The sequence below is a fragment of the Oncorhynchus kisutch genome, linkage group LG28 (assembly GCF_002021735.2).
Source record: "Oncorhynchus kisutch isolate 150728-3 linkage group LG28, Okis_V2, whole genome shotgun sequence".
Lineage (NCBI taxonomy): Eukaryota > Metazoa > Chordata > Actinopteri > Salmoniformes > Salmonidae > Oncorhynchus > Oncorhynchus kisutch.
The window spans coordinates 46,339,864-46,409,237 of record NC_034201.2 but is presented as its reverse complement, the minus strand read 5'-3'; the positions used below and the strand labels follow the sequence as shown (position 1 = coordinate 46,409,237).

Sequence of the window (69,374 nt, the reverse complement as noted above, 5' to 3'; positions counted from 1 at the left end):
AAGAGAGAGAGAGAGAGAGAGAGAGAGGAGAGAGAGAGAGAGAAAAGAGAGAGAGAGAGAGGACGAGAGAGAGGAGAGGGAGGGAGAAGGCAGAGAGAACGAGAGACAGAGAGCGAGAGAGCAAAAGTGAGAGAAAGAGAGGGAGATGGGAGTGGAGGGGTAAAGGCATAAGGTTAAGAGGTCACTGTTGGTGCCAGGGCCCAGGGTCTTTCAGTGCTCCTGTTGGTGCTACAAGATGCCCAAGCCTATCCAAGCCTATGAGGAAGCTGATTGCCTTTTTCATGTTAAAAAGTGTTGGTTACAGCGAGCTACAGAAAAATAAGACCAGTATTGTATTTCATATCTGCGTAGTGGACTCTTAATCAACAGTGTCAGGTTTTCTTTTCAAGAGGCTGTGTCCGCATTGGTTGTTTCATACTCATAGGAGAACTATACCATACAAACAGAGGGTATATTACATGGAATGATTGTAAGTCATTCATTCTTCTTGAGATATGCGGAGATTGAACCTTCCCACTGGGCACAGATATCAAATCAACTTCTATTCCACATTGGCTCAACATAATTTCATTGTAATGACTTGGAAACAACGTTGATTCAACCATTGTGTGCCTAGGAATTTAATGCCAGAAAGAAAATGGATATAAATGATAACCTTTTGCAAATCACATATTATTATTATTTTTTTTTAAACTAGGCAAGTCAGTTAAGAACAAATTCTTATTTACAATGACGGCCTAGTACAGCCAAACCCAGACGATGCTGGGCCAATTGTGCGCCGCCATATGGGACTCCCAAGCACAGGCCAGATGTGATGCAGCCTGGATTCGAACCAGGTACTATAGTGACGCCTCTAGCACTGAGTGCCTTAGAACGCTACACCACTCGGGAGCCCGACGGGTAGAACATGACATGGATTTAATTGTCTATACCATCAGAAATGATAAACAGTAGCCACGTAATAGAAATCAAAGAACATCAGGGAAAAAATACATATTTCCCCAAAAATATATTTCAGAAGCTAAAGAAAAGGCAGAGGCAACGATTTAAAATGCTGGAAAGATGCAACCCGTTGAATCTAGTATAGTCTAATATCAATAGAACAATGTAGACTACATCCAATAATATTTCAAATGTCAAGCACGACAATTCTGGTGCACTCGAAAACAAGTGTTGCCCCCCCCCCCCAAAAAAAAGAAAATGACACGGACATAATGATTATTGTTGCAATTTAACAACTGCACAACAGTTATTTGATATGATCCTACATCTTACTGACGCTGAAAAGGCAGCTAGCCGATCATGACTGCATGGCCATTCATAATGGACATATTGTTGTGATTGATTATTTCTCGTGACCGTCGGCATTAACATAGGTGACGTTAAAATATGTAACCAACTGCCCTAATATAAACAGTGGCCTTCCAAGGAGTGCTTTTATGGAATATGTGTGATAAACAGGAACGTGACACCTCTGATTTATTACTATATTTAGATAAGACATGAAGTAAATGGTTTCTAAATAGCGTCAAGGTCATACAATGTAATGGGATAATGTTTTAGGCTGATAGAGATTAGATGGTATGTTAGTATGGGGCTGCAGGCAGCAATGCGGAATTCTACTTGACTGAGCTATGGAGAATGAATATTCCTGAGCCAGAAGAGAGATAACCAGCGCGTTCCTTTCAGCCGCCTCCCTCTCGACTGGCTCTCATGTTATAGCATCATGGAAGAACGTGATGTTAAAGATCTGTTATTTAGGCCTGTGTATTTGTCCACACGTGTTACACAAAACATTAAAAAAAAAAAAATATTCACACACACACACACAGAGCCATCATTCATTTCAATCCCAAGACCATAAACATTAATTCAAATTGTGCGTCCATTGCGTTTGAATTGTAAACATTTAGCCAATGAGAAAATGAATACTTTTATTACATTTTTAAATATATATATTAACATGAATGTTTTTGTAGCATAACATACTTAGACTATATGCCGTTACTGCATATTCTTACTTGATATACATTTAATTACTTGAACAGTGAATTAAAAATCTAATATCAGAAGCCTCTACAATTAATGGAATATAGGCTAATAAATACTGTATATTTTCCTTGTTGATCACATTAACTGCATAGACATTTTAATAATAGCCTCTAATGAATGTATGTTATTGTGTAAACAAGTAGACTTATTTTGACGAAATTGGCAGCTTCGAAATGTTTACATTTTATGTGAGGTCGTGATTTAAACTGTTCTTTATAAATTCAGTTTATATGGTTTTTATTTGATTAGGCATTTATATAAAACTATAACAAAGGTTGATTCTACAGTTGTTGGTATGATTATTAACAGTAACAGTTGTTAAAAGCATGGACGATTTCAACGCAGGGGGTGAAATCAGAGAAAACAATAATTGACCACATTTTAAAGGTTCATTGATAAAACATTTGTTTCCACATGTTCTTATAGGGTTGCCACTGCTCAGTCACACATCTCACAAATGAGAAAACACAGTTTGCGCACTAACCGAGTAGACCATATTATATATTTAGCAAAAAAAAACAATGTTAAAATACACCTTTGCATTGTCTTTCTTCTTCTAGATGTAGGCGTATTACCTACGCGTTCATTTTTCATTCCTATCTCTAGCCTACGTTATATTTAATTAACAATTTCCCTTTCTCAAAGTATTTCACATCTCATTGTATTACACATATAGCCTATATTACACAGCCTATGTGCTCACAAAGAAATAAGCTACAACATGCATACAAGGAACCTATTTTCTTCTTCCACAAATGCATGCAATATAGTACCAATGGAATCTATGCTGAACTAAAACACAATATTTTACTAACTGAAGCAATATAGACCAATTATAAATTCGGAGTATGGGGGGAAAACCGTGCGTAAAGGCTGCAGAGAGCTCAGTATGGAATCCGCCGGAGCCTTTTCAACTATAACTAATCGAACTAAACATGAAAACTGTACTCTTCTTCGGGTTGAAAGGGGAACAGGCCGTGCAAATTATGTATTGGTTTGCATACGTTCTCATACCGGTTTTGGTTGTGGCACCATGGCGCATGTTATTGTAAACCTCGCTGACTGCTCTGCTCTCCCACACTCTCCACCCCAACCTGTGGCCATCTCACCTCATTGGCTGACTGCTCGTTCTGTTGTTTTCGAAACCATATAAACCTGAGGCCCCGCGCCTTCAGCAGGGTCAAATTTCTTGCGCAAATGAGAGCAATCCCACGAAAAAGAAGTGCTCTCCAGATTGTCAAAACCTGTCTGGATTATACTACTTCACTTTACACGTAATTGTTCTACCCTATCAGAATGACAACGACGGGTTTTCAACAAAATTGACATTTTTTTTTTTTTGAAGAAACGTTTATAAACGTTTGTTGCTTGTCTTATGTGTTTGTATTTGTTATAGTGAAGGTCTTCCTATGTCGATTTGGAGCATCATTCGCTAATGTCACTTTCCCCTGATCACTATAGCATTGGTCAGTGACGAGTGTTACCAACCTCAAGACTCCAAAAGACCTGCTGGGACCTGAGGAGATTTTGTTTTTGATCTATTTTCCAAAATGAACCTTATTGGGAGCTACCAGCATCATCATCTGATGCACGAGACCTTTCCATTCGTCCAGAGGTGTCATCAAGATAACCCGTACTTCCAAAGCTGGGTGGTGAACCACGGCGAAGTCCCTCCTGATTTCCAGATCCAGTCTCCGTACTCCACGGAGTTTGGGGCTCAGGGTCCGGCTCACGACAGCCAGCTGGACGCTCCCTCAGCGCGCACTGGGAAGAGGAGAGCCTCGGGGCCGAAGAAGGAGCGGAGGAGGACGGAGAGCATCAACACTGCGTTCGCCGAACTGAGAGAATGTATACCAAACGTACCGGCAGACACGAAACTGTCCAAAATTAAAACATTACGACTAGCAACAAGTTATATTGCCTACCTAATGGACGTGCTGGCTAAAGACACTGGAGAGACCGAGGGATTCAATGCAGAAATCAAGAAATATGATAACAGAGATTTGAAACGGAAACGGGAAACGGTAGGCTATGTGTTATAAATTGTATATTATTCTAACTTTGTAGGCCTAAAAAGTATTTGTTGGAATTTACATTCTGCCATCAACCTAAATTATTTTCAGCGTTATTGAGTGTATTTAATGCGTAAGTAGGGAATATGCGCCGTCGTGATTGTGGTTTTAACTGTTGAAACAAAGTTGAGGCCATAATATTGTAATTCATGTATAGGTCTATTCAATTAATGTTAAAATCATTTGCTTAACCACATTTGTTGACAATTTAAAGCGAAAATATTTCACAGTTTAGAACAATTAAACTTATTTTAGAATCGCATATCAGAGTTACATTTCTTTTCTTCTCAATTGAACAAGCCTGAGAAGGCCTTTAAAGATTCACAGTAGAGCATTGAGATCCTGCTAGCATGGTTGTTACATGGTACATGTAGGCTAATAGGTGTTTATTTCATTCAGACCATGTCCATATACGTTTAGTTAAAAGTCAGTCAGCAATACAACTGCATAATGCTATGCTATATCAATATTCTGATCCCCTTTGTATTTTCTTTCACAGAACGAGGACCTGCAAGAGTCATTAGGAAACGAGAAAAAGTTCAAAGGGCGGACAGGTTGGCCTCAGCAAGTCTGGGCTTTGGAATTGAACCAGTGACTGTTCTGACGTCACTGAGCAGAGCAAGCAGCAGAAACCCACGCAGACTCCGTATTCAAGCACATCGCTGCCAGGAATACAACCACTTATATACACATCTATAGGCCTTCTACGTGCAATGTTCAAATTCAAACACGGTAGACTTGGTGAAATTCAAATTCAATGCAAATGTTCAAAAAACTGCCTGGACACCTTTTCTTTGTCATTTGTATTCTTTGATAGAATATAAATGAAAGTTAGGCAATATAGCTTAGAATAAATATGTTTGGTTGTGGATAGGCCACAATACTGAACGGAGAGACTGACACGGTGGTATATGTGTGTTGTTTCTTTATTCTTTAACGCGGCAATCAATGTTCAGCACTGTGTTTTTTATGCTATGCATTGTCTTGTTATAATAGTGTCGACTTGTCGTGTTGTCTTGTTAATATTTTTTGGGAATCTACCTCAAATTAATGTAACTGTCCCTTTGAAATAGAAAACAATTACGTTGCAGGACAAATATCTGTTAAAAAAAAACGGAACGTAATTCCAAAGGACACAGGTGGTTAATTATTAGACTGTATATTTGAATCTGACGAAATTGTTGTCTTTGTGTGAATTGGATGTAAAATTATATTAATAGATTACTTAATAAATGAATTACATAATTAATCACAAAATCGTTGTAAAACGGCAATGAAATCATTCAGTGCTTGAAAAATAACGATTAGGTATAGGTCTTGATATGCATATCCCTAGGCTACTATTTATTAATACATTTATTACTACATTTTTTAATGTATTTATATCAATCACGAGACACATCCGGGGTAATGGTACAGTTTGGTAAAACATTTTAGGTTACAAATGGAACAATTTAATCACAGCATGTGTGAAAAAAATAAAATAAAATAAAAGGTTGTGGAAGACCATAAGAAGCACATTCCCTCTCTCCCACTATCCCAGGTCCCCATACAGCTGGGTCCTCGAGGATACATTTTCTTATTTTGTTTCTTCAATCTTTTGTTTTGTTTTGTGGTAATGTGCTAGATAACATAAGGGTTTGAGGTGCAGTGGTTAATATGAAAACACATGCTTCAGGATGCTGGGTCCGAGGTACAATAAATAATCAGTGGCATATATCTCTAGTCATAATTGATATAGGCGAGGGAAGTCATATGCCAGTCGTGATGGCAGTTATAGGCAATTTTCTTGGGTATGAGCTTAAACATTTGATTGGCTCTATACGATATTTACCATATTCAGAAATTCATTATAGATCAATATAGGTCTATAGTAATTCAGTTAAAAATGCAGACGAAAAACGAATATTTGGTTACGTTCAATTTACGGTGATTACGTTCCATTTTGTCATGGGACAGACGCACGCTGTTTCGCCCGGAACCAATAAAACCGTCTTTCGATTGACTTATCAGCCCACAAGATAAACTCGTCCCATCAATCAATCAATTTCAAAGCATAGCCTATACCAGGGTTTCCCTAAATTAGATCCCGGGGCCACGTTTTGGTTGTTGCCCTAGCAGCTGATTCGAGCATGACCGAGTTTGTGAAACCCTGGCCTATTTTAGTATAGAATAATCAAATGAAGAGATAAGATTAGGCTATTATTTCAATGATGCAAAAAAACATATATGATTGAACAAAGATTTGCTTATAGATCCATCAGCAACTAGTGCTTAATATTAGGTCAGCATAATATTGGTTTGGACGTCTGTTTTCAGAAAGTATTCATACGTCTCGACTTATTCCACATGTTGTTGTGTTACAGCCTGAATTCAACATTGAAATAAAACATTCTCATCCATCTACAATATCCCATCATGGTAAAGTGAAAGTAGTAGCACCTTGGGCAGCGATTACAGCGGAGTCTTACTGAGTAAATATCTAAGATCTTTTCACACCTGGATTGTACAACATTTGCCCATTATTCTTTCCTAAATTCTTCAAACTCTGTCTGTCAAATTGGTTGTTGATCATTGCTAGACAACCATTTTCAAGTCTTGTCATAGATTTAACTCGGCCACAATGTCTCCTTGGTAAGCAAACGCCAGTGTAGATTTGGCCTTGTGTTTTAGGTTATTGTCCTGCTGAAAGGTGAATTAATCTCCCAGTGTCTGTTAGACAGCAGACTGAACCAGGTTTCCCTTTATTTATTTATTTTTATTTAACCTTTATTTAACTAGGCAAATCAGTTAAGAAGAAATTCTTATTTTCAATGACGGCCTAGGAACAGTGGGTTAACTGCCTGTTCAGGACGACAGATTTGTACCTTGTCAGCTCGGGGATTTGAACTTGCAGCCTTTCGGTTACTAGTCCAACACTCTAACCACTAGGCTACCCTGCCGGATTTTGCCTGTACTTAGCTCCATTAGGTTAATATTTTGTATCCTGAAAAACTCCCCAGTCATTAACGATTACAAGTATACACATAACATGATGCAGCCACCACTGCTGCAGCCACCAAACTATGCTTGAAAATATGAGGAATGGTACTCAGTAATGTGTTGTATTGGATTTGCCCCAAACATAACACTTTGTATTCAGGACAAAAACGTAATTCCTTTGCCACATTTTTTGCAGTATTACTTTAGTGCCTTGTTCCAAACAGGATGAACCTTTTGGAATATTTTTTATTCTGTATTCTCTATCAAATAGGTTAATATTGTAGAGTTACTACAATGTTGTTGATCCATCCTCAGGGATATTCAGTGTCTGATTTATTTGTATTTTTACCAATCTACCAATAGGTGCCCGTCTTTGCGAGGCATTGGAAATCCATGCTGGTCTTTGTGGTTGGAATTCACTGCTCGACTGAGAGGTCTTACAGAAAATTGTATGTGTGGGGTACAGAGATGAGGTAGTCATTGACAAATCATATTGAATACTGCTATTGCGCACAGAGTGAGCGCATGCAACTTATATGTCTTGTTAAGCTTAAGCAAATCTTTACTCCTGGGCTTATATAGACTTGACATAGCAAAGGGGTTGAATACTTATTGACTCAAGACAATTCAGCTTTTCATTTATGGGATATTGTGTAGGCAAGCGACAAAAAAAATCAATTTAGATAGTTCGAATATGGTTCATTGCTCTCAAGTTGAGACTTTCTACAGTGTGCCTGTGTTAGTACAGCAACTACGTTTACTTTTGAAATAATATATATATATATATATAGTAACAATTATGCATTTTCCACCCTAATGAATACAACTTCAATTAATTGCTTAAAATGAGTCTTAAAAGCTGAAAACATGAAAATTACCAAACATCTAAACTGTTGAAATATTTAGTTCCCACCAGACACAACTTTACATAAAAATCTTACAATCAAGGATGAATTAAAACTACTGTTCTCACTTTTTTTTGTGAAGAAAAAAAACCAAGACAAAATAGCTATACGGGATCCTTGGGACGTTCCTACGGTTATAGGTTCTGGCACGTAAAGCTTAAACCCAAGCCATAACCTTTTTATGGCTATGGGGTTAAGGTTTACGGTAGGGACGTCCCAGGGAACCCCGGATAGCACTAGCCATAGGTTATACAGGCTATAAATGTCCCGTCTAACCTATAGGTCTACAGGCAAGAAACTGATTCCTCCAGCAAATAGTTGCATCTGTACACATGGATGGTCTCAACCGGCAAAGTTCATTGCTCATCAACGAATCATGTACAGGACATTTTTATTGGGGGGGGGGGTGTCACACGTGTCATTCTCTTATTGCATAGCCTACGAAATGTCACATGTAGGAAACACGTCAGGTTTCAGCCCTGCTACCTTCATGTAGGAGTAGGTCTAGCGTTGTTTCTGCCGTTCAACCACTGGAGCCCAACAGAATGCTGCTGACACCTACCGGTAGATCGAGTAACTACAGAGAGAAGGTGGAGGAAAATGCATGCGGTAGAGGCTAATGCATGCGATAGAGGCATGCGGTAGAGGCTAATGCATGCAATAGAGGCATGTGGTCGAGGCTAATGCATGCGATAGAGGCATGCGGTAGAGGCTAATGCATGCGGTAGAGGTGCACTGTAAATCTGCAACACTAGTGATTGGGCTGCATGACAACTCCCTGTCTGTGGTTGAAAAATAATGGAAGGAGAGCAGTTTGTCCCTTACTAATTCTATCCAGCTACTATAAAATCACAAAAAGAGAGAGTGACTACCCCACAGCGAATTTAAAAAAAGACAAGCCATTATCTATGTACAATACGTTTATTAAAAGCAATACGCAGCCATATTTAAATACACGTATTATCTATTACAACAGTTAGGTTAACGCAGCACAGCCATTACAGTATTAACGCAGCACAGCCAATATGTTCAAGAGGCGAAATCTATATGGCGCTAACAAGGCTACAAGCGACAAAAAAAGCCATCGATACTTCAGCAATGACACACCAGACATGCCTAACTGATGGTGTAACATGGAACGCAGCAGACATGACTTATTTCTTGGGACTTATAAATAAGGACAGGGAAAATTGGAAACAAATCAATACTAAAAAGACATACCATCATCTGTGGAGAGACCACTGACTCAAACAAACCAGTGAACATACAGTGGTGTTGAAGTGAAGAAACTCATTAATTAGCGACACAGAGGAAGCAAAAAAACCAACAAAACAAACTCCCATCTTCTTCTAGTGACTATAGTTGGTACTGTGATCCACTAGACAACACATTATTTCAACACTGTGCCAGGAAAGGAAATGGACTTGACAAGTCCAGGGTGACATGATTCCTCTGAAATACATTCCAATAGAATAGAACTAACATATTGTAAACAGTAGAGCAAAAGTACAGACAGTGCTCATTGTGCACTGTGAAAGCAATTTAGGTGGTTCAAACACAGTTCACTGCTCTCCAAAGTTGAGACGTTCTATATTGTGCCGGTGTTAGTAGAGCAACAACGTTTGCTTTGGAAATAATATATTGTGGTGATAAGGCATTCCCCACTCTAATGAACACAGCTTCAATTAAATTGCTTAAAATTAGTCTCAAATGCTGAAAGCATGAATACATGACAAAAATATAAAACAACTGTTGAAATAGTGACTCCCACCAGAAACACAACTTCACATAGAAATCTTCCAATCAAGGATGAACTTAAAGTACTGTTCTTATATTTATCACAAAAAAGGTGGTGGGTAAAGAAAAACAAACAAAAATGTAAAAAAATTAAATAAAAAATATTTGAAAATAACTTGTTTTTAACTGAAACACCAGTTCAGTCTGTGTGTGTTTCAGTGTAGAAGATAGAGGAGAGGGAAAAGTCTGAGTGAGAGAAACAAAAAAAATTGAAAAGGGTCTGCCAAAATGCTACATCAATTCAACTTCCTCAGTCTTCACATGCATGTCACACCACCGGATAACAGAATGAGTACTAGCTGGACAACAGGAAAATGTTCAACGCTTATTAAAACCTTTTTAAATGATCTTTTCATTCACAAAATGCACCCTGTCCAGTTTATTGATATCTTAAGTTTGCACACTCTGGTTTGGCACAAACAATTTTTCTTCTTCAAAAGTTGTTAACAGTCAACGCAAAAACAAAACACCCCCCCAAAACAAACATCTTTAAGGCAGTTATCATACATTGCATTCTACCTTTTTGCTGATTTCTTCATAATCTGTGCATTTTGTACATATCAGCATATTCACATTACAGCATTACATTACCCTGCGGAGTCTCAACAACTGTCTTAAGATCAGTTTTGGCTGCCTGTCGGAAAAAACACCTTGTTATCAAACACACGTGTCCATGTCCAAGTCTTGGTATGGGAAGTTAAATCGGTGGCCTTTACTCCAGCTGTTTGCTACCGTCCGACTTCTGGTCCAGTCGGCTTTTGGTGCTCGTCACCATATAAATAAAATAGGTCAGAGTCTCCTTCTCGTTCACCGGGATATTCCGGAAGTGACGACTGACAGTCTGAAAACAAACAACATTGGAGGACAAAATCATTTAGTTGTCACAGAAAGGAGAAGAACGTTCTAGATTTAAAAATAACTAAAGTTATCACAGAGAACAACGTTCTAGATTTAAAAATAACTAAAGTTATCACAGAGGAGAACAACGTTCTAGATTTAAAAACCACTAAGTTATCAGAGGAGAACAACGTTCTAGATTTAAAAATAACTAAAGTTATCACAGAGGAGAACAACGTTCTAGATTTAAAAACCACTAAGTTATCAGAGGAGAACAACGTTCTAGATTTAAAAATAACTAAAGTTATCACAGAGGAGAACAACGTTCTAGATTTAAAAATCACTAAGTTATCACAGAGGAGAACAACGTTCTAGATTTAAAAATCACTAAAGTTATCACAGAGGAGAACAACATTCTAGATTTAAAAATAACTAAAGTTATCACAGAGGAGAACAACGCTCTAGATTTAAAAACCACTAAAGTTATCACAGAGGAGAACAACGCTCTAGATTTAAAAACCACTAAAGTTATCACAGAGGAGAAAAAGGTTCTATATTTCAAAGAGTCCATCAGAGAGAAAGAGGAGGTCAGTGTAATAATCCCTCTATTGATTGAGCATCCAGTTGATTTCTGCCCACTTCAATAAAAATAAAATAAAAAAATCTGGCAAAGATTAGTGGTATTGATTATAGAATGATATATTTAAAAGCAGGAGGCAAGACCAACAGAGACGAAGTGAGATCACCAGTCTGGTTAACCACAAAGTGACAAAAACATTGAGTCCCCCCCCCCATACTGTCAAGGATTAGAACCCCTTGTATAAAGAGATGTGTTTCTAGGAGACATTCAATCCCCTTCTAAACCCAAAACACAGAGATCATTTTGAAATTAAAATAACAAGCGCGAGGGGAAATAAACATCCTCTGTGTAGTTTCACCCAGCTCCATTCAGGCTGACAGTTCCACTCAATGTGGGCGGCACATGGAGAGCTGTAATTGGTTGGACCTGTTGGCGTCCACTTTATTAATGATGTGACAGGCTCATTAATGGAGGTCTGGGCCTCTCTACAGCCTGGGGAAACATTCAACTTACAGGGCAGTTTCATTTATTTCAGCCAGCTCCCGCAACGACCCCCCCCTCCCCCTGCATCACCGGGTCAGGCTGGAAACATCATAGAGGATTATTTGTAAGGACAGGAGTCGTGCCAGCTGCAAGATTACATGTCGATTTCACAAATTCTCCTAACAATCCGTCTATGTCCAATTAGTGTGTAATTGGTCTCCCACACCACATACATCATGGTAAATAATAACCATATTTATATTATGGGCCACGGGTTCCATTGGATGGGCTGGGCACACCTACTGAGGGTGAGGGTACCCCTTTACAGGAAAATCACTAAGAATAATTATCCTAGTGAAACCCCAAGACAGAAGTTAGCCCTAACAGAGTTAAGTCCTTCCGAGACAGCTTACTGAGTTCTTTGGCTATGGATATATATATTACAGAGCTGCATTGTTGTACGCAAAAAAATGAACGCAAATGTTGAAATCTGTGACGTAACATTTTTAAAGTCCATCTACTGTCATTGTGGCAATAAACATTGCACTGTAATGTTCTATGGATATATTAAGCAGTCCAAGCCCAAATTAGGTTGGAATAAGCTTTATTTGGACATGGAATGGGAGTGACACGAGTAGTTTCAACACCCGTGGGTTTAACTGGCGCTGATCCAATTAGGTGTTCCATTCTACCAGCCAGCAACTCTTTGGCCAGCACGGAGCAGCTGTTAAACTGAACTGGTTTGGCAAGTTGCAGTTTGTTTTAGCCTGCTGGGAGACTTGGTAGGTAGTAGTCCAGTATTACAAAGTACATCTAGAATGCAATATAAGAATAAACCATATTGGACAATACATGAATACATTCATCAAAGTTATAATTATTATTTTTTTCAATTAAAAAATGTCTGATGTTTGTCTTTAGCTGGAAAATGTTGTTAAGATACCCCACTGGTGGGTACACTGTTACCCGTCTATAACATCTTACATACACAGTACTGCTGTAGGCTTACTAGTTGACCATGATGTAACACAGGCACTTGTATTTCTTACTAAGCACTAATTTCTCTAACAGTCGTTTAATTTGAGAACAGTTTTATTTGACTGCGATACGTGGTTGTCTTTAGCTACCTACCTTACTTGAATGCACTGACTAAGTCTTTCTGAATCAGAGAGTGAACTTAACTCCATTTTAAATGTAGGCCTACCTCAGCCAGTTGGGCCTTGTTTAAGCCAGGTCTGGTCTGCAGCTTGTAGTGTCTCTTGTAGCGTCTCAGCGTGTTCACCTGAAGCTGGAACAGATCCACCTAACATCACAGAAACAGGCCGTGAGGAAAGACTGGTGTTTTATCCATCAAGGATTTAATATCTTTAAGCACCTTTTTACTGTTCTCTATCAATTACATTTCACGCATAAAACGCTTAAGAGATTTCACGCAGTTAGGACTTTTTCATCAATAGCCATCTTATGTTGTCTTTCATATCTATTCAACTTGCTGGTATTTTTCTTCAACAAGGATGTTTCCTATTGAGAAGCAATGTTGTGTTTTTAGAGTAAGACGATTAAAGGGAAGACAATGGGTCTGTGTTACCTCTGGAACTTCCACGTCATGGTCCGGAGACTCCCCTCCGTCGTCGCTCGTCTTCCTCTTCCTCTTGTTACGGACACTCTGGATAAAGTTTTTGTGGAAGTCGCATATGTAGAGATGTCGAACCTAAAATAAAAACAGATATAGAGTACCAGTCAAAAGTTTGGACACACATTCCAGGGTATTTCTTTATATATATTTTATTACTATTTTCCACATTGTAGAATAATAGTGAAGACATCACAACTATGAAATAACACATATGGAATCATGTAGTAACCAAAATATGGAGTCATGTAGTAACCAACAAAGTGTATTAAACAAATCAAAATATACTTGATATTTGAGATTCTTCAAAGTAGCCACCCTTTGCCTTGATGACAGCTTTGCACACTCTTGGCATTCTCTCAACCAGCTTCATGAGCTAGTCACCTGGAATGCATTTCAATTAACAGGTGAGCCTTTTTAAAAGTTAATTTGTGGAATTTCTTTCCTTCTTAATGGGTTTGAGCCAATCAGTTGTGTTGTGATTAGGTAGGGGTGGTATACAGGAGATAGCCCTATTTGGTAAAAGACCAAGTCCATATTATGGCAAGAGCAGCTCAAATAATCAAAGAGAAACGACAGTCCACACTTAACCAGCATGGCTAACACAGCATTATGCAGCGATACGCCATCCCATCTAGTTTGCGCTTAGAAAGACTATCATTTGTTTTTCAACAGGACACTGACTCAAAACACACCTCCAGGCTGTGTAAGGGCTATTTGACCAAGAAGCAGAGAGATGGAGCGCTGCATCAGACGACCTGGCCTCCACAATCACCCGACCTCAACCCAATTGAGATGGTTTGGGATGAGTTGGACAGCAGAGTGAAGAAAAAGCAGCCAACACAAGTGCTCAGCATATGTGGGAACTCCTTCAAGACTGTAGGAAAAGCATTCCAAGTGACAACCTCATGAAGCTGGTTGAGAGAAGGCAAAGCTGTCATCAAGGCAAAGGGTGGCTACTTAGAAGAATCTAAAATATATATATATATTTTTTGTTTAACACTTTTTTGGTCACTACATGATTCCATATGTGTTATTTCACAGTTTTGATGTAGAAAATAGTAAAAAGAAAGAAAAACCCTTGAATGAGTCTGTGTTCAAACTTCGACTGGTTCTGTATAATTATGATGATGCACAAGTGGAAAAACAATCAAAATTCCACCAGATAATTCTCCTTTTGGGTGTGACAGAGGTGACACTATTTCAATTTATTTATTTAATCTTTAATTTAACTAGGCTGTTGTAGGCAGTTAAGAACACATTCTTATTTACAATGACGGCCTACCGGGGAACAGTGGGTTAACTGCGTTGTTCAGGGGCTGAAGGACAGATTCAGCTTCAGGGATCTGTTCTAGCCCAAAGCTCTAACCACTAGGCTACCTGCCATCCCTACACTCTAACCACTAGGCTACCAACCGCCCCTATACTCTAACCACTAGGCTACCTACCGCCCCGACACTCTAACCACTAGACTACCTGCCCCCCCTACGCTCTAACCACTAGACTACCTACCGCCCCTACACTCTAACCACTAGGCTACCTGCCGCCTCAATGTGCTATTCAACTAGGCCAGTTTAACTCCTCATAACGTAGGTTTCCACATCATTTTGTATTTAGCTCGTGTTCTTGACAAAAGATAATTTGGGAAAGCAAGGGGAATAATGATTTATATTTGAGTTAGTCTAACCAAGTGTGGTAGCTCTGGTAATATTGTGTTGGGAGAGCCACAGGAAGAGGAAGCCAAAATTCTGGCCTTATGTAGCCTAGTGGTTAGAGTGTCGGGGCGGTAGGTAGTCTAGTGGTTAGAGCGTAGGGGGGGGGCAGGTAGCCTAGTGGTTAGAGTGTCGGGGCGGTAGGTAGCCTAGTGGTTAGAGTGTAGGGGGCAGGTAGACTAGTGGTTAGTGTAGGGGCGGTAGGTAGCCTAGTGGTTAGAGTGTTAGGCCAGTAACAGAAAGGTTGCTAGATCAAATCCCCAAGCTGACAAGGTAAAAATCTATTGCTCTGCCCCTGAACAAGGCCGTCATTGTAAATAACAAATTGTTCATAACTGACTTGCCTAGTTAAATAAAAAATAAATGAACAGGTTTTCCTATACTCAACCATTGTGCATAAAATAATCTAAGAGAAATGGCCATGGATCACCACTTGGGGACCTTTCATCTTATATTTTTAGTTAGGGAGCAAGAATCCACACCCCCGACCAGAACACAGCAACTGTGTAGGTTTCCACATAGCAAAGCCGCAATTTTAAATTTCAAGTTCAATTGGGGCGGTGGTTGCGAAACGCCTTATAGCATTGAGTGCTGAAAGACAAGAGTTCGATCCGCCTGTGGCGGATACATTGTATACATTTCACAGCTGGATTTTACAGACAACTATACACTAGGGAGTTTATTTTCTTCTCCTTCTTCATCACACTTGCTTGTAGCCAAATATAACTGCCTCGTAACTTTTGTGTCCCCCCCAGGACAACCTATAGCTTCCTTAGTAACAGCCATTTTAGGGAGTGGAGGCGTGGAAAAGACTGTCTACGCAGGGTGAAACTGCCAGCCACGGCTCGGATTGGAGGTGGGGGGAGAAACCCTTTCTTGTTTGCTGTCCCACTGGCTGCTACTCCAAATGAAACCATAAGCAGTCAGAGAGAAGTCCACCATTTTCCGTGATACATAATTATGGCGCAGAACAAACCTTATAATAAAAGAGTGAGGTTGAATTTGACAAGCTTGCTCGATTAGCAAGTGCTTGGTTTGCTTAGCCAGTTGGTAGAAGGGGACGACCTACATAGTCTCAAATGGTTGAGACAACTAACGTTTAGTTAGCAATAAAACACTTACGCTTTTGTCGATGTCCAGTTTTAGTTTTTTCTGCGATATGCTTTTTTGGATCCGTTTGCTGAAGGAGGCGTTTCCAGCTGATCGTCCGCAGCGCTCACCGTCCTCAATCAAACAACAAGTCTGACCGTAAAACGGCGGCGCTGGGGGGCCGTCGTGGCTGTCTTCTTCAGTGCTGAACCCGTTCATGATTGTTGGGTTTGGGGATGTTTTTTTGTTGTAAAAAACCCACTGAGAACGTTATTTTCTCCTCCCAAAATGTCACCCCCCCCCTTTTTTTTTATACAGACAAGCGTAAACTAGAAAGCGGTTTTTCTCAAATTGAACAAAATGCGGAAAAACAATTAAAATGACACTTTAAACGAGATTCCTGATCAAACTAGAAACTGTATATAGATTAAAATAATAATAATAATCCATACCACAATACAGGCTAGAATGTCAAGACAGGACCACAAGGTGGCTTGCTATCAAAGCTAGCTGTGCTAGCGAACAAATTCCTGAGCCGACAAAAACGGTGATGTCGATTTTGTACAACGTGCAACCTTTACTTTTCGGTCATTCGTACATGCGGCTCCAACCGGTTAACACATATCAAACTAAATCGGAACACAAAAGTCGTTTTTAACTGATTAAACAACTTTGAAGTAATCACATATTTCAGACTTCACCTTAATAATAGTCGCGGTATTCTTTCAGAAGAGCCTTGTACAATGAACATGCCTTGTTCCTGCAGCGGAAGTTCTTCCTGGATCACTATTGGTTATTTTCTAATAGAGGCGGAATTAACATGTTTAGATTGCTCTTCGGTTGGTTAAAAAACAACGTCAATCATTCAGATGTTACTTCCTGGATCAGGACGCGTATTTGTTTAGTATGAAAAGACGAGTCTGACACCTCCACTGTGTTCATGAGTAATCTTCATATTGAAAAACAGACATACGGGATTTTAGTGTGCACCTACTGATAAATCATGTACTCTGCTAGTCTGATAACACTGTTGACGCAAGTCTCCTTTCGAATATGATTTCATAACGCATTCGTTTGGACATTTCCAACGCAGAAGTCATTTTGTTACATCTGATGACTGGAAAATAAAAAAAATTACTTGGCTCAGCCAGTCCTGGTCCCCCAAAATAATCTTACGGCATTAGAACCACTGGTTCCTATGATTCTAACGATGCTTTTAGCTTTGGGATTCTTTCGGGAAGCGGGCCCGGGATAGTTCCTTATTTATAAATTATACTAGCTTCTAAAATGTATAAAAATAGATTCATAAGACAAAATGGGTAAAAAAAATAAAAAAAAGGTGACGAACACTCAAATCCAATAGTGCTGCAAATAAAATGGTTTGAGATCACAAATATGGCTGGAACAAGGCGAAAGATGCATTCAATGCTTAAACATTGTGAATCTTTAAAGGAGACAAACGTCAACCTCACTATTTAATGGTCAGCTCCCAATCTGTGAGGGTAAACTCGTCATATCACGCCATCTCCTGGTGTGTATGAACATAGCACGAGCTGGTTGCCATGTCAGAAGAAAAAAAGTTACGGCACAAACAACTTTCTAATGCATATTAATAAATATTCTTTATTTTGTCAATTTTACACATTGCACCCTTAACATCACATCCAACCCCTGTTATAAATGGATGTTTTACTGTAAAATCTATTCAGATTATATAATTTCTGTACACATTTATTGGTACAACTTTTCCCACTAAAATGAAGCATCACAGAGGAAGAGACGAGAAAAAAAAAATGGAAAATGCAAAAACAAAAAAATAAGACTACTAACATCTAATCCCTAATGTCACAGCTTGCAAGCTTAATTATCAGATCCACTGTGCTCTAAACCAACAGCCCTACAAAATGAGACCAGAAAAGAAACAGGGTTTGGTCAGGGTGGGACATACGACAACAAGGACGGTGTGACAAGATGAACAGGTAAGAGGTGACAGAAGATGGAACAAAGGTGGGAAAATAGGAACCACATGTACTTCAACCAAAGAGGGGGTGGGGGGGGGGGGAGCTCATTGAACAAGACACTAAAATGTACTACTGAATTCTTTCTCCTTTAAAAGGTGGTGTGAGCAGAGGGGTGGTAATCACCATGTGTGTTGTCCCAGCAACAAGATATCATGACAGTAGAGTAGTGCAACAGGAGCTAATTCATTAATTGACGCTGGTGGTGGCAGCAGCAAACCAATCTGCACCTCCGTGGCAGTACTTGGTGAATTTATCTTTCAGGCGCTGTCGGTACTGGTCACGGTTGTTGTAGAAGGACTTGTTGTTGTCCACAAACGACTGGATCTCATCCTGCGTGAGGCAGTTCTCTTCATCGGAAGTCACTTCAGAATCATCCTGTTTTTAGTACAAAAAAAAAAAACACACAAAAAAGCACTGATCAAACGGACCTTTCAAAACTCAAACATTGAATAAACACTTCACATCCTACCAACTCACACGGAACTCAAAACTAGTACAAAATAATGATGTCAACACTGAAGTGACCATCCCAACTTTTTGAAAAAAATAAATAAATAAATTCACTGACCAGCAGTTCCATGAGACTCTTGGCACTGGTACCCTCCAGATAATGGCTGATGTTCTTCCGATGTTCTGCACGTGGTAACTGCGGTGGGATACTAGAAAAGATGTCGAGGCACAACTGGGCACACGTCTCTTTGGTTCTGCACACGGGTGACGTTGCAGCGGTGTTTTGCCCTTTCCTGTTCTCTTCCATAACACAAACCTCTGCATTTGGACCCTGGTTGAGAAAGACAAAAGTTTATTTTTAATAGTTTTACCTGAGAAGAAATGAATGACCAGATCACATCTCTGACTGGGCTAACATATCCATCAGGAAAATCTGGCTAGGGGAAAGGTCAATTTCAATTATAAGCTAGATGAATGGGAAAACACTAAAACAATGTTTTTTTTTATTTTTTTAAGCAGGAATTCCTGCTAAATCCCATCCCCTAATGACATTCTCATCTAACCTGATGGTAAGATAACAAGCCATTGTTCTTTCTTCTCTTATTCTTCTTCTTGCCCTTGGTGTTCTCTTCAGAGCTGGCCCAGCACTCCACACAGCTGTCCATACAGTCCTCCTCCTTGTCTTCAGCACATTGATGACCACACAAGTAGTCTCCTTCAGATGACAAGACGACAAGGATATGACAAGCATTCGATGCACGTATGCCACATTCTGAGCATTCCACACAATGACAAACAGCAACACTACTAGGGATGGAACGAATGGGGGGGGGGGTCATAAGGTATACAGGATGTTTTTTGGGGGGGGGGGGGGGGGGGGGGGTCATAAGGTATACAGGATGTTTGTTTTTTTGGGGGGGGGGGTCATAAGGTATACAGGATGTTTTTTGGGGGGTCATAAGGTATACTACACTTTGAGATATCAGCTGATGTACGAAGGGCTATATAAATACATTTGATTTGATTTGATTTGCTAGGCGACCTAAACTGGAACATGCTTAACACCCCAGCCATCCTACAATCTAAACTTGATGCCCTCAATCTCACACAAATAATCAATGAACCTACCAGGTACCTCCCCAAAACCTTAAACACGGGCACCCTCATAGATATCATCCTAACCAACTTCCCCTCTAAATACACCTCTGCTGTCTTCAACCAAGATCTCAGCGATCACTGCCTCATTGCCTGCATCCGTAATGGGTCAGCGGTCAAACGACCTCCACTCATCACTGTAAAACGCTCCCTGAAACACTTCTGCGAGCAGGCCTTTCTAATCGACCTGGCCGGGGTATCCTGGAAGGATATTGATCTCATCCCGTCAGTAGAGGATGCCTGGATATTTTTTTTAAATGCCTTCCTAACCATCTTAAATAAACATGCCCCATTTAAGAAATTTAGAACCAGGAACAGATATAGCCCTTGGTTCTCCCCAGACCTGACTGCCCTTAACCAACACAAAAACATCCTATGGCGTTCTGCATTAGCATCGAACAGCCCCCGTGATATGCAGCTGTTCAGGGAAGCTAGAAATCATTATACACAGGCAGTTAGAAAAGCCAAGGCTAGCTTTTTCAAGCAGAAATTTGCTTCCTGCAACACTAACTCAAAAAAGTTCTGGGACACTGTAAAGTCCATGGAGAATAAGAACACCTCCTCCCAGCTGCCCACTGCACTGAAGATAGGAAACACTGTCACCACTGATAAATCCACCATAATTGAGAATTTCAATAAGCATTTTTCTACGGCTGGCCATGCTTTCCACCTGGCTACTCCTACCCCGGACAACAGCACTGCACCCCCAACAGCAACTCGCCCAAGCCTTCCCCATTTCTCCTTCTCCCAAATCCATTCAGCTGATGTTCTGAAAGAGCTGCAAAATCTGGACCCCTACAAATCAGCCGGGCTAGACAATCTGGACCCTTTCTTTCTAAAATTATCTGCCGAAATTGTTGCCACCCCTATTACTAGCCTGTTCAACCTCTCTTTCGTGTCGTCTGAGATTCCCAAAGATTGGAAAGCAGCTGCGGTCATCCCCCTCTTCAAAGGGGGGGACACTCTTGACCCAAACTGCTACAGACCCATATCTATCCTACCGTGCCTTTCTAAGGTCTTCGAAAGCCAAGTCAACAAACAGATTACCGACCATTTCGAATCTCACCATACCTTCTCTGCTATGCAATCCGGTTTCAGAGCTGGTCATGGGTGCACCTCAGCCACGCTCAAGGTCCTAAACGATATCTTAACCGCCATCGATAAGAAACATTACTGTGCAGCCGTATTCATTGATCTGGCCAAGGCTTTCGACTCTGTCAATCACCATATCCTCATCGGCAGACTCGACAGCCTTGGTTTCTCAAATGATTGCCTCGCCTGGTTCACCAACTACTTCTCTGATAGAGTTCAGTGTGTCAAATCGGAGGGTCTGCTGTCCGGACCTCTGGCAGTCTCTATGGGGGTGCCACAGGGTTCAATTCTTGGACCGACTCTCTTCTCTGTATACATCAATGAGGTCGCTCTTGCTGCTGGTGAGTCCCTGATCCACCTCTACGCAGACGACACCATTCTGTATACTTCCGGCCCTTCTTTGGACACTGTGTTAACAACCCTCCAGGCAAGCTTCAATGCCATACAACTCTCCTTCCGTGGCCTCCAATTGCTCTTAAATACAAGTAAAACTAAATGCATGCTCTTCAACCGATCGCTACCTGCACCTACCCGCCTGTCCAACATCACTACTCTGGACGGCTCTGACTTAGAATACGTGGACAACTACAAATACTTAGGTGTCTGGTTAGACTGTAAACTCTCCTTCCAGACCCATATCAAACATCTCCAATCCAAAGTTAAATCTAGAATTGGCTTCCTATTTCGCAACAAAGCATCCTTCACTCATGCTGCCAAACATACCCTTGTAAAACTGACCATCCTACCAATCCTCGACTTTGGCGATGTCATGTACAAAATAGCCTCCAATACCCTACTCAACCAATTGGATGCAGTCTATCACAGTGCAATCCGTTTTATCACCAAAGCCCCATATACTACCCACCATTGCGACCTGTACGCTCTCGTTGGCTGGCCCTCGCTTCATACTCGTCGCCAAACCCACTGGCTCCATGTCATCTACAAGACCCTGCTAGGTAAAGTCCCCCCTTATCTCAGCTCGCTGGTCACCATAGCATCTCCCACCTGTAGCACACGCTCCAGCAGGTATATCTCTCTAGTCACCCCCAAAACCAATTCTTTCTTTGGCCGCCTCTCCTTCCAGTTCTCTGCTGCCAATGACTGGAACGAACTACAAAAATCTCTGAAACTGGAAACACTTCTCCCTCACTAGCTTTAAGCACCAACTGACAGAGCAGCTCACAGATTACTGCACCTGTACATAGCCCACCTATAATTTAGCCCAAACAACTACCTCTTTCCCAACTGTATTTAATTTTAATTTATTTTGCTCCTTTGCACCCCATTATTTTTTTATTTCTACTTTGCACATTCTTCCATTGCAAAACTACCATTCCAGTATTTTACTTGCTATATTGTATTTACTTTGCCATCATGGCCTTTTTTGCCTTTACCTCCCTTCTCACCTCATTTGCTCACATTGTATATAGACTTGTTTATACTGCATTATTGACTGTATGTTTGTTTTTACTCCATGTGTAACTCTGTCGTTTTCTCTGTCGAACTGCTTTGCTTTATCTTGGCCAGGTCGCAATTGTAAATGAGAACTTGTTCTCAACTTGCCTACCTGGTTAAATAAAGGTAAAATAAATAAATAAATAAAAAAAATCTACAGGCAACAGACCGAAGACTGAACACAGACACGCATCATTAGCAAAGAGAAAGAGCAGGTGGAGCCAGCGCATACGACTTCGTAATCCGTGTCTCGTCTTACAGGCCTCGCAAATTCACAAAAGTAGCTTCAAGTTCACCTCTTACTCGGGGTTCCCCAGGCCTTAACAGCCTATCGTCTAGTTAGGCCATAACACGGAAAAGGTTTTGTAGTAACTGCACTGTGATTAAAACTTGTGTGGGAAAAAAAATATATATATAGTTCTTTCCCCCTTAATGTTTCAAATCCCCATTTTGTTCTAGCTTTGACACAACTAGCCACTATACGGACCATGAACTGAAGATGGACCAACCTGCTTCGTGGTGGTTGCAGATACCCTCAGCGCAGGCGACGTCACATCCTTCCTGTGAGCCAGGCTCGCTGCCTTCCATGCTAGACGAGTAACCACAGTCACTCCCATTACTGTGAGGCGATAGACCTAAAGAAATGACCAAACAATTAAATATATATACACTCAATGAGGCTGGTCTAGCAGGTAATGCCCCCCTACATATATACAAAAGTATGCAGACACCCCTTCAGTGGATTCAGCCATCTCAGCCACACCCGTTGCCGACAGGTGTATAAAATCAAGCACACAGCTATGCAATCTCCATAGACAAACATTTGTCAGAATGGCCTGTACTGAAGAGCTCAGTGACTTTCAACATGGCACCGTCATAGGATGTCACCTTTCCAACATGTCGGTTCGTCAAATTTCTGCCCGGCTAGAGCTGCCTCAACTGTAAGTGCTGTTATTATGAAGTGGTAACGTCTAGGAGCAACAACGGCTCAGCCGCGAAGTGTTAGGCCATACAATCCTCACAGAATGGGACGCCGAGCACTGAAGAGCTTAAAATGGTCTGTCCTTGGTGGCAAAACACTCACTACAGAGTCCCAAACTGCCTCTGGAAGCAGAGGCAGCTGCACCATCTGGCAGTCCATCGGACGAATCTCGGTTTGGCGGATGCCAGTAGAACATGTCCGAATGCATTAGTGGCAACTGTAAAGTTTGGCGGAGGAGGAATAATGTCTTGGGCTGTTTTTCCATGGTTCGGGCTAGGCCCCTTTAGTTCCAGTGAAGGGAAATCTTAACGCTACAGCATACAAAGACGATTCTGTGCTTCCGACTTTGTGGAAACAATGTGTGTTATGGCTCATGACAATGCACCTGTGCACAAAGCGAGGTCAAAACAGAAATGGTTTGTTGAGATCAGTGTTGAATAAATTGACTGGCCTTCAGAGCCCTGACCTCAAACCCATCGAACACCTTTTGGGATGAATTGGAACACCGACTGCGAGTCAAGCCTAATCTACCAACATCAGAGCCCGATTTCACTAATGCTCATGGCTACATGAAAGCAGGTCCCTCCAGCAATGTTCCAACATCTAGTGGAAAGCCTTCCCAGAAGAGTGGAGGCTGTTATAGCAGCAAAGGGGGACCAACTCCATATTAATGCCCATGATTTTGGAATGAGATGTTCAACCAGCAGGTGTCCACATACTTTTGTTCATGGTGTGCGCACACACACACACACAGGTTAGGCAATGTCTGGAATGACGCATCATCCTGTCCAGATATAGTTGCACTCGTAGGTGTCAAATGGCAGGAAAAACACAATATAAACTACACATTGGTTAAAACAGAAGTGTGATTTGGTGCATAATGTCATTCTAATAAAGATACAGGAACAGCAGCAAAAACCTGAAAAAAAGTCCCTTGCAGAATAAGCAAAACGATCGGACAGATGACAAACCCTGTCAACATTTACAAGTCCATCCATCCATCCTGCTGAATTCACTACTCTGGGGCAGAAAAGGTCAACATTCTGGTGTTCCCTGACAGACATGGTAAATCAACTACCCCTAAAAATGGTTCCTCATTGCACGTAAAAAAAAAATATTCTGTCAAACCTTAAGACTTATAATAGGGGCGGCAGGGTAGCCTAGTGGTTAGAGCGTTGGACTAGTAACCGGAAGGTTGTGAGTTCAATCCCCCGAGCTGACAAGGTACAAATCTGTCGTTCTGCCCCTGAACAGGCAGTTAACCCACTGTTCCTAGGCCGTCATTGAAAATAAGAATTTGTTCTTAACGGACTTGCCTGGTTAAATAAAGGTTAAATTATACAAATAAAAAATAGCATTTTGTGTTGTTGTTAGAGGCTACTTATTTTGTTGAGGCTACTTTATTGTATAACTTGTATGCCTATATTTAGGATGTGTACAGTTCAATATGCAAAATGCACATATAATATGCTTAGGCTATTTGTTTTTAGCCAATGTTCATAAATTGTTTATTAAAATCGGGTCATAAATCATGTTATAAATAATCATTTGTTTTATCTGATTGTATGTTTTGGATTTGCAGTTCGATAGGCAAAATAGGCCTATTTGCCTTATGGGTGAGCGGTTTGCTGATGTCAATGTTGTGAACAGAGTGTCCCATGGTGGTGGTGGTGGAGTTATGGTATGGGCAGGCATAAGCTACGGACAACGAACACAATTACATTTATCTATGGCAATTTGAATGCACAGAGATACCGTGACGAGATCCGAGGCCCATTGTCGTGTCATTCATCCGCCGCCATCACCTCAGGTTTCAGCGTGATCTTTGTTGTTTTTGTTTAAGATATCTGTGATGAACATCTGTATTCCCAGTCATGTGACATCCATAAAATAGGAACTGATGAATTTATTTCAATTGACTGATTTCCTTATATGAAACCAATATATATATATAATATATAATATATATATTATATATATATATATAATATATATATTATATATATATTATATATATTATATATATATTTATATATATATATATATATATATAAAAAAAATATATATATATTATATATATTTTATATATTATATATATATATATATATATATAAATATATATATATATATATATATATATGAAATGATTGCATTTATATATTTTTGTTCAGTGTAAATGCACAATGTATAAGCTACTCAATATAAAAGTTGTTAGTAAGATAATTCATTTATTTTTTGTTCCCGCTCATTGGAGTGCAGCTATAGGAACGTATATGCCCTACTGTTCATTGTGCAATTCAAGCACATTAATAAACACTTTGTAAATAACACAAATAATTAATTTATAACTAATGTTTAGCCTACTGAACCTTTTATTGACAGTAGCCTACATGTAGGTCTATAGCCGATTATGGTCTGTTTTGGTTTGCCAGGAGTGATTTTAGTGAAATAAGGCAGTAACGTTCCAGGTTTGCTTCAACTTCCTATTCCATTAGTCACGTGCAATTGTTTGTTCTCTCTCTCATTGTTACTATGTTTTTATATAATGCTAAAAATCGCCAAACAACTTAAAGATTACTCCATTAAGCCTATAGTCCTTCAAATGGTTGATCGTGAAAGACTAGGCTATTTTTTTAAATAGCTTACAAATTGTGCATTTACACTGAAATAAAATATATTTTTTTTAAACCACAACAATGTCAATGATTTGATGTTAAAACGATAAGCCAGACAGAGTGTTGACAATATACACCAGTCAGTCAGTGTAGGTACACATCCCAAGCCCACTGCTACTCTGCCTCCTGTCTGAATAAAGGGAAAATCATGAAATATATACACTGAACCACAGAGTTCAGCCTGTCGATTCATCAACGGGGACTGAAGATGACAATTAGCTGTCTAGCTATGATTTAAATACATCACATTTGCTCTTGAGATTCACATTTCAAATTGTAAAATGGTCCCTTAACTCAAATAAACACATTTCAGTAAGGATGGCTGTCATTGGTAAGATTGATCTTACCCAGGGTCAGGTGTCTGGTCTTGAGTGATGGTTGGATGGTGGTGACAGCATTACCTTTCTTGACTTTAGGAGAGCCCAGGATGGGCACGGTGCTGTCTGGGCAGCTGCAGGAAGTAGTGCTCTCGTTGCTGGTGACGACCACCTCCACACAGCTGACATGCTCCTCCTCCTCCTCTCGGCTTCCACAGGCCTTGCAGCCACCGTTCTCCACAGACTCTAATGAACCCTGCATGGGGGGGGGGGGGGGGGGGGGGGGATAACAGAGAATGACAGGACACTATCAGAGTAACATCCCTAAATGGCCAGACCATAGAAAAGGGAGAACAGTATTATGGGGCAGTGAGAGTTAAGGAATTTAAAAAACACCAAACATTTGATAACTATATTTGCCATTTAAACCATTTAAAACCTACTGACGGCATTTGGAAAGTCTGAAATGTGACGAAGCACAATGTGTGAACAACAACAAGGTCACAAACAGAATGAATTATTAAGCCGTACAATGACATGGTTAGCCTGGATTAGAGGTCGACCTCTAACCTGGATGAGGTTAACCAGATAATGTGGAACACGCAGTTTCCTATAACAGACTCACTGGTATTTCCCCTGTTGTCATGCTGCCTCAGTGCTCGTGTGTGTGTGTGTGTGTGTGGAAAACGAAGCGTTACCTCAGCCAGGTTCTTGCCCTCAGCCTCCTGCTCAGACATATCGAAGCCACACTTGTTTTTGCGTCTGTTCTTCTTCTTCTTCTGTCTCTTCTTCTCCTGCTTCAGCTCTTTGGCCCTCTCCTCCTCCGACAGCTCCTCACACAGCTGCTCCAGACGACTGATGCCCTGCACCTTCTCCACCGCCGTCTGAGGGGAAAACGGGTCGTTATTATAAAGAGAGGTGTCCTGGCTAAATAAAAAAATATATATATAAAATATAAATGTATGTCAAATGAGTCAATACATACACTGACATGCCACAACACTGTAAACATAGACGTGTGTCGGATGGGAAAAGCACTCGCCATACATCACTTCCATCAACAAAACATGTCTTTGTCACATAAGCTTGTTATTGGTAGCCTAATGCTGGCAGGCATCGTGCAAACACAAACCTCAAAGCTTTTGCGTAAAGCGTCGATGCCGAGGCAGAAGAGCATCTGCCAGGTCTGCTCCTCTGCCCTCAGTTTCTGCCAGATTCTGTGTAGTCGCTCGTACAGGTGGATGCCCAGGCAGGTGAGCACCTCTTCTTGTGCAATGTCAATGGTCTTGGCGTGTCGTTCTCTGCGTCTATAAACGAGAGAGAAGGGCAGGAGTCGTGTTAGAATTTGCATGTTAATTCTAGAATGACATTCTAGAATGTCATATAATTCTAGAACATTTAACTAGCAAACAAAAATAGGTAGTGAAGAACTACAAGTAAGTACATCAGAAGGTCACCAGGAGAGTGATTCATACTTCACTACTATAGTGCTGGTCAAATATACTGGCACTTTCCTTATTTTACAAGAAATTGAGAAATTAACATGACAAAAAAAAAGTGTGCGCTCCACACCATGTTATTGGATTTTCAACATTGCAGAAGCAATTTTATTTGTGTAAACTTTATTTTCTAAATACACAATTGTAAACTTAAGATTTCGCATGGACAAAATTGGCACCCTTGAAATTATTCTAAAATTCACATAACCTTGGTTTCCCACCAGAGACAAGTTACCATAAAATTCACTTGTTGCAGAGAAAAGGCTGTGCGTGATGACATAGTGCACATAAAATTCCATCTCATCTCATTTTCTACTCTAGTTATGGTTGTCCCAAAAACTGTTGAGTTATATAGCGATTGTGCCCACTCTGGTCAACAGCTGGCAGATACATTGTGGGTATAGTCTACACGATGAGACGATCATGGACAAAAGAGTATTTGTTATTTGGAAAGGAACATCAAGTCCATCACCGTGCACATTCACCACCCTGTGAAGTTCATAACTTATTTTATCTGTAGCCTAATAAACTGCATGCCCCCCCCCCCCCCCCCCCCAAGTCGTAATGGTTGGACCACACAACATATCGCGTGACCCCCAAATTAACTTCAATATGGTTATATAAATAAATAAAAAAGTGTTCCCACAGCCATTTCTCACAAATGTTAGAGACAAAAAGATCCCACCTTGTCTAGAGTATTTAGTTTGGTGAACATTTGGAAAGTTAACCGACAAATTTGCCCTTCCGGCCTGTCGTGACATTTCTTTTATCCAACGTACTTCCATAAAAATAGGATTGGATCGAAACCTGCTTAGTGTATTGAAACGCTGCAAAAAAAAACAAAACACAACTACTTTTAGAACTACCAAGGGACTTGTGACTTGAGGCAGAGTAGCCTAGTGGTTACAGTGTTGGACTAGTAACCGGAAGGTTGCAAGTTCCAACCCCTGAGCTGACAAGGTACAAATCTGTCGTTCTGCCCCTGAACAGGCAGTTTAACCCACTGTTCCTAGGCCGTCATTGAGAATAAGAATTTGTTCTTAACTGACTTGCCTAGTTAAATAAAGGTAAAATAAAAAATAAATAAATAAAAGGATTCAGACTTGGACACTAGGGACTAGACCTTGAGGTTACGTGACTGGACTACATCACTGTCTGGGAGACAGCCTTTGGCCAAGACAACTGCAGACAAACACTCCTTGTAGCCATGAGTTTGCAGTACCTTCTCTACTGGAAGTTTTGCCCATTTTTTTTCCAGGAACAAACTCCTCTACTTCTTCAATGTTTAAAGGGGATGCCCTCCACCAACTTCTGTTCTCTGCACTCGCTGGATTTGAATGTGATTCAGATCTGGACAGTCTAGCAACTCTTCTTTGAACCATTCCTGGGTGCTTTTTTGATGTGTGTTTGGGGCCTTCAATGGAGACCCAGTTTTTGGGACACTGTTAAACATTGGACTCCAAAACCCCTGATAGTCTGCTGATGTCATGCGCAATATTGCAGTTAGCCATGACAGCCTTTATAATAGAACGCCCGTTACCATGACAGCCTTTATAATAGAACGCCTGTTACCATGACAGCGTTTACAAACACCTAAATATTGCACTTGGGATTCTTTTATATGTATATATATATTTTAAAAGTAGAACAAGAATGAAACAGACATTCTATTTTTGCTCTATTATAGTGGCCACTATAGTAGACATCGATCAAGTGCACAAGTCTACATGTGTGCAAAAATAACATTCACGGAGTAAAATTGTTTGTTTAAAAAAAGAAAAACACAAAACAATATTTTCTGAGCTACACTGCACATTATACACCTTCTGCCTGGGGACATCCTGTTCTACAATGTGCCAGCAGAGCATGATACCCTTTGTAGGCAATAATTGATCTCTTTCAGGCAGAGAGTACACCTGGCATACCCCTTTTTATCCACTGTATTGAAGTAGTGAGAAATAGGGAAAGAGTGTGTTGTTCCATTCACCTCTATAGTGGCTTCCAGCTTAAACCAGGACCCAGCTCCACCTGATCCCTGAATCCACTTGTTTAACAAGCAACGCCTCATTTTCACCTAATTCTGTCATTGTGAAAATTAACCACATACTGTTGAGGGAAACCACTAGTTAACAGCTAGTGGTTCGTTCGTTAGCTAGTTCGTTAGCTAGTCAACTAATAGCACACAGTTTGCCAGGGTCCAGTAAGCAACTAACGTGTTACAAATTTGAGGAACTGCCAGAATTTTCCCCCATTTTGTGGCCAAAGTCAAATACTTTGTGGCACACATAAGTGTCAAATACTTTCGATATAACAAACTTCACGTCAGGATATGCAACCGAGATGAATCCTTAATGTATGTGTTAGCTAGCTAACGGCAAGATGCCTTTCCAGAGAGCTAGCTGATGTTGTAACTAGTAAATTGGTTGTCTCTTCTTTCTTCAGTCGAGGTGCTGCGCTGCATTCTGTTGTTATGTGAACGATTGGCTGAGCCTTGGATACAGCAGCCAGTAGTGATCCAAACGCGCATCACTCATCCGCTTACAGCCAGTAGTGATCCAAACGCGCATCACTCATCCGCTTACAGCCAGTAGTGATCCAAACGCGCATCACTCATCCGCTTACAGCCAGTAGTGATCCAAACGCGCATCACTCATCCGCTTACAGCCAGTAGTGATCCAAACGCGCATCACTCATCCGCTTACAGCCAGTAGTGATCCAAACGTTTCTCATCGGATCTACACGAACCGCATTGGTCACCTATTTTGGATTCAAAACGTCGAATTTTGCCGAAAAGGTGACTAGTTTCTCCATGCCTGTGGAGTGGCTGAATCCCACTCCACCTACGGCAAGTGTAAACCTACGGCAAGTGTTGACCTACGGCAAGTGTTGACCTACGGCAAGTGTTGACCTACGGCAAGTGTTGACCTACGGCAAGTGTTGACCTACGGCAAGTGTTGACCTACGGCAAGTGTTGACCTACGGCAAGTGTTGACCTACGGCAAGTGTTGACCTACGGCAAGTGTTGACCTACGGCAAGTGTTGACCTACGGCAAGTGTTGACAAAAGCAGTTGGTGGAGAGCACCCCTCAAACACTACACAGCCTCTAACTGCTCTATTTCCTCAATCAACTACCAGTTGTGGGGCCAATCATTAGGTCCAGGATTTCTATATATATTTTTTAATATGTGGGAGACCAAAAGTTCTTTCTTTCAATATCAACAAATTTTTAGAAGACATAAGGAATTATTTAAGTTTAAAAGATGACCATTTATTTGTCCAGTACTGAAGGTTACTACGTGTGTATAGAACAAAGGAAAAAGCAGCAGTCTACTTACTCGTAACCTCCGGAGAACTCCGGCTCAGCCCGGCCCAGTAGATGTGCCATAAAGTCAGTCTCACAGCAGACGTGGACGTGGTGCTCTTGGGGACAGCAGCGGAGTCCCTCGTACAAAGCAGCGCAGTAGCCCTTCTCTTTAGTGCAGTCTAGCTCCCCTATAAGGATGTTGTATGCTCTCAGTACCTTGTTCTTGCAGTCAGTACAGAACCTGAAAGGAAGACAAAATTAAAACACTAGTACAATTTCCTAAACAGTCTAATGCGAAAATAAAGCCCATTGGATGTAAACATGGCCTATATTACTTAACCATTACCGTGACTTACCTGTGCTTGCGCAAGTATGTTTCCAGGGTCTCCAGGAGGCAGGTGCTGTCGATCAGGACGACTTCGTCCCTGCACTCCTGAGACATGAGCTCCCACACATCCATCCAGCTTCCCCTGTCAGCAGCAAATCCCCATCGTTAACATCATGCACGACTCATCAATCAGCGTATTATTTCAATAAATTAACCTATCAAGTCAGCTTCACAATAGAGGTGACGAAAAAGGACAAGCGTGCCAACTTAACGCCAGCGAGTATTCACTGGATAAATCCGGATTAAAATGCTCTTTAACTCAGAAGTATTTTACTTTCAAAAACGTAGAGCTTCACAGATGTACATGTGCACAACATGATCCAGACAATGAAGTAAACTACTTCAGACTGGCGCCAACTAACTAGCATCCAGAAATGCTACGAAGAAATGCTCTGAATGAACTGTGTTTGCTTTGCTGCCTACCTGCTGGGGGCCTGAAGTGGTCCAGAGTGAAAAACGACGCTACATCTGTTGTCTGTCTTGGCTTCTCCATCTTTGTCTTTCTCTAAACCTAGCCTTTTGTCTACGCTCCCTTCTCCTCTAAAGAATCAAAGATTTTCTCAAAGACACTACAATATTGCACATCACAAATTACTTCCTGCCGTTTCAAAAGCCTAGTTTGGCCCTGGTATGACAAATGTGGACATTCAGCCTTCATTTAATGTACAAGGTCTGAGAGAACAGGCTTTTACAACTAGTTTTTTCAAAAATGGAATCATACATGACATCAAGTTCAATACAAGCAGTTTAATAGATGATAAAAAGCAGTGGTAAATGTGACTCACCCCAAAGGCTTTGGTTTGTGTGTTTCTAAGGAGTGCAACTGGCAGCGTTTATTCTTTTTGCTTTTTGGAATGGCATTGATCATGTCATTTAACTTTGACCTAAACACACACACACACAAAAAAAAAAACATTCTCCTGTTTAGCACATTACTTATACTAATAGTTAACCATAAATACATAGTGGATTGTTTCAGTACCTACATATGCTAAACAAAAAACCTTCCACACACACAAATACACACACACACAAATACACACACACACAAATACACACACACACACACACACACCCGATTCTCACAGGGACGCAAGAAATACTATTTAATATTTCTGCTGTCAAATCGAGGGCACAGTTTAGAAAGATTGTTTCTTAGGTAAATTGGCCAATAAAGTACAGATAAAAGATAGGCCACAACAAGAGTTCGTTCTTGTGATCAATAAAAGGTAGGCTTCAAGTGAAGCAGTCTGACAGGCCAAGTAAGTATGAAGGTTACAGAAGTATTAGTCTTGTGACACGTGTCTCACTCACCCGTGGATGTAAAAGAGGGTGTAGAGCGTCTTTGCGTCAGCCATGCAAGTCTTGGTGACAGACAGCACGCCGGTGGGCTTCACAGTGAGGGGTTCCAGTGCCGGGTTCCCGGACTCCACCAGCTGGGAAAAGAGGCGCTCCACGCTCCGCCTGCAGCCCACACACGGCACCAGCTGGGAGAGGGCGCTGAACACCTCCCTGGAAGTTACCATCATGGCGATGTTCAGGTCCTGCTGCTTCAGCATGCTGTGATGCTGAGGGGGGGGCAGAAGAAGGCAGGCACACCACTTGACTTAGTACCGTGTGTAATAGTTAAGTGTTGAAGAAATAAAAAGGCATAATCCTTGAGCAAACTATGACCAACAGTCTTATGGGTAAATATTACCCAGACATGTTTGAAAGGTACACACAAATCTTCTGTCACGGCACTCACCTCGACAAACTGCTTCATCTGAGAGCTGTTGATTTGGTGAGTGTCAAGGTTCATGACACTGTCAGTAAACTCCATCACCATCTGTAATTTAAATATAGGGGCATATATTGATAGTGAAAGTGTCATTAGCACAAGTATCCCACAACGCGACTGGTACACAGGCTAAGTGGAGGAAGTAAAACTATCCACTAAATGAATGCTATTTCAACATTAACCTGTCCATACAGTTCCTGCATAGCCAACATATATACATGTCCAGGCTCAGTAGCCAATACTGCTCAAAGGATAACCATTTAGGTTAGCCACCCACCCAGCTAACAAGCTACCTAGCAACCGCATACTATTAACAGTTTTACCGGTTAGCTGGTCAGTTAGGCTGGCCCAACAGCTCAGAAAACATATTTCTAAAATACATTGCGTAAACGTAACATCAGGGAATCCTTGTAAATTCGTGACAGAGCGAGATAGCTATTTTGACATAAAACGAGCTAACAAACATTGCTGACTGGAAAGCCGGTTGGAGAATCGGGCTAGCTAAATTAGCTTGCTAACGCTAGCTTGTTGGAGAGGCCTAGTTACAGGTAGTCACATCTCGCTCAACAACTCAACGTTAATAAAGCATTTTGACCTGAGTTTTCTGGTCGACATAGCTAGCTTCTTTCAGAAGAGTATCTGATTGCAAAGCCTTACAAAGAAAAAACTAACTACAGCAACTTGTACGAGACGGTAAAAATAAATAAATAGGTTTACCGTGAGAGTGTCATCGATGTATAAGGGAATCTGTCTTGCGAGGAAAGGGAAGTCCTCTTCCCCGTCCCTACAAACCGCAACGAGGCGCGCCATGTCTTCCAGCTCCTGTCGTGGTGGGTAAGCAGCCTGTTCACAGACGGAGGAGCAAATACAACAGTCGCAGTTTCACCAATAGCTTGGGCTTAACGTTTTTACACCGCGGGTCATTTCAATTTCTATGCCGTGTCATGGCGTAAAACCACCCCCACAATTAAAAATATATAAAATTGGAAGGTGACATTGCAATGTATCGTTAACTAGTTAATTAACGTTAGTCAAATGTCATGACAATATGGAAACGGTAACAATTTTCCTGAGCTATTCTTCAAACGCATAACGTGGTTGACAAATTGTACCTATTCTCTGGTATATTTATCATGGCTAACTGGCTAGTGAAGTGGATGCTAATAAATGTTAACATTTGGGATTAACAGTAGTAAAATTTACTCGCTATAGTTTTAAAAGAACTTCAATTGGTTTGAAACTGAGGCGCAATATTTTAAGAAAATACAAAAACAAAAAACTCCAGTCATCATGTGTTAGATTAGGCTTTGTGTATATTTACTAGTAACTAGTTGTGGTTAACATTAAGTTAGTTACGTTCAGGGTCTGAGGAAATTCTAATATAATCAAAACGCCACAGACAGCTGGTTAACTCTCGCCTCAGACAGGGTAAAGGACTTAATAACAGATCTTGTCCATGTTTCCATGTAATGACAATTTTTGTAAAACACAAGCAACACATCGTACATTACTTACCCGCTTTTAAAAGTTGCCTTTTTATACAAAAAAAATAAATAAAACAAGTGCGACAGAGGTGTATGTGCCGGCGGCAGAATATTCATGTAACCTTCGCCCTCAAGACGTACGAACAAAAAATAACTTCCGGCCAGGGTCTGTGCAATCCGAGATTATTGGGACGTCCCTAACCTTTAACCTCGTGATTTTGGAGGTATGGCAACGAGAGACCAAAGATTTGTATAACTAAACCTAGATAAGACCACAGCCCGTCGTTTTAAATGAAAACAAAGAGTCATAGTGGGCAGAACAAGCTAGGAAATGGGCAAAGCCAATCACGATTTTAGCGAGATCCTATTGGTGCGTTCTATTAATAATTTGCATATTTATGTTAGGCAACGCCCACTCTGTGAAGTGCGCGTGTGCAAAAACTCAATTCGCCTTTGCACTCCTTCTAAACAACTGCATTTTTTTATACTTTGGCAAAGGGTAAAGTCAAAAAAAAATTGTCCACTCTGTTCGTACCATATTATAGTTTTAGGAACAGAGAACTGTATTGAGATCAAAGGTTTCATCGATGAGAAAATTAGCAGAATATCGGCCAAAATCCATCTCGTTCCATCTTCTCCCACTGCCGTCCACTGAGCTTCCTCTCACTACCATATTTGGTAGTGAGTGGAAACGCCAAGCGGATGCTTCATATTTATACATCTGGTGAAATATCTGTCTCATTGTTATATGTGTGGCAGACTTCTCTTCAAATCAAATCAAATTTTATTGGTCACATACACATGGTTAGCAGATGTTAATGCGAGTGTTGCGAAATGCTTACCACAACCCTAACCTTTAACCCTAGCGTTTCCCAAACTCGGTGCACGTTTTGGTTTTTAGCTACACAGCTGATTCACATTATCAAAGCTTGATGATTAGTTGAAATAGCTGTGTAGTTCTAGGGCAAAAACCAAAACTTGAACCCCATTTGAGTCCCGAGTTTGGGAAATCCTGCCGTAAACCATTTGAAATGTCGACTTCAATGGGTGTTATGGCCGTCCCAAGGATTCTTAATAGCACTAACCCTACTGGAAGTTATTTTTCAAAATCGAACGCTAGGGGTCGACAAAGAGGGGAAATGTTATTTCTGGTGGACCTAAACAGTAAAGATGAAATTCTGTTTTTTTCCCTCCTGGCTGGCTCTATGATATATTGGATCAAAGTGACATTAAATGTGAATTATAAACGAAACATTTCAAAGTAGTTTATTATCAAGAGATCATATTTGTACAACATATTTGCATAATATTTACAATGGCAACTTTTGGGAGGGAGGAAGGAAGGAAGGAAGGGAGGGAGGGAGGGAGGAAGGAAGGAAGGGAGGGAGGAAGGGAGGGAGGGAGGAAGGAAGGAAGGAAGGGAGGGAGGGAGGAAGGGAGGAAGGGTTAGTTCAAAACTCTGACACAGTTGTCATGTCAATACATCCGTCAGTGCTGCTGTAAACCACATAGCAACAGACATGCCAAACGGGAGAAGCATAAAACAAATTGACATCAGTAGCTAGGTTTTCATCCAAATGGCGACCGATTTTCATGCTAATATTCTAAAACCTGCATAAAAAACAATATGTGCATTTCCCCACCAGAGATGTATTTTCCATCAAATGTACTTGGCTGTGCGTGATGACGTGGTGCACATCAAAATGACTTTTGTTCAATTCCCACGTACCAAATAAAAAAATACAAGCGAAATGAGTTTCCATCACATTTTCAACTCCACTGAAGGTTTTGTCGCAAAACATTTTGCGTTATATTAGGGATTGTGCCCTCTGGTCTTGGCATGTGCGCTCCAGCCAACAGCTGGCAGATACAATGTGGGTATAGTCTACACGATGGGATTAAACAAAATAGTATTTGTTAAACAGCAGCCAAGCATCGATCATCATGTCACCAGAATAAGACCCTCGATATTTATTGGAAAGGAACATCAAGTCCATCACCGTGCATATTCACCACCCTGTGAGGTTCATCATCATTTATTTCATCTGTAGCCGATTAAACTGCACGGTTCCAAGGGGTCATAGTGGGCGTACCACACAACATATCGCTTTCTGTGTTAGAAACACGAATACTTAAATACATTTGGTGAATCTGACACATTTATTATTTGTTTGAACAACAAATGAAGTATATCTGTAATAACAATTTAAAGTAAAAATAATCTGTTTCCATTAGGTGTAGCTACAATCCAAAATTGAACGAAGTACATCTAAAAACGTATTTTGTGCATAAAACTCATCACCGTGCACTTTCACCACCCCGTGAAGTTCATCATCATTTATTTCATCTGTAGCCTAATAAACTGCACGGTTCCATGGGGTCATAGTGGGCGTACTACACAACATATCATCGAGTGACTCCAAGTTAACTTTGATATTTTTCCACAAATTCCAACACCATTTCTCACATAATTAATTTTACAGACACAAAAAAGATCCCAGCATGTCGAACGAACAAATTCTGTCGGCATTTACAAAGATTGTCCTGAAACTACCAGTTTTCATCACAGCTGTCAGGATTTTCTTTTAAAACGGGATGAAAACGTGGTTAGTGATGTTTTGAGTTGTTTTGTGTTTCACCAAAATTACCTTGAGATGATTTTACTGCAACACTGTGTCCACGTTGCATGATGATGTAGGTGTTTCAACGAGCTGTCTGTCAAGGGAAACTCATGAATATAAGATCCCTGCCCACTCAGCCTGTATTTTCTAACTTCCTGGTAGTTAGCCATGAGAGAACATTTTTTATTAAATTATGGGTGATATTTTAGGTACTCAAAAGGCTATTTTACATGGGAATCAGAATGACTGTTCGGGACCTTTAACACCAACTATAATATGGAAAACAATGTAACAAAACACTACAGTGTATTGGAATAAGTCTTTGACTTAATTAAAATAAGAAGAACAGGCAGGTATTGTAAAGAGAATGGCACTGTGCTTACCAGAATTTTACTGTGATTTTCATGAGATGTAAAATATATATTGCAAAACTATTTATGAACATGTATGACAGCAAAACACACACAGAAATGTAATCACTACTATTGAATGTATCTACTAGCACATTTGTGATTCCAGTCAGTAAATTGGCAAGCATGAAAAACAACAACTGATTACGCTTGACAGCTTGAATGAGACAAAGTCCCTCAACTTTCTTCTCCATTTTCTCCTCAGATACAGAGGCTTCCTTTCTACAAGGATACCAGGAAGACGACACCATTACGCAACCCGATACCGTTTTCATAAAAAACAAAATAACATCAGCAGTTGCTAAACAGGACAAGAAAAACATGGACTGGGCAATGGTCCAGAGGCAGAACGGTAGATTGGCCATCCTGCGAGACACTGGCTCAACAGAGGCCTGACACAGGATCAAGCCAGTATACAACACAGCACTTCCCAATAAGAGATTCCAAATCACTCTGATCCACTCTTTGACCTGTGTCCTTGGTCGCATTACATACAGTCCAATCTGGACCCCTGCCATATAGATGGCTATGTAGCCCACAACAGATGAAACCCCCTCCATGTTGGCTTGCAGAAAGCCTCCCGTCCTGTCATTGTTGTGGATGATGGAATACTTCAGTCCAGACATCTCCAGGGTCACTTGGTAAAGTCCTCCAATCAGAAGGGCCAGGAGCCATGACCCGTTGACAGGGAACAGAGCCAATAGCACAGAGGCCGCCACTCGGACTATGGCTAGGGTGAAGAAGAAATTCCAGTGCACGCCGTACTCAGACACGTGCTCGTGGTAACCAGACATTTTCACACTCACCAGCCTGGCCAAGCCTAGAATGACCAGGGGCCAGACAGACACGAGCTGTTTAACCACTTGGCTTAACTTGGATCCTGAGACTTCCTTCCTCCGTGCCTCTGGGCAGACCAGGGCGTTGGCGAGGACATAGGCTCCAACACCAAAGTCCATAACCCCTGTTCCATAGGTTTCCGTTTTTGCATAGCGTCTTGGGAACACGCTGAAGTCGACAGCTAAAATGCTAATGGCCGTTTTCACATTGACCAGGACTCGAAAGATCGTCACAAAGGGCACTTGGTCGCACTGAACATGGCTCTGGAAGAAGCTCTTGGCAGCAGTGTCCTTAGAAGTTGCGCTGTGCCTGGTTGGCCTTTTGGTACGGTAGATATAGCACAGCACAGTCCCAGACACGACAGTCAGGCCCAGGATGACTAGGTGAAGGATGTCACTCAGAACGGTACATGATAAGACCAGGGGCAGTATGATCATGGAGAAGTCCAGGACGAGGTGGGCGATCCAGGGGAGGGGGAGCGCCCCCCTACCCAGATGGTATAGAATCAGAAACAGTCCTCTGCTGATCAGGCACAGTGGGGCCAGAAAGGAGCCCAGGGCAACTTCCCCAAGGCTGGTCCCATTCAGATTGCTGACGAACGCCTCCTTCAATTCCTTCTGACTTGACATTTCCTACAAAGGAGGAAAAGAGAATCATCATTCCAACACCTCAAAGTATTGGACAGTAGCCATCAGGATATAAGGACATTCCAACCATTACCCTAACCCCCTACCATTACCCTAACCCCCTACCATTACCCTAACCCCCTACCATTACCCTAACCCCCTACCATTACCCTAACCCCTACCATTACCCTAACCCCCTGCCATTACCCTAACCCCTGCCATTACCCTAACCCCCTTCCATTACCCTAACCCCTTCCATTACCCTAACCCCCTACCATTACCCTAACCCCTGCCATTACCCTAACCCCTACCATTACCCTAAACCCTGCCATTACCCTAACCCCTACCATTACCCTAACCTCCCACCATTACCCTAACCCCTACCATTACCCTAACCCCTGCCATTACCCTAAATAAAATGTGTTTATTTAATTTTATTTAATTTCTTTCAATTATCTAAAACGCAGATTTTTTTTCATATTCTATTATCTTGTTGCTTAGAGCATATTTTACATCATCCAAGAGGTGTGTTGTGCCCGCCTCGGTTGAGACACCTGCTCTTGAATACAGGGTGAGAATACCCTTTTCAAAATGGTACCACATCAGAGAACGTTGACATGAATATCTGTTGTTTTAAATTAAACTCTCTCCTCCATAGGAAACAATAGAAATAGAAATAATAGAATAGACATGTCCATTTGACGGTGGGTGGACCGGCGATCATCTTTGTGGTAGTATTTAGAAGTAAAATTGTCAATTCAATAAAAAATATCAACGCCAAGAGTGTGCAAAGCTGTCATCAAGGCGAAGGGTGGCTACTCAGAAGAATCACAAATTTAAAATATATTTGGATTTGTTTAACACATTTTTGGTTACTACATGATTCCATGTGTTATTTCATAGTTTTGATTGCCTCACTATTGTTAAAAAAAAAATACCCTAGAATGAGTAGGTGTGTCCAAACTTTTGACTGACATATGACATATGATATTTAATCTGGCCTCATCTGGAGGCGAAATAAACGCACACCTGTTTAGGCGAGGTGCTGGCTAGCGGAGTAGAACACCTGTTTAGGAGAGGTGCTGGCTAGCGGAGTAGAACACCTGTTTAGGCGAGGTGCTGGCTAGCGGAGTAGAACACCTGTTTAGGCGAGGTGCTGGCTAGCGGAGTAGAACACCTGTTTAGGAGAGGTGCTGGCTAGCGGAGTAGAACACCTGTTTAGGAGAGGTGCTGGCTAGCGGAGGAGAACACCTGTTTAGGCGAGGTGCTGGCTAGCGGAGTAGAACGCCTGTTTAGGAGAGGTGCTGGCTAGCGGAGTAGAACGCCTGTTTAGGAGAGGTGCTGGCTAGCGGAGTAGAACGCCTGTTTAGGAGAGGTGCTGGCTAGCGGAGTAGAACGCCTGTTTAGGCGAGGTGCTGGCTAGCGGAGTAGAACGCCTGTTTAGGCGAGGTGCTGGCTAGCGGAGTAGAACACCTGTTTAGGAGAGGTGCTGCCTAGCGGAGTAGAACACCTGTTTAGGAGAGGTGCTGCCTAGCGGAGTAGAACACCTGTTTAGGAGAGGTGCTGGCTAGCAGAGTAGAACACTTGAAAAAGAAACTGAGAGCCGCACACTCTAGGAGCTCAGATGCAATAATTGAATAACCTAATAACCAACGTTTTGACAGACAGTCTTCATCTTTTAATGACAAACACTGCTGGGTCACTAGTTTAAATAGCGTCAACTGACACACAGGTGTCTGTAATCATGGCCGGCTGTGGCTTGATATCATTGGTTAATTTACAGATATAGATAGAACATGTAAAAAACATTCATGGATAACATATGATCATAGATGCAATGTGGCTACATAAGCCGACCAACGTTTACAATGAATAGCAAAATCACAACAATCACAAGAATGGCTTCAGATCAAAGTCTACTTTGAGACCGAAGGGAGCAAAGGGTCTTTAAGTTAAAGATCCAGGCAGCCTCTCCTTTTAATAATACATTTATCCTGTACGAGCTTTTGTGCCGAATACTTTACGTTGTTACAGGTGTCAAGCTCATGGGCAGGTGGTGGTAGCAGGGTGTGAGAAGTGTGCAGGTCAACTATACTGCAGGGATGGAATGGAAGTCGTAGAAAACAGAGGTTGTGGTGGCAGCTGCAGAGAGGTATTTGGGTGTGCGAGACTTGACATCAGAGTTACAGGGTGTGTTAAGTGGTGGTGTCCCGGGAGCCTACTCAGGATCCAGTTGAGACTGTTGCATGAGGAGATAGCTAAGCAGTATATATATATATATATAAATATACTCAGATGCAATAATTGAATAACCTAATAACCAACGTTTTGACAGACAGTCTTCATCTTTTAATGACAAACACTGCTGGGTCACTAGTTTAAATAGCGTCAACTGACACACAGGTGTCTGTAATCATGGCCGGCTGTGGCTTGATATCATTGGTCTCCTCGCCTTTATATAAAGTATATATAAAGTACAAGCAAATATAAGTTTACTTTTATGCCAACCAACTCGTTATTTCATTACCACATGTGATTACAAGATTGAAAATAATTTACGCCTCAATGAGACAATGAGTCTGGCTAGCCAGCATTTGGCGCTAACATCACAAACACACAGAAAAGACCAGATTATTTTTTTCCCACCTACCGCACTTTACTTCGGTAGCTAGCCTGGTTCAAAACCAATCTCCGTTTATAATAGATGAATCGTCCTAGATTAATCGGATATAAAATGTAGCCCACATCCTCGATGAATGTATTTTAAAAAACTACCACAACCTGGTGAATTCTTACTTCCGCGTTCTGCAGCTGGGCGTTTCTGGGTTCTACGTCACGAAGAGTGTGCGTACTATGCCCATGTCTCAGCAGCCGGTGTGAGCAAAACGAGGCGGGTTAAGTGTTTTTTGTCCTTCACTGTGGAATTTTATCACAGAGGGATAGGGAAAGTTTCACATTCCATGTCAAATGGCGGCGGAATAGTCAAGACAGACCATGGACCCGACACGTCTAAATTATATAAAAGTCTGATTCACTTGTGCCTGGAGTCAAGGGGGAAAAAATCATTGATTAACAGCATTGCCTTTTCTACTCTTCGCAAGGGCGGCGGGGACAACTTCCAAAATCCATGAATTCTGAGAGGAGTCAGCGCATAGGAAATGGACACGGGGAAAAGGTAGGAGACAACAGTGGGCCTTTTGAAAACGTTGGTAGTTTGTTGTATTTAAAGTGTTTTTAATGAATTCCAAATTTCTCAATGAATCGACGTCTGAATATGAACTAAAGTCGGCTTTATCTTGCATTGATGCTGTTCTGCGTAGAGGGGTTTGTTCAGCAGAGTGTAGCGTTACATAAAGAAATGTTGTCTACACCAGGTTTCCCGAACTTGGTCCTGGGGCACGTTTTATTTTTCTTCTCCCCAGCAGCTGATTCAAATAACCATCTCATTACCAAGCTTTGATGATTTGAATCAGCAGTGTAGTGCTAGGGCAAACCGGGGGGGGTCTAGAACAGTGACATTTTGCCTAGCTGTTGCCACACCTGTGTAGCTCATGTATGCTGATATGCAACAGTTAATCTGTAACTGTCATGAATCTCCTCAGTTTCATAGAATTGACAAAATTCGATAATCTAAGAGTTGTCTTCATTCAGCCTTTTGAAACATCTCCAAGACAGTTATTTTCAACCTTTTTACTGACAGCAATCATCACTTGTTACAATCAATTGAATACAAATACATTTTAACATTGACAACGGAGCATAAAATGCACCCCATTATAGCCTCATACTTTTATGCTATCTAGTGCTCAACGAACATTTTCATGTGTAACAATAGCTTAAAAAAAAAACGTGATTTGAAGCTACACAGTTTCACATGACAAATAACGTAAATAGATCATGATTGTTTTGTTATGATAAGGTAAAACAATTGTATCACGACAACGCTGATGGTATGTATGTATGTACATTTACAAAATAAAATAAGCCTCTGCACACGTTGTATGCAAAATGCACATATTTCATGCATCTGTTGCCAGACTAAAGAGCTATATTTAACTGAGCACCATTTCAAGCATTTGGTAGGATTTAACCAATCCAATAAAGATGTCTAGAGAACACACTAACTAGACACTTAGGATAAGCAAGCTAGCTGGAGATTAAACGTTTATTTTGTTGAATGTAAATTGACTTAACCTACAGCTGTTTTTGTAGTTTCCTGACTGAAGCTGTGGTGCAGTTAGTTGTTTCTCTCGTCATTTAAACATTAGTCTGTGTCCCTTAGGCCAGTCTGTTTTTTTTTCTAAACTCTTAATTGGAACATAAATCATTTTTTTGAATTGTGTACGCAGCAACAGAGTGATGCTGAGACTCAGAATTTTCACTCTAAAATCTATGTTGCATGTCAAACAAAAAAACAATGATTTTAAAAGCTAAATGAATCATAAAAACTATGCACAAGTACTACTCTTAACAATTACCGCTGAACATTTTACAAAAACACGTTTACTTGAAGAACAGTGCAGATTGCACCGTCATTCTGTTACCAAACTTTGCATCTGCACTGTTCAAGTAAATGGGGCGGCAGGGTAGCCTAGTGGTTAGAGCGTTGGACTAGTAACCGAAAGGTTGCAAGTTCAAACCCCCGAGCTGACAAGGTACAAAATCTGTCGTTCTGCCCCTGAACAAGGCAGTTAACCCACTGTTCCCAGGCCGTCATTGAAAATAAGAACTTGTTCTTAACTGACTTGCCTGGTTAAATAAAGGTTAAAAAAATAATATAAAATGTGTTTTTGTAAAATGTTCAGCGGTAATTGTTTAGAAGTCTTATTAGATTAATCTCAGTGCAAAGCCCTCATTTAATGCTAACGCATGTTATGATACAGACCTGCGTTCCTGTGGAATAGTACAGGCTGCTGGTGTTTACCCTGGTCCTCTCCCTTGGTTACCACAGGTGAAAGGAGGAGTCAGGAAGAAGTCTGGACTTGCTCACAGGAAGTCTCTGAATGACTCACTGGAGGGAGAGGTCAAGGCCTTCCTCCTAGACGAGGGCCAACTGCACACTTACGACGACCTCACCAAAGTCAACCCCGTGACCCCAACAACAGGTAGGCCCAAAGCCATGGCTACCTCTGTGTTGGAGAGAGCCAGACATGACTCAACAGCAGTCAGGCTTGTTTCACTTTGGAACTGCAACTGACATATTTCTGAGGGACTTTAAACGATGGTTCCTTTGTTAACAAACTAGCTACTAGTTTAGACTTTCTGTTTTCTTGTTAATTCATGTGTAAATCACTGTGTGTGTTTCTGTGTAAATCCCTGTGTGTGTTTCTGTGTAAATCCCTGTGTGTGTTTCTGTGTAAATCCCTGTGTGTGTTTCTGTGTAAATCCCTGTGTGTGTTTCTGTGTAAATCCCTGTGTGTGTTTCTGTGTAAATCCCTGTGTGTGTTTCTGTGTAAATCCCTGTGTGTGTTTCTGTGTAAATCCCTGTGTGTGTTTCTGTGTAAATCCCTGTGTGTGTTTCTGTGTAAATCCCTGTGTGTGTTTCTGTGTAAATCCCTGTGTGTTTTTCTGTGTAAATCCCTGTGTGTTTTTCTGTGTAAATCCCCGTGTGTTTCGGTGTAAATCCCCGTGTGTTTCGGTGTAAATCCCTGTGTGTTTTTCTGTGGTTAGTGCTGAAATGCCTACAAGCCAGGTACAGGGCGAAGGTGTTCTACACCCATGCTGGCTGTACCCTGGTGGCCCTCAACCCTTTCCAGCCAGTCCCTGACCTCTACTCCTTGGATGTGATGAAGGAATACCATTGTGCTCCACAGCCACAGGTACTGTACAACCATTAGCCTGTTTATCAGTGGTATTATCATGGCCTTTTTGGTTTCTAGAATGTCATATATATATATATATATATATACATACAGTTGGCTAAATTAATGTTTTAATAGTTTAAAAACATGGGGCGGCAGGTAGCCTAGTGGTTAGAGTGTAGGGGTGGTAGGTAGCCTAGTGGTTAGAGTGTAGAGGGGGTAGGTAGCCTAGTGGTTAGAGTGTAGAGGGGGTAGGTAGTCTAGTGGTTAGAGTGTAGGGGGGGTAGGTAGCCTAGTGGTTAGAGTGTAGGGGTGGTAGGTAGTCTAGTGGTTAGAGTGTAGAGGAGGTAGGTAGCCTAGTGGTTAGAGTGTAGAGGAGGTAGGTAGCCTAGTGGTTAGAGTGTAGAAGGGGTAGGTAGCTTAGTGGTTAGAGTGTAGAGGGGGTAGGTAGCCTAGTGGTTAGAGTGTAGGGGTGGTAGGTAGTCTAGTGGTTAGTGTAGAGGAGGTAGGTAGCCTAGTGGTTAGAGTGTAGAGGAGGTAGGTAGCCTAGTGGTTAGAGTGTAGAGGAGGTAGGTAGCCTAGTGGTTAGAGTGTAGAGGTGGCAGGGTAGTCTAGTGGTTAGAGTGTAGAGGAGGTAGGTAGTCTAGTGGTTAGAGTGTAGAGGAGGTAGGTAGCCTAGTGGTTAGAGTGTAGAGGAGGTAGGTAGCCTAGTGGTTAGAGTGTAGAGGGGGTAGGTAGCCTAGTGGTTAGAGTGTAGAGGGGGTAGGTAGCCTAGTGGTTAGAGTGTAGAGGGGGTAGGTAGCCTAGTGGTTAGAGTGTAGAGGGGGTAGGTAGCCTAGTGGTTAGAGTGTAGAGGAGGTAGGTAGCCTAGTGGTTAGAGTGTAGAGGAGGTAGGTAGCCTAGTGGTTAGAGTGTAGAGGGGGTAGGTAGCCTAGTGGTTAGAGTGTAGAGGCGGCAGGTAGCCTAGTGGTTAGAGTGTAGAGGCGGTAGGTAGCCTAGTGGTTAGAGTGTAGAGGCGGTAGGTAGCCTAGTGGTTAGAGTGTAGAGGTGGTAGGTAGCCTAGTAGTTAGAGTGTAGAGGTGGTAGGTAGCCTAGTGGTTAGAGTGTAGAGGCGGCAGGGTAGCCTAGTGGTTAGAGTGTAGAGGGGGTAGGTAGCCTAGTGGTTAGAGTGTAGAGGGGGTAGGTAGTCTAGTGGTTAGAGTGTAGGGGGGGTAGGTAGCCTAGTGGTTAGAGTGTAGGGGTGGTAGGTAGTCTAGTGGTTAGAGTGTAGAGGAGGTAGGTAGCCTAGTGGTTAGAGTGTAGAGGAGGTAGGTAGCCTAGTGGTTAGAGTGTAGAAGGGGTAGGTAGCCTAGTGGTTAGAGTGTAGAGGGGGTAGGTAGCCTAGTGGTTAGAGTGTAGGGGTGGTAGGTAGTCTAGTGGTTAGTGTAGAGGAGGTAGGTAGCCTAGTGGTTAGAGTGTAGAGGAGGTAGGTAGCCTAGTGGTTAGAGTGTAGAGGAGGTAGGTAGCCTAGTGGTTAGAGTGTAGAGGAGGTAGGTAGCCTAGTGGTTAGAGTGTAGAGGTGGCAGGGTAGTCTAGTGGTTAGAGTGTAGAGGAGGTAGGTAGTCTAGTGGTTAGAGTGTAGAGGAGGTAGGTAGCCTAGTGGTTAGAGTGTAGAGGAGGTAGGTAGCCTAGTGGTTAGAGTGTAGAGGGGGTAGGTAGCCTAGTGGTTAGAGTGTAGAGGGGGTAGGTAGCCTAGTGGTTAGAGTGTAGAGGGGGTAGGTAGCCTAGTGGTTAGAGTGTAGAGGGGGTAGGTAGCCTAGTGGTTAGAGTGTAGAGGGGGTAGGTAGCCTAGTGGTTAGAGTGTAGAGGAGGTAGGTAGCCTAGTGGTTAGAGTGTAGAGGCGGCAGGTAGCCTAGTGGTTAGAGTGTAGAGGCGGCAGGTAGCCTAGTGGTTAGAGTGTAGAGGCGGCAGGTAGCCTAGTGGTTAGAGTGTAGAGGCGGCAGGTAGCCTAGTGGTTAGAGTGTAGAGGCGGTAGGTAGCCTAGTGGTTAGAGTGTAGAGGCGGTAGGTAGCCTAGTGGTTAGAGTGTAGAGGCGGTAGGTAGCCTAGTGGTTAGAGTGTAGAGGTGGTAGGTAGCTTAGTGGTTAGAGTGTAGAGGCGGCAGGGTAGCCTAGTGGTTAGAGTGTAGAGGGGGTAGGTAGCCTAGTGGTTAGAGTGTAGAGGGGGTAGATAGCCTAGTGGTTAGAGTGTAGAGGGGGTAGGTAGCCTAGTGGTTAGAGCGTTGGACTAGTAAGCGGAAGGTTGCAAGTTCAAATCCCCGAGCTGACAAGGTACAAATCTGTCGTTCTGCCCCTGAACAGGCATTGAAAATAAGAATTTGTTCCTAACTGACTCGCCTAGTTAAATTAAAGGTTAAATATTAAAAAAATGCTGATGGAAAGGAGTCACATTTCATGAATTCTTACAACTGTCTCTAATAATTGTTTTCTGTCTGTCCAGGAGTCCAAACCCCACATCTTCATAGTGGCGGAGGAGGCCTACAGAAACGTACAAGGCCAGGTGGAGCCCGTGAACCAGTCTCTGGTGGTCAGCGGAGAGAGCGGAGCAGGGAAGGTACAACGTCATCAATCATTTTTATTGTATTTTATTTTACCTTTATTTAACTCGGCAAGTCGGTTAAGAACAAATTCTTATTTTCAATGACGGCCTAGGAACAGTGGGTTAACTGCCTGTTCAGGGGCAGCTCGGGGGTTTGAACTTGCAACTTTCCAGTTGCTAGTCCAACGCTCTAACCACTAGGCTACCTACCTCCTCTACACTCTAACCACTAGGCTACCTACCTCCTCTACACTCTAACCACTAGGCTACCTACCTCCTCTACACTCTAACCACTAGGCTACCTACCTCCTCTACACTCTAACCACTAGGCTACCTACCTCCTCTACACTCTAACCACTAGGCTACCTACCTCCTCTACACTCTAACCACTATGCTACCTACTACCTCTACACTCTAACCACTAGGCTACCTACCCCCTCTACACTCTAACCACTAGGCTACCTACTGCCTCTACACTCTAACCACTAGGCTACCTACCCCCTCTACACTCTAACCACTAGGCTACCTGCCGCCCCTACACTCTAACCACTAGTATACCTGCCGCCCCGACACTCTAACCACTAGGCTACCTGCCCCCCCTACGCTCTAACCACTAGACTACCTACACTCTAACCACTAGGCTACCTACCTACACTCTAACCACTAGGCTACCTACCCCCTCTACACTCTAACCACTAGGCTACCTACCCCCTCTACACTCTAACCACTAGGCTACCTACCCCCTCTACACTCTAACCACTAGGCTACCTACCCCCTCTACACTCTAACCACTAGGCTACCTACCCCCTCTACACTCTAACCACGAGGCTACCTACCCCCTCTACACTCTAACCACTAGACTACCTACCGCCACTACACTCTAACCACTAGACTACCTGCCTCCTCTACACTCTAACCACTAGGCTACCTACCTCCTCTACACTCTAACCACTAGGCTACCTACCTCCTCTACACTCTAACCACTAGGCTACCTACCCCCTCTACACTCTAACCACTAGGCTACCTACCACCACTACACTCTAACCACTAGGCTACCTACACTCTAACCACTAGGCTACCTACCCCCTCTACACTCTAACCACTAGGCTACCTACCCCCTCTACACTCTAACCACTAGGCTACCCTGCCGCCCCTACACTCTAACCACTAGACTACCTACCTCCTCTACACTCTAACCACTAGGCTACCTACCCCCTCTACACTCTAACCACTAGGCTACCTACCACCACTACACTCTAACCACTAGACTACCTACCCCCTCTACACTCTAACCACTAGACTACCTACCCCATCTACACTCTAACCACTAGGCTACCTAACCCCCCTACACTCTAACCACTAGACTACCTACCCCCTCTACACTCTAACCACTAGGCTACCTACCCCCTCTACACTCTAACCACTAGACTACCTACCTCCTCTACACTCTAACCACTAGGCTACCTACCCCCTCTACACTCTAACCACTAGGCTACCTACCACCACTACACTCTAACCACTAGACTACCTACCCCCTCTACACTCTAACCACTAGGCTACCTACCCCCTCTACACTCTAACCACTAGGCTACCTACCCCCTCTACACTCTAACCACTAGGCTACCTACACTCTAACCACTAGGCTACCTACCCCCTCTACACTCTAACCACTAGGCTACCTAAACCCCCCTACACTCTAACCACTAGGCTACCTACCCCCTCTACACTCTAACCACGAGGCTACCTGCCGCCCCTACACTCTAACCACTAGGCTACCTACCCCCTCTACACTCTAACCACTAGGCTACCTACCCCCTCTACACTCTAACCACTAGGCTACCTAACCCCTCTACACTCTAACCACTAGGCTACCTACCCCCTCTACACTCTAACCACTAGGCTACCTACCCCCTCTACACTCTAACCACGAGGCTACCCTGCCACCTCTACACTCTAACCACTAGACTACCTACCTCCTCTACACTCTAACCACTAGGCTACCTACCCCCTCTACACTCTAACCACTAGGCTACCTACCCCCTCTACACTCTAACCACTAGGCTACCTACCCCCTCTACACTCTAACCACTAGACTACCCTGCCGCCCCTACACTCTAACCACTAGGCTACCTACCCCCTCTACACTCTAACCACTAGACTACCCTGCCGCCCCTACACTCTAACCACTAGGCTACCTACCCCCTCTACACTCTAACCACTAGACTACCTACCCCCTCTACACTCTAACCACTAGACTACCCTGCCGCCCCTACACTCTAACCACGAGGCTACCCTGCCACCTCTACACTCTAACCACTAGGCTACCTACCCCCTCTACACTCTAACCACTAGGCTACCTACACTCTAACCACTAGGCTACCTACCCCCTCTACACTCTAACCACTAGACTACCCTGCCGCCCCTACACTCTAACCACTAGGCTACCTACCCCCTCTACACTCTAACCACTAGACTACCTACCCCCTCTACACTCTAACCACTAGACTACCCTGCCGCCCCTACACTCTAACCACGAGGCTACCCTGCCACCTCTACACTCTAACCACTAGACTACCTACCTCCTCTACACTCTAACCACGAGGCTACCCTGCCACCCCATAATGGTGGATATAAAATGTCTACTTTTTTTGTTTTTTAAAAGTACCCTGAATTATTGCAGATCAACTGTCTCTTTGTTCTTGACCAGACATGGACCTCTCGTTGCCTTATGAAGTATTATGCCACTGTAGCAGCGTCTTCCTCGCTGATGAAGAGTCAGGACACCGTGGAGAGGATAGAGAAGAGGGTACTGGACTCCAACCCCATCATGGAGGCTTTTGGTGAGACTGGAAAGCATTTTTAGTTTCTAATATCAACTTTTATTTTTTATCTTTTATAAATGCAATCATCAACAACTTAGCCAATATTGGGATAAAGATGCCTGGATCTAGCTAAACAATGTGATATTTATTTGATGTGTCCGATTGACATGATTGTTGTTGCTATATGGGCTCATTCCATGCTTTGTTTACTTACTGGGCCCCTATTTATATAGGCAACGCCTGCACCTTACGAAACAGCAACAGCAGCCGCTTTGGGAAGTACATCCAGCTCCAGCTCAACCGGTATGTCTGGTTGTCTATCTGATTCTAGATCAGTCCTGTTTAGCCAAGTGGTCATTGATGACTGTGGCCAAGATGGCACCGACAGATCTGAGAGCAGAGTAGTATGCCATCACTGCAGACGCCTAATAAATAAGTTGACAGAGGTATGAGAACATCACAATAAATCTTAACTGGAAAAGGCTGTTTTGTGCTGACGACGCAACCGGCGCCCTGTTCATTCAAATGTCATTTTGTCACCTGTTCAGGTCTCAGCTGCTGGTGGGAGCGTCTGTGCAAACATACCTACTGGAGAAGACCAGGGTAGCTGGACAACCAGCCAATGAGAGAAACTTTCACATATTCTACCAGGCAAGTTAAAGACACACTCTTGACTACAAAGATGAATTGAAAGTTAATGTTAATTAACTCTGGTTAATTTTAAGTTAAGTCATATCTTATGTGTGTGTGCCTGGCCTCTACATGTCAATACATTTAGTGTGATATATACAGACATACTGCTCAAAAAAATAAAGGGAACAGTATAATAACACATCCTAGATCTGAATGAATGAAATATTCTTATTAAATACTTTTTTCTTTACATAGTTGAATGTGCTGACAACAAAATCACACACAAATGATCAATGGAAATCAAATGTATCATCCCATGGAGGTCTGGATTTGGAGTCACACTCAAAAATTAAAGTGGAAAACCACACTACAGGCTGATCCAACTTTGATGTAATGTCCTTAAAACAAGTCAAAATGAGGCTCAGAAGTGTGTGTGGCCTCCACGTGCCTGTATGACCTCCCTACAACGCCTGGGCATGCTAATGATGAGGTGGCGGGTAGTCTCCTGAGGGATCTCCTCCCAGACCTGGACTAAAGCATCCGCCAACTCCTGGACAGTCTGTGGTGCAACGTGGCGTTGGTGGATGGAGCGAGACATGATGTCCCAGATGTGCTCAATTGGATTCAGGTCTGTGGAACGGGCGGGCCAGTCCATAGCATCAATGCCTTCCTCTTGCAGGAACTGCGGACACACTCCAGCCACATGAGGTCTAGCATTGTCTTGCATTAGGAGGAACCCAGGGCCAACCGCACCAGCATATGGTCTCACAAGGGGTCTGAGGATCTCATCTCGGTACCTAATGGCAGTCAGGCTACCTCTGGCGAGCACATGGAGGGCTGTGTGGCCTCCCAAAGAAATGCCACCCCACACCATGACTGACCCACCGCCAAACCGGTCATGCTGGAGGATGTTGCAGGCAGCAGAACGTTCTCCACGGCGTCTCCAGACTGTCACGTGCTCAGTGTGAACCTGCTTTCATCTGTGAAGAGCACAGGGCGCCAGTGGCGAATTTACCAATCTTGGTGTTCTCTGGCAAATGCCAAACGTCCTGCACGGTGTTGGGCTGTAAGCACAACCCCCACCTGTGGACGTCGGGCCCTCATACCACCCTCATGGAGTCTGTTTCTGACCGTTTGAGCAGACACATGCACATTTGTGGCCTGCTGGAGGTCATTTTGCAGGGCTCTGGCAGTGCTCCTCCTGCTCCTCCTTGCACAAAGGCGGAGGTAGCGGTCCTGCTGCTGGGTTGTTGTCCTCCTACGGCCTCCTCCACATCTCCTGATGTACTGGCCTGTCTCCTGGTAGCGCCTCCATGCTCTGGACACCACATCTCGCATTCATGTGCCATCCTGGATGAGCTGCACTACCTGAGCCACTTGTGTGGGTTGTAGACTCCGTCTCATAATACCACTAGAGTGAAAGCACCGCAAGCATTCAAAAGTGACCAAAACATCAGCCAGGAAGCATAGGAACTGAGAAGTGGTCTGTGGTCACCACCTGCAGAACCACTCCTTTATTTACTAATTGCCTACAATTTCCACCTGTTGTCTATTCCATTTGCACAACAGCATGTGCAATTTATTGTCAATCAGTGTTGCTTCCTAAGTGGACAGTTTGATGTCACAGAAGTGTGATTGACTTGGAGTTAAATTGTGTTGTTTAAGTGTCCCCTTTATTCTTTTTTTGAGCTGTGTAGTTATGCATTGACATTCTGTTCAGATGATGACAGGAGGCAGCGATGAGCAGAGGAGTGAGTGGAAGATGTCACATGACCAACGTTTTGCCTGGCTCCCAAATGCTGAAAAGACATTGGAAGGTACATTTGTTGTGTCCTCCTCCAAATAGCTTCTAATCGGTTGCACGTATTCAATGTGAAGGTACCATGTATTTTTATTCTATTCAGGTCTATGTTCCCAGTTTCTGATTTGATCTTCTTTTTGTCTTCTCTTTTTCTTTTCTTTGTCTTCTTCTCTTTTTCTCCTTCTTTGTCTTCTCTTTTTCTCCTTCTTTGTCTTCTCTTTTTCTTTTCTTTGTCTTCTCTTTTTCTCCTTCTTTGTCTTCTCTTTTTCTCCTTCTTTGTCTTCTCTTTGTCTTCTTCTTCTCTTTGTCTTCTTCTTCTCTTTGTCTTCTTCTTCTCTTTGTCTTCTTCTTCTTCTCTTTGTGTTCTTGTTTTGCAGAGGATTGTTTTGATGAGACTGTAGAGGCTATGGTACACCTGGGCATCAATGCAGAGAAGCAGGGACATATATTTAGGGTAGAAGGATATAAACTAAATCACCTAAATGATTCCAAAGAAGATTCTGTACTGTCTCCACATAATCACTCATAAATATATTTCTATCACAACTTCCTGTTGTCTTAACAGATACTAGCAGGTCTTCTTCAGTTGGGGAACGTGACTTTCTGTTCTGCCATGGATGAATCGCAACCCTGTGACCTCGAGGAGAAATCCAAAGGTATTTAATCTGATATTAGATCAACTTTCCCTTTCTGGCATTTTTGACTTCAATTCGGCTAAATCTTTTATTTTTATTTTACTTTACTAGGCAAGTCAGTTAAGAACAAATTCTTATTTTTGATGACTGCCTAGGAACAGTGGGTTAACTGCCTGTTCGGGGCAGAACGACAGATTTGTACCTTGTCAGCTCGGGGGTTTGAACTTGCAACCTTCCAGTTACTAGTCCAACGCTCTAACCACTAGGCTAGCCTGCCGCCCCGAATTTAAACTGTTGTATGACTCCGTTCTCAAACCTTTTCAGACATCAGTTCAGCTCCAACGTGGTCTCAACAATCAATGAATCCTATTTGAAGAGTGTTTTTTACATGATCCTCCTGTCTCATCCTGTAGACTTTATGCATCGTTGTGCATCGTTGCTGTGTGTCCCGGTGGAGGAACTGCAGACATGCCTCAGGGTACAGACCCTGAGGGCAGGGAAGCAGAGCGCTCTCTTCAAGCCCTGCTCCCTGGCAGACTGCAGTGTCAGGAGGGACTGCCTCGCAAAGGTCATCTATGCACAGTGAGTCAGACCAACCGAGAGGACATATTTCCTTCATAACCTCGTTTTATAATCACTCCTAAGTAAAAACAAAAATATCTGTCATAAATATTTAGATCTGAACCATGTTGTGATTTTGAAAACTTCCCTAAAGTAGATTCTGAGAGGTTATACTTATTAGAAACATACGTTTGGGCTGAGGTCCAGCTCTTGTCTGTTGGTATGAAAGACATGCCTGTCTTCTCCCTCATCAACTTCGTTCTGAAAATATCACAACCTTTTAAGGTGCACTGTAACTACAATGGAATCAACCATTTGTGTAATGTGTACTGAATGTTATTTTTCCAAACAGATTATTTGAATGGTTGGTTACGTTCATCAACGACAGCATATGTGCAGACCATTCGACCTGGTGTAATTTCATAGGTAAATAGGTGTTTCTTTCTCCCATATTAATAATTAAAAAGGAATCCTTTGTTTGCTTGTCACTCTGGTTAAGCTGAACCTGTCCTTTTTTTTTGAGGGGGGGGGGGGGTTGTAATTACACCGGTATAGTGGGTTCAATTTAAAACGTCTGCTAAATATAATTTATTACATTTCTTCTCTCTCTCTCTGTGGCTGTGGCTCTCTCTCTCTCTGTCTCTCTCTGTCTCTCTCTGTCTCTCTCTGTCTCTCTCTGTCTGTCTCTGTCTGTCTCTGTCTGTCTCTGTCTCTCTCTTTCTCTCTCTGTCTGTCTCTGTCTCTCTCTTTCTCTCTCTCTGTCTGTCTCTGTCTCTCTCTTTCTCTCTCTAGGTCTGCTGGATGTTTATGGTTTTGAATGCTTTCAGGTTAACAACCTAGAACAGCTATGCATCAACTACGCCAACGAGAAACTGCAGCAGCACTTTGTAGCCCACTATCTCAAAGCCCAACAGGTAGCTTGTTAAGCTAAATTTAACATTTTCCAAGTTGAAATAGTGAACTGTGTTTTTCTAGTTTTACACTCTACATCAGGGGTATTAACCTCTGACCCTACGCAGTACGGAGCCGGCGGATTTTCTGTTCTACCTGATTTATTCATTGAACAATGGAAGAAGAGGAAAAAAAAGTAGTGAGACTGGCTTCGAGGTCCAGAGTTGTTTGGGGGCTGTACGGCTCTAGCCTCCCGTCTCAGGGCTCTAATCTGTGGAGAACTGGACTGGATTTTCCCATTCTGAATGAGCCAGAGGGCGTGTAACACTTTGGAGAACAAGAAAATGCCGTCTTGGTTACCTGGTGGCGTCTTGGTTACCTGGTGGCGTCTTGGTTACCTGGTGGCGTCTTGGTTACCTGGTGGCGTCTTGGTTACCTGGTGGCGTCTTGGTTACCTGGTGGCGTCTTGGTTACCTGGTGGCGTCTTGGTTACCTGGTGGCGTCTTGGTTACCTGGTGGCGTCTTGGTTATGTAGGGTGGCAGGGTAGCCTAGTGGTTAGCCTAGTGGTTAGAGCATTGGACTAGTAACCGAAAGGTTGCAAGTTCATATCCTTGAGCTGACAAGGTACAAATCTGTCGTTCTGCCCCTGAACAGGCAGTTAACCCACTGTTCCTAGGCCGTCATTGAAAATAAGAATCTGTTCTTAACTGACTTGCCTGGTTAAATAAAGGTAAAATAAATAAAATGTAGTGCTCAACAGTGAAGTCTCTCGCCCTTAGGAGGAGTACGTCTCAGAAGGGTTGGAGTGGTCGTTTGTGAAATACCAGGACAACCAGGGTTGTCTGGATCTGATAGAGGGCATCCCCACCGGAGTGTTTTCCCTCCTCAATGAGGTACAGTAGTGGATCCCAACTCCGGTCCTCCAGTACCCCCCCCCCCCCCCCCCCCCCCCCCCCCCCCCCCCCAAACAAACAGCACACATTTCTGTTGCACACCCGGACAGAAACACCTGATTTCAACACGGGCTCGATGATTAGTTGACGAGTAGAATCCGTTGTGTTTGTCGAGTCACAACACAAATATGTGCTGTTGGGGAGAGGGTACTGGAGGACCGGAGTTGGGATCCACCGCTCTAGAATACTGCGTTAGAACTTTTTTCTATTCTATTTTGTTGTACAGAAACAATATATCAAGCTCTTTTGGTTATTTACGTTACTCGTATGTCTCTGTCTGTTAACCCATCCATCCATTCAGGAATGCCTTCTCAACCGAGCCTCCGACGCCAAGCAGTTCAGGGTTCGTCTGGAGAAAGAGCTGTCTGACAACGGCAGTATGAGCTGGGACAAGTTCAGCAAGCAGCCCCACTTCACTGTGGCTCACTATGCTGGCAAAGTCTCCTACCAGATAGAAGGCATGATGGAGAAGAACAAGGTACGTTGGAACGATGCTGTGGAAGGTGCTGCTAATCATTTCATTAGTTGATCTCAAAAAACACTATTTTTATTTATTTACAAGACTCCCTGTGCTGATTCTATAATGGATAACTGACATGTTTGGTCCATTCACACACCACTGTATGGAAGTCTGTGAAAGATGCTAGCCCTACATACTTCATAGCCAGAAGACATTGCAAGACTTAATTGCATGCCGAGACTCACACTGAAAGCACCCTTCTCCCTTCTATAGGACCCAGTGCCCCCAGAACTAATCCACCTGCTACAGAAGTCTGAGAACCCTCTGCTTCACCAGCTGTTTGCTGACAGAGACCCAGTGGGTCAAGGCACCAGGGGACTCAGACAAGTGGTCACTGTGGTCTCCAAGTTCAAGGTGAGGCAAACCATCCTAGATGTTAGGAATCCTTCTGTTCTATTTGTTGAGCTCTATTTGTGGTATTCACTTGTTCTAGAACTCTAGAGTTCTAGAGCTTCTTGTTCCATTTTTATCTGGATGGTAATTGTCTCCCTTATAGAACTCTCTGGAGAACCTAATGAAGATTCTACACAGCACCACTCCTCACTACACCCGCTGCATCAAACCCAACACAGACTGCAGGCCTCTCACCTTCAAAAAGGAGGAGGTAGGAGAAAGAGACTGCGTTGACTTGGTAACGAACCATGACAACGCATCCATCATCATCATCATCACGTCTTTGTTCAGTAGATGTTTTTATCTTCTCGGAACACAATCATGACATTTGATAACTGGAAAAGGAAATGTGCATTTGATAACTCTGATATTGGTCACTAGACAAATTGAATTTTGTTATTTAATATGTTCTACAACTCTCTCTTATAAAGCTATATTTTATGACTTCATTCATTTTATGATTTCATTGTTAGGTCATTATGCAACTGGAGGCCTGTGGGATTGTAGAGACCATACACATCAGTGCAGCAGGCTTTCCAATAAGGTAAGGTCAGAGGAGGATGGTGTGTATTGTTCAGAGTTATTGTTTCAAGTAACTTTTCCAGGTTTTCCAGAAATCCTGGTTGGAGGATTCTGGATTTCTTGCTTATTCCCTCCTAATTCCAGGGATCTTCCAAGCCTGGTTTTCTGGATTTTTTGCAATACTATAGAGAGCAGATCCCTTTCCTGAACTAGGCTTGAACCTCTACACAAGAGGCACTGTCATCAGTACCACTGACCCAGAAAGACTAGGGTTATACTGAACAAAATCTCCTCTTGATTTAGACTGTCGCTTTCCATCTCACTTTGTTTTTTGTTCCTCTGTGCAGAATTCCCTATACAAGTTTCACACAGCGTTATGGACTGATTTCCAACCTGACACTGTTTCGTCAAGGAGCTGGTGAGCAAGGTAAGTCTGACATCAGGAGACATGTACTGTAGTAGTGTTTGGTGGTGTTGTGCCAATGGTGACTTTAAACTTATTTTTTTATTTTAAATCGATGTGGTAGGAGGAAACTGAGGATGGATAAACAACATTGTAGTTACTTCTCAATACTAATCTAATTGACAGAAAAGAAGGAAGCCTGTACAGATGCAAAAACATGCTTCCTGTTTGCAGCAAGGAACTAAATAAAGTTGTACTGAAAAGAATTGTGACCAAGCAGTTCACTTTTTTTAATTTTTATCCTGAATACAAAGAGTTATGTTCGTGTCAAATCCAATACAACACGTTACGGAGCACCATTCTCCATATTTTGACTTAAATCTGCTTGAAAATCTATGGCGAGACCTGAAAATGGTTGCCTAGCGATGATCAACAACCAATTGGACAGACCCTGAAGAATCTTGAATAGAATAATGTCCAAATGTTGCACAATCCAGGTGTGACAAGCTCTATATACAGTATATTTAAGTCAAGTTTGAATTCAGGTTATAACGCAACAAAATATGGAATAAGTCAAGGGGTGTGAATACTTTCTGAAGGCTCTGACTCCAAAGAAAACAAACTGTTGAATAGTGAACTCTTTGGTCATATGCAAGTTTTATCAGAATGAATACAGCAGGGGCTTCTGCAATCTTTGTTCTCTTGCTGATGGCTCTTTTCTTTTCTCTCTGCTAGCTCTCCTGTCCTTAGAGTTGATCCTGTACTCTCCCCTCCTACTCTGGAGCTCCTTAGAGTTGACTTTTTTCTAAAAATACGTTTCCAACAATTTTATAATCTCTCAGGTAAAAAGAAAAACTGCATGTTTAAAGCAATTTCTTCATTGCATGCTGTGCCATTTCCTTCTCTTGACGTTCCCGGCTTGCTCCGACTTGCTGTCAAGATGAATGATCTGTTGCCGCTATTTGGTTGTAATTCCAGAACGGAAATATGTTTTATGCTAATTGTCCATTGTGACACTTTATAGCTCTAGAACCTAAATACCGTGGTGTGCTCTCAACATCTACATAGTTTTGCCTCCTATCATGGTTTACAGGTGTGTCATCATAGTGTTCAAATACACAGAGGTATTCCATTGTGTGGTTTGGCAGTTATTTTACCAGGTAAGTTGACTGAGAGACACGTTCTCATTTGCAGCAACGACCTGAGGAATAGTTACAGGGGAGAGGAGGAGGGGGGATGAGACAATTGTAAACTGTGGGATTATTAGGTGACCGTGATGGTTTGAGGGTCAGATTGGGAATTTAGCCAGGACACCGGGGTCAATACCCCTATTCTTACAATAAGTTCCATGGGATCTTTAATGACCTCAGATGGTCAGGACACCTGTTTAACGTCCCATCCGAAAGACTGCACCCTGCACAGGACAATGTCCCCAATCACTGCCCTGGGGCATTGGGATATTTTTTTTAGACCAGAGGATCAGCTGTGGTTAGAAATCTGGTCAGTGTTTCAGGACCATGCAGACTATGGTGTCATGGATTGACATGTAAGATGTGTTGCACTCTGCTGTGTGTGTCCTATATGCAGTCCTTCATATAGATGTCAGTCTGTTTATGTCTCTAACCCCTCTCTCTGTCTCTCTGTCTCTCTCTGTCTCTCTCTGTCTCTCTTTCTCTCTCTGTCAGGATTGGAGGCGGACAACAAGGAAGCTCTCGGTTCGGCTGTGGCTGATATTCTCAGGGTGGTGTTAAGTCACTCTCTCGACGCCTCGCGCCATATCGACAACGAGGCCCGCAGCTCGCTGGTGCACTGCGGCAGGACCAAAGTGTTCCTGACTAATTCCATGGTCAGTGCTGTATTGGTCTTCAGCATCGTAGTTGGTTGAGATTTACTTCGGTGATTTATCAAATCAATGCGATTTTTATACTCTTGAGAAGTCCAGTTATGTATACTGAACAAAAATATAAAGTTAACGATTTAACTGAGTTACAGTTCCTATGATTAAATTCATTAGGCTCTAATCTGGATTTCACATGACTGGGTAGGGGTGGACCTGGGAGGGTGTAGGCCTTCCCCTTGGGAGCCAGATCCACCCACTTGGAAGCGAGGTCCAGCTAATCAGTCAACCAATGTCTGCTCTGGTGGACATTCCTGCAGTCAGTATGCCAATTACACACTCCCTCAACTTGAGACATCTGTAGCATTGTCTTATGTGGCAAATCTGCACATTTTAGTGGCCTTTTATTGCTCCCCCAGCACAAGGTGCACCTGTGTAATGATCATGCTGTTTAAACATCTCGATATGCCACACCTGTCAGGTGGATGGATTATCTTGACAAAGGAGAAATGCTCACTAACAGGGATGTAAACAAAGTTGTTCACAACAATGAGAGAAATCAGCTTTTTGTGCAAATGGAACATTTCTGGGATCTTTTATTTCATTAAACATGGGACCAACCCTTTACATGTTGCGTTTATATTTATGTTCAGTGTAGTAAGTGTGAGTCGTATGTTAAGGCCCCTAATCCCATACGCTGTAACAGTGTCACACTGTTGAGTGGAGCATAAACACTCAAAACACCCCACTGGGCACAAACTGGTTGAAACATCATTGTTTTCCACCTCTTTTCGACGACGACGACGACGACAACAACAACAACAACAACAACAACAACAACAACAACAACAACAACAGCAATGTGATGACGTTGAATCAATGTGGAAAACTGATCTGGATTTGTTATCAACGTAAAGGAACACGTTTTTTAGTCTAAATACAATGAGATGATCAATACAATGAGATGATCAATACAATGAGATGACCAATACAATGAGATGACCAATACAATGAGATGACCAATACAATGAGATGACCAATACAATGAGATGACCAATACAATGAGATGACCAATACAATGAGATGACCAATACAATGAGATGACCAATACAATGAGATGACCAATACAATGAGATGATCAATACAATGAGATGGTTCAAATGTTTTCTTGAATTAACGTTAGTTGACAACTAAAATCCATTTTAAATCTAAACTAAACGTTGAACTGACATCTGCCCGCTGGGATAAGTCAAAGCAAACCCGATAGTCTGCAGACCCTTTGTCACCATGGACTGACAATAGAATTAAGAATTGAATAGGATGTTTTCTGGGGCTGACAGACTGATGGCTCGGCCCCTGTAGACTATAAATTAACGTAGGTGACCTCCAGACAGTTGTCCTGTCTATAAGCAGTGTACTGTGAGCTGAGTCTGGGATAGACCCTAATCCTCAGTTCTGATCTAATCTATAGCTGGAGCTGCTGGAGGAACACAGGAACCGGGTGTGCTCCCAGAGGGCCTTCTCTATCCAGTGCTGCTGGCACAGGCACAAACAACGCAGACGTCACGCCATGAGACGGGCCGGCACCCTGATCCAAGCAGGTAAGGTCAAGACCTAAATCCCTAGCAGTCTGTGAGAGCGGGAGAGGTCACAGTATAGCGTTTCGTAACAATGGCCTCGCCAACTGGGTCTGCCACTACTTCTGTTATGTAAATGAGGATCATTGCATGGCACACAGCTCCACTGCTGTCTGTCCTGTCATGGTCTGGCTGTTCCTGTCTTGGCCTGGCTATTTCTGTCTGGTTCCTGTCTGTGTCTTGTCTTGGCTGTTCCTGTTTGGCCTGCACGTCTTGGCCTGACTGTTCCTGTCTTGGCCTGGCTGTTCCTGTCTAGGGGGCAGTCTTGGCCTGACTGTTCCTGTCTGTCTGGCCAAGAGGCACCAGATGGTAGAGCCTGTCTTCCTGTCTGTCCTGTCTTGGTCTGGCTGTTCCTGTCTAGGGGGCCTGGCTGTTCCTGTCTAGGGGGGCCCGTCTTGGCCTGGCTGTTCCTGTCTAGGGGGCCCGTCTTGGCCTGGCTGTTCCTGTCTAGGGGGCCCGTCTTGGCCTGGCTGTTCCTGTCTAGGGGGCCCGTCTTGGCCTGACTGTTCCTGTCTGTCTGGCCAAGAGGCACCAGATGGTAGAGCCTGTCTTCCTGTCTGTCCTGTCTTGGTCTGGCTGTTCCTGTCTAGGGGGCCTGGCTGTTCCTGTCTAGGGGGCCTGGCTGTTCCTGTCTAGGGGGCCCGTCTTGGCCTGGCTGTTCCTGTCTAGGGGGCCCGTCTTGGCCTGACTGTTCCTATCTGTCTGGCCAAGAGGCACCAGATGGTAGAGCCTGCAACCCTGTTCAGATGACTACGGGTTGCTGTACTTAAATCCTTATGAAGGAATATAAACAACTTAAGCTCACCTGAACAATACCTTGACCATATGTTTCCTCTGAGTCACATTGATGTTAATATCCAGATATACCTTTTGGTGATCAGATCTCGATGATTTAAGATAAATCATTTAAGATAAACCAGATAAAAGATAAACCAGATAAAGTGTCCCTTTTAATTCAGATGACAGCGTTTGACACAGCTGTTAAGACAACAAAAAAATAGTGCATGTCTAGAATGCACGGTTGTCTGTGATGGATCTATAGAGATATGATGTAATAGTGTCCTTTAAAAAAAAGAAAAAAAGTCTGTGGCTGTATCGTTATCTGATCGCGTCTACCTTCCTCCTGCAGCGGTGCGGTCATGGCTGGTCAGGAGAGCGGTCCGGAGGTGGCACAGGGCAGCCATAGTCCTCCAGAGGTCCTGGAGGAAATGGAGGGTGAGTAGAAGTCCTGCTGGCTTCTCGCTAGGTCACCCTCGCACAAAATGGGTTTAGTCCATGTAAGGTAAAACAACAGGAGGGCTCGGTGTAACAGTATAACTTTAGACCGTCCCCTCGCCCATACCCGGGCGCAAACCAGGGACCCTCTGCACACATCAACAACAGTCACCCACGAAGCATCGTTACCCATCGCTCCACAAAAGCCACGGCCCTTGCAGAGCAAAGGGGAACTACTACTTCAAGGTCTCAGAGCAAGTGACGTCACCGACTGAAACGCTATTTAGCGCGAACTAAGCTAGCCGTTTCACATCCGTTACACTAGGCCACCCTCGCACAAAATGGGTTTTTAACCTCCAAGGATGGTGGTTCCTGGTTAAACAAAAAGGGTACAATTTAAAATGGGAGCAACGCATGATTTTCTTGAATTCATTGGCTCCCATCCTCGCCGTCTGAATTCTAGGACAGTGTTTTAACTCAAGTGGTCGGTCTCTATGTAGGAATTTCTTCTCTTCCTACAGGAGTGAATTCATTTGATTTTTGAAAATGTTAAATACTAACGGTTGCTTCATTCAAAGAAAATACACCATTTTAAAAACAAAGTCAATTTTTTTTTGTTTTTCCATCGTGATGGTCCAAGAAGGAAAAGCTGGTACAGGAGTTGTGACTGTACAGACTTTGTCTTCGTGTTGCAGGCGCTGATGGACTCCCTGGCTGAGGCAGAGCTGGACGACGCAGAGGATCTTCAGGAGGCTATGCCAACAGAGTTGGACCCCATCCTCCGGGCCAGGGGCTCGGTGCAGCTCTCCAGCATCCAGGATCCCGTCATGGTGCGAGGCTGGCCCATGGGCTTGGCTCTGGCCTCAGCCCCCACCATCACTGTGTCCATGACCGCTACTGGCTTCCAGAAGATGATGTCTGTCATGGCCTGCCTCAACGAACACTGCTTCAGGAGCGGGGACTATAAGGTGGAGACCAACCAATTCAAGCAGGGGGTTGCCTCCATCAGGGCTCAGCCCAGGGTAAGACCACCATCTCTCTCCTCCAGACAAATATTTGTAATACTTGAGGCAAGCAAAGTCGAGCACACCTCAAATATACATTTTTAAAAAATATATGCATTTGACCTAGGTCTACCCCCTCAACCAGACAATTCCCACGTGTGTTGTTGAATTTCATTGTGAATTTGTTGTTTGTGGTCCTTTTCCCACTTCATTAGGGGTCTATTAAGCTCCACTACCAGCGATCTCCACTGCTCTACGCTGATCTGCATCCAGACCACAAGCGTGATGGAGTGACCGGCTTAAACCAGATACTGCTAGAGAGCACCTGAGTGGGATCCCATTCTATGTTCCTAATTTATATCCAGCACTTTTAAGTGAGCTGCCTCAATCATATAACTGCACCTTTTTTTGGGGGATAAGTATTGTAGACCGAGATAAATGGACCAGGAGAAATAGTTTTGTAGTGCTTTAGCTGCCATATTGGAAATATTTTGATCATTGTTGAAAGTCTCAGGCATTATGACCACTTGGGTGCCTTTTCTCGAAATCTTGTGGCGTTCAACTCAAGAATGTACTGTGGATGAACTTGGCTTTATTTATGTATGGGAAACAGTTCATTTGGGATATTTGTTGTACACCTTTTGTAAAGGTTTAATTTTTAGATATTGCTGCATTTTAAGTTGACAGGCCTGTTTTCAGAGGGAAATTGTTATTTTCATCAGGGATACATGTTTAAAACACTTTATTTATTTTTTAAAAACCTATATTCTGTACACTTGAGCTCACAGACCAAATCTAAGTATAATTTTTAGCAAAATCAACCACAGATCAAGGGGAATGCTGGGTATTTACACCAAATCCAGTCTATTTTTATGGCACAAGCTTCATTATTAGAGGTACACTACAGTGTTTTTGCATAAAGGGAATAGTAGTGTCTTTGAACAAGCTTTATAATCAATGCCAACCAGTTTGCTGCTGATCGCTTCAGTGTTAAACCAAACGACACGACAGAAACACCAACGTTTAGCTCTCTTTATTTTGAAAGGAAACATTGATGTGCCACATTTGCGTAATGCCAAGATGTGTTTATATGCTCGAAAAGGATTGTATCCTTCGATCTGTATTTTGCCACTACAATAATTGCCGTGTCCCAATCTGCTACTAGAGTAACCATTTTTTTTTTTAGTAACCCACTGCTCGTATAATCCTTCCTTGAATTATGTTTGTATTTTTGAACTGACTAAACAATAAGTTTGTTTTATTAAGGGTATTTAAAGCCATACCCAGATCAAATGTTATCGGACATAGCTAGCTAACTTGGTGTTTCAAAGGGTTCTTGGTACAGCTATATAAAGATCTGGACTTTGCAATACTGTAGTTCCAACTAGCTAAGACAAAGTTAAAATAAATATTTAACAAATAAGTATACAGTTTCGTATATTTACACAGAAAGAAACAGAGAATTGAATTGTTTTTTTGTCAAATTGAAAAGTGAACATGAATTATGGACTCGGTGTGTATTCTGCTCAGCTCTGTCTGCAAGTACATTTTTAATAGTTTTTCTCAACGATCTGCAAGCATTGATCTGAAAGCTCAACAAACAGAGGCTCTTGCATTGCGGTCTTAATGGCGTCTGCTTTGCTGTCGGCTGCGTCCAAAGAGCTCATCAGCTGACGGAGATGTGGGTTTCGGAGCAGTTCTCTCAGCTCCTCCGACTTGCCTGTGGAGAAGCATAAACGAATATGTGTGTGTGTATGTATATATGTATATATAAATACATGTATTAGTGGAAACTATGGCAGCCAAGTGACTGTTTATATACCCAGTAAGTTAACAGGTTTTTAAAAGTTCAGAGTGCAAACTGATATCTCAACGGCGTTTCGTACCTAATCGTCGTAGCCTCTGAAGTGGTACTTTATCTGTCTGGTCATCATCAAGGAGATCTTCAACGGTCCAGGGATCCTCTGCTGAAACTGACAAAATCATAGTGTATAATCAAACTGCTGTATTGTAAACAGCTCTTCAAACACAAATGTGATGCCTAAGAGAGAATGAGGAAACGGGTCCCAAAGAATAAAGCATATTTCTGTCTGCAATGAACATCTCACCAAACGCGAGTACATTCCTGGGAATTGATGAGAAGGTTCTAGGTATAACATTGACCATGTCCTACCATTGCTGTATGCTCCATTTAGGTCTTGAACGGGAGGAGGGACTGACTGTTTTAGGGGCTGGCAGGTATCTGGGGAAAGGAAACAATGATGGTAGACTCATGTCACAAACAAGTGTGTTAACGTATGTTATCAGCTATTGCTATATACTGTATAGACATGTGTAAAGTTATTTATGAATGAAAGCCACTTCCAAGACTTTAGATACTACTATAATGGGAAAAACCAACGTTCTTACCATTGGCCTTGTGGGTCTTGTAACAACTGAGAGAGCAGCTGAAAAACAAAGGACGAAAAAAATAAATATGGATCAGAACATGTCAAATCATAATGGATGTTTTGTAGCTAGCGAGATAATGTAGCTTTAGTAACGGTAGCTAACTAGATTGTGTAGCTTTAGTAGCGATAGCTAACGTTAGCTGTTTAAAAATAAATACATCTGCAGCAGAAGTACAAACAAGAAGAAATTATACTCACTATCTGATTCTACAGGCCGGACATCGGTATTTGGGTGTCTCTCCACTGCACACATTGCAGATCTGCATTTTGATTGTAATATTTTAAACTAAATAAACAGGGAACAATATTGTCATGCGTCGACTGCTAACTAGCTAGCAGAACAGACACGTGTTGGGAAAAAGAAAAGAAGCGTGACGTAATCAGCGGTGAAAGTACCGCCCAGTCGCGCTGGTAACAATAAGTAAAAGGTAGAGGGGATACCTAATGTAGTCTGTGGCACAGGTGAATGCTTTCAATTGAATCAAATCACATTTTATTTTATTTGTCACACAAGCGCCGAATACTTACAAGCCCTTAACCAACAATGCCGTGTTAAGAAAAAATAAGTGTTAAGTTAAAAAAAATCGAACAAATACAAATAATTAAAGAGCAGCAGTAAAACAACAGTATTGAGGCTATATACAAGGAGGGTACCCGTACAGAGTCAATGTGCGGGGGCACCGCTTGGACGAGTAATTGAGGTAGTATGTACATGTAGATAGAGTTAAAGTGAATATGCATAGATAATAAACAGAGAGTAGCAGCAGTGTAAAAGAGAGAGGGGGGAGGGGGACAATGCAAATAGTCTGGGTAGCCATTTGATTAGCTGTTCAGGAGTATTATCGCTAGAAGCTGTTGAGAAGCATTTTGAACCTACACTTGGAATATGTCTTCCACATTTAACGGCCTTGTGGAGCGATGGGTAACGATGCTTCAAGGGTGGTTGTTGTCGATGTGTGCAGAGGGTCCCTGGTTCGATCCCAGGTTAAGGGCGAGGAGAGGGACGGAAGCTATACTGTTACACTAGGCCAATTGCCACAAGGACAGTTGCACTGGCAAGAAGTGAGCACGACTTAAGAGAGGAAAAAAAAGTCTTACTGATGAAGGAAGTGGAAAGATGGATAGAGAAAGTGAAGAGGCTGAGAGAGGAGATGGAGAGTGAGGTGACATTTAGGATTCATAACAAAATTGTCAGTGATGGGGAGTAGTGAACTACAGTACATGTACACTGAACATAAATATAAAATACAACATGTAAAGTGTTGGTCCCATGTTTCATGAACTGAAATAAAAGATCACAGAAATGTTCCATATGCACAAAAAGCTGATTTTTCTACAATTTTGTGCACAAATTTGTTTACATCCCTGTTAGTGAGCATTTATCCTTTGCCAAGATAATCCATCCACCTGACAGGTGTGGCATATATTGAGACCTTGTGCTGGGGACAATAAAGGCCACTCTAACATGTGCAGTTTTGTGACACAACACAATGCCACAGATGTCTCAAGTTTTGAGGGAGCGTGGAATTGGCATGCTGACTACAGGAATGTCCACCAGAGCTGTTGCCAGATAATTTAATGTTCATTTCTCTACCGTAAGCTGTCTCCAACATCGTTTTAGAGAATTTGGCAGTATGTCCAATCGGCATCACTACCGCAGACCACGTGCAACCACGCCAGCCCAGGACCTCCACATCCGGCTTCTTCACCTGCGAAATCGTCTGATACCAGCCACCTAGAAAGCTCAGGATTATTTATGTCTGTTGTAAGCCCTTTTGAGGGGAAAAACTCATTCTGATTGGCTGGCCCTGGCTCCCCAGTGGGTGGGCTTATGCCTCCCAGGCCCACCCAAGGCGGTGCCCCTGCCCAGTAGTGAAATCCATAGATTAGGGCCTAATTTATTTATTTCAATTGACTGATTTCCTAATATGAACTGTAACTCAGTAAAATTGTTGAAATTGTTTCCTTTATATTTCTTATTCAGTATAGTTCAACTAGTCATTTAATTACATTTTGCAGTAGCTTTGTGGTATGCCTAGTTGAACTAAATTCAAATGGTGGTAATATTTTCAGTAGTTAATTACTACTACTGGAACTACACACTACTTTTCTTTGCTAAAATAACAGAACATACGGGTAAAAAAAAAATGTATTTCATAGAGGTATTTAGATCAGATAAATGAGGGTCAACTTCAAACCTCTTTTAAATCATCATCTCTTTATTCACAACACAGTAATTTTTACACTTTAAACCAAACAGTATCATAACAGCATAATAGTGCTAGAGATGTCTTCAACCATTTAAAACCATTTATTCTTGCACACTGCTGTAACTGAAGAGCAGTAAACAGGGGTGCAACATGTGGAAAAGGAGTGCACTCTAAACTAACTGCCAAGGTGTGTTTCCTGGCAGGCCAGTCCCAGTCAACTCCTTTCATTGGGTCATAAGGGTCAGGAAAGGCAAAAATACCAAATTTGGACCATGTTCCACTTCAATCTTCAACTAGGTTTGAGATCTGTATAGAAGGGAGATAAAATAAATAAATCAACTATAATATAATTTTTTCAAGGTCAACATGAACAACAGTTAGATTTGCTATTGGGTATAAATGCTGTTGATCCAGAATGTCAAAAACTCCACCCGATGCAATGCACAGGGTTCTTTGTCCCGTCTTAAAATGGCAGTTGTACAACAACAACAGCGCAGAGGCAAAAAGACACTTGAACAGACATGTTTATGCGCAACATTGTTCGCACTAAAATAGCTTAATTTTAGTTTACTTTCATAGTTCTACAACATTACCTGACACAGAGTCCATCAAGATGTTAAACTTTTGGTTCTCCTGCGTTTGAGTTCACTGTTTTGATATTTTTCAGCAATTTTTCTCTCGTGTCCAGCAGGGATATGGCGATTGGTGTTCAATCCGATTTCTCTCTTGGTTCTACCTTTTCCACCAGCGTGACATGAATATTCGGCTAAATTGTAGTAATCGTATTGGTCGTAGTGTGCTTCTTCGAAAAAAGCAAATCTTTCAATGTCTGTTGCCATAATTTTAGGAGAGGCAAATATTACTAGTACAGTACTCGAATGAAGTCTATCAGCCGTGCAAAAGCTTGAAGTAAACAGATGATGTCACTCACAGTTTATATTCCTAACGTCACATGATCAAGAGACGACTCTGATTGGCCCATGTCAAGATCCCTTCGTTTTACAAGGCGGTGTTCTCCTTGTTTTTTTCTTCTTTGCATGGCAGCAAAGCCACTACACACAACCAGGTTTGGGGAGGTTACTTTCTAAATGTAATCTGTTACAGTTACGAGTTACTTGTCCACATTGCAATCAGTAACGTAACTTTTGGATTACCCAAACTCAGTAATGTAAACCGTTTACATTAATTTACTTTTACATTACTTTCCCCTTAAGAGGCATTATAAGAAGACAAAAATGTATGTTTCCAATTGAATGACAACTATTGCAGG

At 42.4% G+C, this 69,374-nt stretch overlaps 6 protein-coding genes across 11 annotated transcripts; 2 read left to right on the top strand and 4 right to left on the bottom strand.

Annotated features, from left to right (window-relative positions):
• The first annotated feature begins 3,228 nt into the window (after positions 1-3,228).
• Positions 3,229-6,528, top strand: LOC109873322 (heart- and neural crest derivatives-expressed protein 1). Its single transcript, XM_020464983.2, has 2 exons — positions 3,229-4,076; positions 4,624-6,528. Exons 1-2 carry the CDS (start codon positions 3,603-3,605, stop codon positions 4,717-4,719), a joined length of 570 nt encoding a protein of 189 aa, XP_020320572.1. The 5' UTR covers positions 3,229-3,602; the 3' UTR covers positions 4,720-6,528.
• A 2,388-nt stretch (positions 6,529-8,916) lies between these two features.
• sap30l (sap30-like) lies at positions 8,917-16,917 on the bottom strand. The gene is made up of 4 exons (XM_020464984.2): positions 16,176-16,917; positions 13,297-13,419; positions 12,913-13,011; positions 8,917-10,649 (listed from the first exon to the last, which is right to left on the bottom strand). The coding sequence occupies exons 1-4, from the start codon at positions 16,359-16,361 to the stop codon at positions 10,521-10,523; spliced, it is 537 nt and encodes a 178-aa protein (XP_020320573.1). The 5' UTR covers positions 16,362-16,917; the 3' UTR covers positions 8,917-10,520.
• Positions 16,918-17,738: 821 nt separating this feature from the next.
• On the bottom strand, positions 17,739-35,100 carry ggnbp2 (gametogenetin binding protein 2). 2 transcript variants are annotated; one of them, XM_020464970.2, is made up of 14 exons: positions 34,777-35,100; positions 33,979-34,104; positions 33,229-33,309; positions 32,796-33,049; positions 32,267-32,365; positions 31,450-31,563; positions 31,125-31,334; positions 27,422-27,596; positions 26,988-27,173; positions 26,374-26,545; positions 22,825-22,950; positions 19,177-19,328; positions 18,732-18,944; positions 17,739-18,538 (listed from the first exon to the last, which is right to left on the bottom strand). In XM_020464970.2, the coding sequence occupies exons 2-14, from the start codon at positions 34,069-34,071 to the stop codon at positions 18,350-18,352; spliced, it is 2,064 nt and encodes a 687-aa protein (XP_020320559.1). In that variant the 5' UTR covers positions 34,072-34,104; positions 34,777-35,100; the 3' UTR covers positions 17,739-18,349. The 2 variants fall into 2 exon arrangements, with proteins under 2 accessions (XP_020320559.1, XP_020320558.1); XM_020464969.2 differs by having other exon boundaries at positions 26,320-26,545; positions 34,777-35,033.
• Positions 35,101-35,994: 894 nt separating this feature from the next.
• On the bottom strand, positions 35,995-42,143 carry pigw (phosphatidylinositol glycan anchor biosynthesis, class W). 5 transcript variants are annotated; one of them, XM_020464975.2, is made up of 2 exons: positions 42,036-42,143; positions 35,995-39,245 (listed from the first exon to the last, which is right to left on the bottom strand). In XM_020464975.2, the coding sequence occupies exon 2, from the start codon at positions 39,240-39,242 to the stop codon at positions 37,746-37,748; it is 1,497 nt and encodes a 498-aa protein (XP_020320564.1). In that variant the 5' UTR covers positions 39,243-39,245; positions 42,036-42,143; the 3' UTR covers positions 35,995-37,745. The 5 variants fall into 5 exon arrangements, with proteins under 5 accessions (XP_020320564.1, XP_020320565.1, XP_020320562.1 ...); XM_020464976.2 differs by having other exon boundaries at positions 42,021-42,093; XM_020464973.2 differs by having other exon boundaries at positions 41,890-42,041.
• myo19 (myosin XIX) lies at positions 41,739-64,867 on the top strand. Its single transcript, XM_031807719.1, has 24 exons — positions 41,739-42,414; positions 44,191-44,344; positions 44,910-45,058; positions 47,518-47,631; positions 50,324-50,456; positions 50,672-50,741; positions 50,987-51,089; positions 52,792-52,888; positions 53,250-53,326; positions 53,438-53,528; positions 53,921-54,089; positions 54,421-54,494; positions 54,861-54,982; positions 55,740-55,853; positions 56,215-56,391; positions 56,647-56,787; positions 56,930-57,037; positions 57,300-57,370; positions 57,696-57,775; positions 59,437-59,597; positions 61,060-61,189; positions 62,355-62,440; positions 63,136-63,462; positions 63,660-64,867. The coding sequence occupies exons 1-24, from the start codon at positions 42,367-42,369 to the stop codon at positions 63,771-63,773; spliced, it is 2,910 nt and encodes a 969-aa protein (XP_031663579.1). The 5' UTR covers positions 41,739-42,366; the 3' UTR covers positions 63,774-64,867.
• On the bottom strand, positions 64,462-66,275 carry znhit3 (zinc finger, HIT-type containing 3). Its single transcript, XM_020464986.2, has 5 exons — positions 66,093-66,275; positions 65,854-65,891; positions 65,618-65,686; positions 65,331-65,417; positions 64,462-65,164 (listed from the first exon to the last, which is right to left on the bottom strand). Exons 1-5 carry the CDS (start codon positions 66,158-66,160, stop codon positions 64,995-64,997), a joined length of 432 nt encoding a protein of 143 aa, XP_020320575.1. The 5' UTR covers positions 66,161-66,275; the 3' UTR covers positions 64,462-64,994.
• Between the last annotated feature and the right edge of the window lie 3,099 nt (positions 66,276-69,374).

What these genes read in the sequence shown, in the direction of transcription:
- pigw (XM_020464975.2), bottom strand. Translation starts at nt 39,242, where the DNA reads ATGTCAAGTCAGAAGGAATTGAAGGAGGCGTTCGTCAGCAATCTGAAT.
- LOC109873322 (XM_020464983.2), top strand. Translation starts at nt 3,603, where the DNA reads ATGAACCTTATTGGGAGCTACCAGCATCATCATCTGATGCACGAGACC. An exon ending in TGAAACGGAAACGGGAAACG is followed by an intron (nt 4,077 to 4,623) that starts GTAGGCTATGTG and finishes TTTCTTTCACAG; the next exon opens with AACGAGGACCTGCAAGAGTC.
- ggnbp2 (XM_020464969.2), bottom strand. Translation starts at nt 34,071, where the DNA reads ATGGCGCGCCTCGTTGCGGTTTGTAGGGACGGGGAAGAGGACTTCCCT. An exon ending in GAGTTCTCCGGAGGTTACGA is followed by an intron (nt 27,597 to 31,124) that starts GTAAGTAGACTG and finishes TCTCGTTTATAG; the next exon opens with ACGCAGAGAACGACACGCCA. An exon ending in GCTTGTTATCTTACCATCAG is followed by an intron (nt 18,945 to 19,176) that starts GTTAGATGAGAA and finishes TTTCTCAACCAG; the next exon opens with GGTCCAAATGCAGAGGTTTG.
- sap30l (XM_020464984.2), bottom strand. Translation starts at nt 16,361, where the DNA reads ATGAACGGGTTCAGCACTGAAGAAGACAGCCACGACGGCCCCCCAGCG. An exon ending in AACTGGACATCGACAAAAGC is followed by an intron (nt 13,420 to 16,175) that starts GTAAGTGTTTTA and finishes TTTTTATTTTAG; the next exon opens with GTTCGACATCTCTACATATG. An exon ending in ACAAGGCCCAACTGGCTGAG is followed by an intron (nt 10,650 to 12,912) that starts GTAGGCCTACAT and finishes GTTTGTTTTCAG; the next exon opens with ACTGTCAGTCGTCACTTCCG.
- myo19 (XM_031807719.1), top strand. Translation starts at nt 42,367, where the DNA reads ATGAATTCTGAGAGGAGTCAGCGCATAGGAAATGGACACGGGGAAAAG. An exon ending in CCCCATCATGGAGGCTTTTG is followed by an intron (nt 50,457 to 50,671) that starts GTGAGACTGGAA and finishes CTATTTATATAG; the next exon opens with GCAACGCCTGCACCTTACGA. An exon ending in GCAAAGGTCATCTATGCACA is followed by an intron (nt 54,090 to 54,420) that starts GTGAGTCAGACC and finishes TTTTCCAAACAG; the next exon opens with ATTATTTGAATGGTTGGTTA.
- znhit3 (XM_020464986.2), bottom strand. Translation starts at nt 66,160, where the DNA reads ATGCAGATCTGCAATGTGTGCAGTGGAGAGACACCCAAATACCGATGT. An exon ending in AAATGGAGCATACAGCAATG is followed by an intron (nt 65,418 to 65,617) that starts GTAGGACATGGT and finishes TGATTTTGTCAG; the next exon opens with TTTCAGCAGAGGATCCCTGG. An exon ending in TCAGAGGCTACGACGATTAG is followed by an intron (nt 65,165 to 65,330) that starts GTACGAAACGCC and finishes GCTTCTCCACAG; the next exon opens with GCAAGTCGGAGGAGCTGAGA.